The following is a 59,821-nucleotide window of genomic DNA, read 5'->3' on the forward strand; positions in this document are numbered from 1 at the left end:
CCATCCTGAAGCTTAATTTTGCTGGATACACAATTCTTGGTTGGAACCCATTTTCTTTCAGTGTTTGAAATATGTTATTCCAGGATCTTCTAGCTTTCAGAGTCTGTGTTGAAAGATCAGCTGTTATCCTGATTGGCTTGCCCCTAAATGTAATCTGCTTCCTTTCTCTTGTAGCTTTTAAAATTCTCTCCTTATTCTGTATGTTGGGCATCTTCATTATAATGTGTCTAGGTGTGGATCTCTTATAATTTTGCACATTCGGAGTCTTGTAGGCTTCTAGAATTTGGGATTCTGTCTCATTCTTCAAGTCTGGGAAGTTTTCTCGTATTATTTCATTGAATAAATTGCTCATTCCTTTGGTATGGAGTTCTATACCTTCCTGTATCCCAATGACTCTTAAGTTTGGTCTCTTAATGTTATCCCATATTTCTTGGATGTTCTGCTCATGGTTTCTTAACAGTCTTGCTGAGCTGTCTATGTTCTTTTCCAGTTGAAATACTTTGTCTTCATTGTCTGATGTTCTATCTTCTAAGTGTTCTACTCTGCTGGTAGTATTCTCCATTGAGTTTTTAAGTTGGTTTATTGCTTCCTGCATTTCTAGGATTTCTGTTTGTTTGTTTTTTATAACCTCTATCTCCCTGTATAGTTGATCCTTTGCTTCCTGGATTTGTTTGTGTAATTCCTTGTCGAAGTGATGTTTCATTGTCTGATTTTGCTGTCTAATGTCTTCCTTGATACTCCAGATCATCTGAAGCATATATATCCTGAATTCTTTATCTGACATTCCATCTGCTGCAGCTGTTACCTCTTCTAAAGTTGAGTTGACCTGCATTGCTTGTAGTCCTTTCTTTCCTTGTCTTTTCATACTGCTTGCGTTTCTTTCTTCTTGGTGAAACTGTTGTGTTTTTGAAATTTCCCCCCCCCTATATATTTATATTGCTCTTGTATGGTTGAAAAGTCTCCCTTGCAGGTGCGGGCGGGGGCTCTGCTCTGCCCCTCCTCCGATTGGTGTGAGGTGTCTACCATGCCCACGGACCCCTGGGCCTGATCCGCCGTTCTGTCGCAGGTCTGCCTACCTTGCAGGTGGGGGCGAAGGCTCTGCCCTGCCCCTCCTACCACGCCCGGGGACCGCTAGGCCTGATCTGCAGGTTGGTCGCCGATCTGCAGGTTGGTCGCCGGTCTGCCCACCTTGCGGGCATGGGTGTCAGTTCCGCTCCGCCCCCACTCCAATTGGGGTCACTTGACCACCACACAGGCAGGCCGCTGGGCCTGATCTGGGCGCGGGCGAAGGCTCTGCTCTGCCCCTACTCCAGTTGGGGTGAAGTGTGTACCACGCTGGCAGGCCTCTGGGCCTGACCTGCAGGTTGGTCGCAGGTCTGCCTACCTTGCGGGCGCGGGCGGTGGCCCCGCTCCTCCCCTCTGGCTCGACGACAAAGCGAGAGAGACTCGGGTATCTGTGACTCACCCTCCCTACCAGGGGACCAACTGTTTCCGTCGCCGCTGGCACCGATGAAGTTCTCTCCTCGGCCGCTCTCCGATGACATCAGATCTCTGCCATGCTGGCATCCCCTGTTCTATGGCTGAATCCCATTTTCTTCTCTTCCAATAGGCGGAGCTGTGCCCTCTGAGCCGAGCTTCTGCCCTCTATGTGCTGACAGAAATCCCTGTACGGTGGCTCCTGGGAGTCTCTCAATCCTGTTAGTCTGCATAGCCTATTTTAGTATGCGGTTGCTAGGGCTGCCAATCAGCAGTGTGCAGGGCAGGCCTCTAGGCTGCCATTCTTGGTAAGGAGTTGGTGCCGTAGTCTTGAGGCAGAAATCCTTCTTCAGGAACCTCAGTTTTGCTCTGAAGGGCTTTCAAGTGATTAGATGAGGCCACCTGCATCATCAGGGGTAATCGTTACATGAAGTCAACTGATGGTGGATGCTAACCACATCTACAAAACACTTTCATAGCAAAACCTAGATAAGGACCTGATTAAATAACTGGGTACAATGGCCTGCCACCTGGCATGTGAAACTCTAACTACTGCATCAGGAAATCATCCTGTGCAGCAGTGTCTGGAGAAGAGTAAGATGGGCAAGGAAACCAGATACATTTGGGAAGCTTGGCAGAGGTCTTGGAAGCTAAGGTAGAGTTTAGCTTTAATTCAAAGTGTACTGGGCAACCCTAGAAGTATATCAGCAGGAGCGGAGGGCACAGTCACCTTATGGCCAAAAATCTATTTTTCAAGCTGAGCATGAGCACGGGCCTGTAAGTCCCAGCAGGTGAGAGGCTTGCTTTAGCCTGGAAATTGAAGACCAGCCTGGGCAATGTAGTGAGTCCCTGTTTAAAACAAACAGAAACTGTATTTTAATTTTCTCAGAAGACACTCAGTGGATCAAAAAAAAAAAAAAAAATAGCATAGGGAGTGCGTCAGTCACAGTCTGGTCAAAAGGCAGAAACAACACCAGCAATTTGAACAGGGAACATTGAAATATGAGTTGTTGTTAACCAGTATAAGGAGCTGACCTGTAAGGGACTGCAGAGGACCCTGAGGTATGCAAAGGTAGCAACTGCAGGGAGCCTTTCTAGGGCTGAGGGACAAATAGAGAAGGAACTGAGGAACTTGGAGGAAGTCCTGTAAGGTCTGAGACCCAGATTCTAACAAGAATGTGGCTCCTGCAGGAACAAGCTGCCCAACACTGGGAAGGAGAAAGAACTCCCTGGGATCTGCTTGCTGGAACCCCAAGAACCCCAACCTCTTTGGGGAAAAGGAAGCCGTTGCACCTGGACTCTTTATCCCCCCTTAAAAAAATTAAAACAGTGAGAAGAAAATTCTCCTTTCTCTCTTCCAGCCTGGCAAACTCTGACTTTCACCCTCCATAGGAAAAGCCTGGCACCATGTTGGCTGACAAAGGAAAACATGGTTTACAGAGTCAGCTCTAGTATCACAAAGTAGGGCCAAGAAAAGTGGGCGAGGACGGAGAGCAAATAAGCTGATAACTGGCAGAGTCAAAGGTAGACTTGGGATCGGGGGACAGGTAAGAAAGTATTTGTGACAGAGCACGGTAGCACACACCCATAATCCCAGCAGCTCAGGAGGCTAAGGTAGGAGGATCTTGAGTTCAAAGCTAGCCTCAGCAAAAGCGAGGTGCTGAGCAACTCAGTGAGACCCTTTCTCTAAATAAAATACAAAATAGGGCTCAATGGTAGAGTGCCCCCGAGTTCAATCCTCAGTACTCAAAAAAAAAAAAAAAAAGCTATTGTGTGTTAATCTTGGAGATTGCTAATAATGCAAACAGTATTAGAGAAAAAAATAATAGTATGCAATATGTAACCTTACATTTGTTACTTACATTGTGATCGATGATATCATTGCTACTCCCATGGGAAAATCTAATTAAATGATCATCTCATACTCAACACAAAAAGAAGCTAATGTGGTTGTCAAGGGAGGAGTTGATTGGGTCAGGATGAGAGTTAATCAGGGCAATTGAAGACGTAAGCTCATTGAAATTATTTATTGGACATAAGTACTCAGAAATTTGTTATTTTGCCTCCTTCATCATTCATTAAAAGATAAGTTGAAAATAAGAAAATTCTATGGTAGGACTCAGGCTCTTAACATTCCACAAATAATTTCAAACATGATATCTTTTTTTTTTTTTTAAAGAGAGAGAGAGAGAATTTTAATATTTATTTATTTTTTAGTTTTTTTTTTTGGCGGACACAACATCTTTGTTTGTATGTGGTGCTGAGGATCGAACCCGGGCTGCACGCATGCCAGGCGAGCGCGCTACCGCTTGAGCCACATCCCCAGCCCAAACAAACATGATATCTTAGTGGAAGTATAATTAACTTATTTATTCATTTATTTCATTCACTATGAAATCAAGAAAATTAATTAAACGGAGTGATAGCCCTTGTTAATGGATAAGAAGTTTCAATATTGTTAAAGTTTCAATGCTTTCTGTAGATTCAATTCAATCCCAATCACAATTTCAGCAAGTTATATTATGAATATTGACAAACTGGTTCTTAAATTTATATAAAAAGGGGAAATGCAGGGCTGGGGTTGTGGCTCAGTGGCAGAGCGCTTGCCTTGCACGGGTGAGGCACTGGGTTCAATCCTCAGTACCACATAAAAATAAATAAACAAAAATAAAGATATTATGTCCATGTATAAATAAAAGATATTTTTAAAAAACAAACAACAACAACAAAAAAGGGGGGGAATGCCTAGCCAATGCAACAATGAAGAACAAAATTGTAGAACTGACATTACCCAACCTCAAGTCCTACAATGAAGCTATGAGAGCCCATACAGTGTAATACTGGGTGGGTAGGTAGCAGACAATAGATCAATGGAACGGCATAAAGATCTTAGAAATAAACTTAGAAACTGCTCTTTAACAAAGGAACAAAGGCAATTTTAATACAAAAAGGTTATTTCTTTTTTCAACAAACAGTTTGGGAACAACCGGATACCCACATGCCCATGTGCAAACCTAAAATCTATGCGCTTTTAGTCATGCAGCAGATATTTATTGATTTCCACCAAGGTGGTGGTGGTGCTTATAATGAAAAAAAAAAGTGCAGATAAAATTAAGGCTCCGTTATCAAAAGGTCTTAGTCTAATGGACTATTGATCCTTGGCACCGTAGTTGTGATTGGAGCAGTCGTAGAACACTAGGCTTGATGTGTTCAGACAAGACTTAGACTTTAAAAAGCTAATAGAAGCTAATTGCATCTTCTCCTTCATTTGTAGTTCCCATCCACCATGAAAATTTCAGTACAGATGGTGAGCAGTCTCCAAATAGCCTCGCATCATCATCATATTCAATAACTTGAATTAAATAAGTTAAGTGCTTTCAGTGTGACACTGGCTGGTTTATGGGAAGGGGTGACAGGGAAATGATAAAGAGAGTACATTACAGATGGGCATTAAAAGACCTAGAAATCAAGGACTCTGACCTGACTTAAAATAGCAGAGATGGAACAGGGGCGGCTACTTTGGAAGCATACTATAAGTACCACAGCCTTGCCTGATATGCATGGTCTGACTAACATTTTGTCCTCTCTTCATTTAATTTGGAGGTTCTCACTGACCTGAGAATTTAGCTCCAGACATGAAATGAGGCAAAGGGAACAAAAACCAAGCAAAGGAGATTTATAGGAACAGAATCTAGGATTCAAGTCACTGCTGTCTGATTGAAGGAAAACAAAATTGGAGAATTTTTCAGATTGATGATTGTGCCCCCAAACCTATTCTCCTTTATTTCATAGTGATAGAGTTTTAGACAGGCAGCAGGTGACTTTAGAAACTGCATTTCTTAGACCCTTCATAGTTAAGAGTGGCCATGAGGTCAAGTTCTTGCCAATGAGTGTGAATAGAAGTGGTGAGTGCAGCTCCTGTATCCCTTGCTTAAGGAAATTGCTTGCCTTTTATTTCTGCTCTTCTCTTCTTACCATGGCCTGTGTTATGGTTGTGGTGGCAGCCAGCTCTAACTATTTACATAAGAATAGCGCCCTAAGAAGGGACAAGATGGAAAGAACTTCACCCTGGAGCAGGTATCTCTTATTAGCCTGGACTACTTACCCATGAACATGAAAAATAAACAATGTTCTATCTTATTTGTTGATCTTTGTTGTGATAGTTTGCATCTTAAATGTCTCCCAAATACCAAATATCTCAAGTATTTGTCCATGAATTAAAGGCTGGGCTCCCAGCACCTGGCTCTATTGGGAGGTGGTGGAACTCTTAAGGGTTAAGGTCTAGTGGGAGGTTTAGATGGATGGAGATGTGACCTTGAAGGGAATTGTGGAAACTAGTCTCTTTCTTTCTCTTTTGCTTCCTAACCATGAAGGGGGTGGTTTTTGCTCCAACATGTTCTTCCACCATGATGTATCACGAGAGGCCCAAAGCAACGGGGACAATTGATCATGGACTGAACCCTTTAAAACTCTTAGCCAAAATGAACCGTGTTCCCTTTACAAGTTGATTATCCCAAGTATTTATTATGATAATGGAAATCTAGCACAAATGCCTTGATTATAGCAGCAGCTTAAATTATATGCTAGGCATCTCGGTGATGCAGCCGCTTCAGGAACGACTCCTCTGGTCATTGTTTCATCAAATCCCTTTGTTTTTCTCTAACTCATCCCTCATTCCCTGCCTGGGAAGGTTCAGTCCAATGCTGAGAGACCATGTTTAAAAACTAAGTTCAGAGTCAGAAAAAAGCACGGGTGTGCTTGTAGCTAGAAATGTGCTAAAGGGAACAACTTGAAAATAGTTCATGGGCACCTGGGGCCGTTGTCTGGGAGCAGGTGGAGTTTGGTATCTGAAGTTAACTCTATCAGTAATTATGTCTTGTGTGTCATGTTCTGCTGGTTGGGAGGGCTGGAGGGGACACTCAAAGGCCATGCAAAGGTCAGCTAGAGTCAACAATTGCCTGGTCTTTCCTCCATGGAAGGAGGGTTGTTTTTTTAATTTTTTTTTTTTTTTAGCTGTAGATGGACACAATATCTTTATTTTATTTATTTATTTTTATGTGGTGCTCAGGATCGAACTAAGTGCCTCACACATGTGAGGCAAGCGCTCAACCACTGAGCCACAACCCCAGGTCCCAACTGAAGGAATTTTTACCCTGCATACCCTGCATTGGTGAGGGGAAGGCCAGGATGGTTGAAGAATAAAAAGTGAGAAGAGAGAAAAAACTGCTACACTGAGCAAAGGAAAGAGAGAGTTGGGTCAAAATGCTTGTTTTAAAAATTGGTCTGGCCTGGGCGTGGTGGCACATGCCTGTAATCCCAGTGGCTCAAGAGGCTGAGGCGTTGAGGATTACAAGTTTGAGGCCAGACTCAGCAATTTAGCAAGGTTCTTAGTAACTTAATAAGACTCCATCTCAAGATAAAAATTTTTAAAACAAGGGTTGGGGATGTGGCTCAGTGATTAAGCACCCTTGAATTCAATCCCTGGTACAGGGGGAAAAAATTGGTCTGAAAATGTTACACTTCAATAGGTCAGTCTGAATCCTTAAAAGCTATGGTGTTGGCCCATCCTGCTTCTCTGAGGCTGCACTTCCTCTTTTCAACTCCTATTTGTCCTACAAAGAGGGAACAGATATTCTCTGCAGTGGAGTCATATGATGTAAATGGGAAATGAAGTTTATAAAAGCACTTGCAAGAGGGGAAGTAGCAAGTGCACATGGCTTCTGAGCTCTCCGGGTCACAGTGAGAGGGGGCTTGGGCTGGACATGGCCAGCTGAAGCCAAAAGCAGAAAGGGCTTTAAAACCATCCCTTCCCCTCAAGCCTGGGAGCTTCCTGGTGGAGGAAGCAGCCTTGTTGCAAAGGCTTTATTAGCCTGTCCTCCCATTGGTCTAACTCAGACCTGCTGAGCCAGCTCTGCTAAGCTAAGAGAGGGCAGGAAATGCATGTTTGAGGCTTTCTGAATTTGCTCCCTTTAGTCATGCCCAGGTTTCTGGCCCCTGGAGCTACACCCTCTAAACAAGAAAGAAAGGCATTTTCCAATCTGGTATCAAAGGTTCATTCATATTCCCTACCCCCCCAACTTAAGGCCTTATTGTCCTGGACATTTCAATGTGCTTAGCCCCAGAATATCTCCTCTTTGCCACTTGGTTCTCCAGATCAGCAAACCACGACAAAGAAGTATCTAATCATGCTGAGCTACACAGAGTCTGGAGACAACACATGCTCTGCCTTTATTTCCATGTGTTGGATTATTTTCAACATCTATTTTTCGGCAGTGCTGTTAAAGGATGATTTATACACCAGGATATAAACAAGACTCTCATAGACCTACAAAAGGCACTGATATGGTTTGAATCTGGAATGCCCCCTGAAAGCTCATGTGTTGAAGGCTTGGCCCAATGCAGAAAGGTTCAGAGGTAGGACTTTAGGAAATGATTAGATCACTCACGAGGGTTCTAACCTTATTTGTGGATTAATCATTAATGGCTTCATAATTTGAAAGGACTGCTGGGAGGTGGTGGAAACTATGGGAGGTGGGACCTAGTTGAAGGGAGTATGTCCGTGGCTGTGTGCCCTCTGGATTATAACTTGTGCCTGGCCTCTTACCACCTCCCTCTGCCCCTGTTTCCAGGCTGCTATAAGATAGCACTCTGCTCCACCATGCTCTCATTTCCATGATTCTCTGCCTCACTGCCTTAGCAATGAAATCAGTCAACCAAAACCTCTGAAACCATAAGCCAAAATAAACCTTTCTTCCTTTTAAGTTGTTCATCTCAGGTATTTTGTAACAATGATGAAAAGACGATTAACATATGAATAGACATCATCAAAGATTTATTTAACTCAGTTAGTGAGGGGACCAATAAGATGCTACAAGTAGTTCAAATGAGAATTTGATTTACAGAGATTTATATTTTCTGCGAGACAAAAACAATAATTTGTATAGCTCTAGGCAGGAAAGATATCCATCGGTATCAGTTTTCTACATGTTATCAGTTTTCTACCTTTACAGAATTATAAAATAGCCTAGTCAAAGACAATCAGAGACACACATCCTATAAAATCAGATAATCCCCTGGGGATTCACTGGACAGGGCTCAGCATTCTATTGAAAGGACACTCAATAATCTCATTTGCCCACTTCAAAGTATGACAGTTTTTCCTGACCAGTTTCATTTTCATTGTGATTGATTATATATAATTTCAAAGAAAGGTTATTCTTGATTTAAAAAAAAAGGCTGGTCTCTTTATGTTTGGCTGATTACTTTCATAAATTCTTCAGAGTATTATTTACCATGGAGGCCTCTTTCAGTTTGTTTTGTAAAATTTAGAACCATATGTACTCAAACAATTCCAAATTAGCTTCTGTCTAGAAGTTACCATAAGGAATCCTAGATGAGACTTTTAAAAGCACTTATCACTTGCTATTTACTGAGACTAAGAAACCAAGCCCAAAAAACTCCACCTGTACCTGTACATTGGGTGAATTATTTTCTTCTTGAGGCTTAAAAAGTTACCCCAAGGTGACTGGGATGTAGCTCAGTGGTAAAGCACATACCCTGCATGTGTGAGGCCCTGAATTTAATCTCAGTACCAGGTTAAAAATCATTACCCCAAGAACTTACCTGGAAGTGATAAGCCTGGACCCTATAAATTGGCCCCAGGATCAATTTTCTAGAGAGGACTTTGTAGACATTGATTTCATAAGTACATCTAAATTTTGTTCCTTAAAATGGCTTGTCACATTAGTTAAGTGAACATCAGTCTCAAATAAGACATTCCAGGCAAGGCCTTGATTGCATAATTGATTCTTCCACTTATATCCTGGCACAAAAGAAGACAGATTTTTACTGAACCTAAGCAAACAATTATACTGCCATGAAATGTAAATGGGTAGAATGTTTCTGAACTTGAAGGAGGGGAATTATATCAGTGGGAATCAGATATCATTTTAAAATGCTTCATCGTGGTTTACAAAAGCAGAATTTTAAAAATTATTGTTAATTACAGATAGCATAAGAAGGAAAAAAAAATTCTTACATATCTAGGAAATAGGAATTTAAAACAAATCGATGATAATCCAAACAACCTAGATAAAATTCCCTCATCAATTCATTCAAGCCTATGTAGTTATTCGTCTATTTTTTGTTGCTGTAACAAAATGTCTGAGTAATGTAAAAAGAAAAGAGGTTTATTTAGCTCATAGTTTTTGAAGCTGAGCATCCATGATCAGCTGTCTTCACTGTTTCAGCCTCTGGTGTAGGTCTGATCACATCGAAGTCAGGCAGATGGTATCTTGGGAGTATATCAAGAGAGAGAGAGCAGTCTCACAAAGAGACAGGAATCAAAAGAGTCAGGCCCTGCATGCTGGAGCATGCCTGTAATCCCAGCAGCTCGGGAGTGTGAGACAGGAGGATCGTGGGTTCAAAGCCAGCCTCAGGAAAAGCGAGGCGTTAAGCCACTCAGTGAGACCCTGTTTGTTTCTAAATAAAATACAAAATAGAGCTGAGGAGATAATTCAGTGGTTGAGTACCCCTGAGTTCAATCCCTAGTACCAAAAAAAAAAGAGAGAGAGAATATCAGGGGCCAGGCCTGCTCTTTTCATAACAACTCCCTCACTAATAGGGTCCCTTTAATTCCTTCTGAAGGCAGAACCTCCATATGAACGAATTACCTTGCACTAGGCCCCACCTCTTAAGAGTCCCACCACTTCAGCACCACCATGCTGGGAACTGAACTTCTAGGACACGAACCACTGGGGAACATGTTCAAACCGTATCCAAAGCACAACAATTAATTCTTGTTCTGCTGGATCTTGGGTCAGTAGTTTTGTGAAACTGTCTGCTTTTCAACTACAGAGTTCTGGGAATCGTGACTCAAGTCTGCCAATACAGACTCAAAGTTCAGCTTTGAAGAGACAGTGGTCTGGAGTACAGAGTACAGTCCTCTCCCGCAAGGCTCTGAGACTGTCCTTTGATGGAGACACAAACTCAGGCCTACAGATTAGAGCAGAGCCTTTGAGCAAGCATCAAAGGAAAAGAAAAACTATCTGTAGCTAACACAGACTTGATGGCTACAGTTCATTTATTACTAGCATTTTTCAAATGTGAAAAGTACAATGAGGTTTGCAGTAAGAATAATGCAACTGACAAGGAAATTTAGTTCTTTCTGTGCAGAACAAGGATTTTAAAAACTCTACTCACCCTCCCAATATCTACAGAGATGACCTGCCCAGGTGCTGATCAATGTCTGAGGTCCTAGGGATTCAGCCACAAGGAGTGGGGGCTGAGAGCTGTCCAAATCCAGCCCTCAGCAAAGCAAATAGTAATGGCTGGAAGCTTAAAATAGATCTGGGGAGGAGCTATTAACATGGCATATGAAGCAGTTCAGCACCTCTGGACTTTTTCATTTTGGAAATTGCTGTGGTCCATTTTTACTTCCTTCTATGCAATGGACAAGAAAATACAGACGTTGACTAACATATTTGCCCCATTTGATGATGAACTAATTTAGACCAGCCAAAATAATTGTTCCACAGGGACACAGGAATTCAACCTCAGTTCAGAAAATCCCTGACATCTGACGTAGGAGGATTTATAGGTTTAGTGGAAATTGCTTTCTCCTGCTTGCCAGATTACATACTGCCGGTTGATTTTTTTTTTTTTTTTTGCATGAGTAAACATCCTTCTAATAATGAACAGACCAATAATGTCTTAAGAGAGAAAAGAACATCCGTTTCCTTTTTGTGGTTTCTTGAGAGACGTGTTTGGATTTTGAAACCCATGTTGGCTATCCAGAATATGAAATTTGGTATCTTCCTTTTGTGGTGGGGATGGGTTTTGGCCACTGAAAGCAGAGTGCACTGGCCAGGAAGAGAAGTGCACGAGATGTCTAAGAAAGGCAGGTGAGTGAACACTGAGCGACAGAGGATTTTAGGGAACGAGGCTGTGCAGAGCAAGCTTGGGCATTGTTCTGGGAACCGAGCATCATTTTCAGTTTCTGTGTGTTCTGTGTGGATGCCCTTTCCCTTTGTTCTCCCATTTCTCCCCTTTTCTTTTATAATGATACTAGATTAGATGATATTATCATCATATATTCTTAAACTCTTAACTAATAATTGTTCTGAGTGACAGAGATTCTGGAAAAAAGAATATATGCACATTTTCTAAAATATTAAGGGCAATTCTTTGATATCCGTATCCTAGGTTTAGAACAAATCTGTGAGTTCTCAAATCACCTATTGGACCTTTAATCTCGGAGAATTATTTTATTATTTCTATTAGATATGTGGGTCCCTTCTTAATCTTAAAAAAAAAAAGGTAGATTGTGTGACTTGAAGGACCATTTGATCGTTGCCTACCTGTAAACTGGGAGGGGGCAGGGATGGAGCTGCCAACACAGTACGTGCGGCCCCAGCCGTACCAGCCTGTGCAGATGGAGCTTAGACAGGGAGCAACTCCCCACTGGCCCTTCTGTGCTTGGCCTCACCTGGGTGCTCTGATGGCAAGGTTGCGTGTATGTGCACTGCCCACCTGCTTGGATGCCATTAGTCAATAAAGCAGGACTGTGGGGACAACCTAGTCCAGCACTCTTTGTTGACTGATGAGGAAATGGAGTCAGTAAGGGCATCTTTGATTTTTGATCCTTAGCGTTAGCTCCAAGTTTGATTTTGGTTTTCTAGAAGAGCTGGAAATACCAATTAATATGAAAGGATATTGAGCTTTTGGAAGTTTAGGGCGGGGGCAGGTTGTGTCTTGCTTCTCAGTGCCCTGCCTCTTGGGATTTGAGAGACACTTATACGAATGGGCTCCTACACAGCCAGTATAGCTCATAGCACTTATTTCAAGCTGCTCTGCAACATCATAAAACTAGGAGCTTAAATATCTAGAGGCTACCATGAGCCCTGGTGTACTGAGAAAGCCCACTGTGCCCACCAGAATCAGCTTGGCAAACAGTGTAATTTGTGGAGTGATACAACCATAGAGATTGCTTGAACCAAATATGCTCATAGGAATTAAAAGTAACAATAGCAATGAACCATATTGGTTGTCATCAAAAACTTCTCATCCTCTCTCCCAAGTTAGAGTAAAAACCTATTAGCAAATGCGGGTGATTAAGAAGTCACAGTGAATTAGATTTTTGTTTTAAAAATTTTTAAAAAGTAAAGATTTTAATTTTATTTATTAAATTTTTTATTTTATTATAAACTCATAAATTATAACTATACATTTATGGGGTATAAAGTGATGCTATTTTTATGTATTACATATATTTATATGTGTATAAATACATACACAATGCAAAATGGTTAAATCAAGCTAATTAACATATTCATCACCTCAAATACATTTCAGGTTTTTGTGTGTGTGTGTGTGTGAGAACATTTGAAATGTATTCTCTTAGCAATTTTGAAATGTAATGTTAATAACTATGGTTACCATGCTGTGCAATATATTGCAAAAAAAAAAAACCACTGATACCTCTGTCTATTTGAAATTTTCTACCCCTTGACCAATATCTCCTCCCAGTCCCCCTCCCCACGTGCCTCTGGAAACCGCATTCTCCTTTCTGGTTCAAAAAGTTCAGTTGTTTTGGATTCCACATATAAGTGACATCATGTGGTATTTAGACAGGTCTATTTTTGGACATTAAATTTAAGAAAGTGGTCAGATAGTCTGTGGAGATCTCTTTTAGGCATTTAGAAACAATTAGTCTATTGGAGTTTGTTAGAGTTGGAGCTTAGAAAGGAGATAGAGTCATTGGCTTTAGGTATTTGTCTCTGTGCCTGACTTGTTAAACCTAGAATAATGTCTTCCAGGTTCATTTATTCTGTCCACAAACGACAGACTCCCCTTCTTTTTTGAGGCTAAATAGTATTCCATCGAGAATACATGCCATTCATCCAACAATGGACCTCTGGGTTGCTTCCATATCTCAGCTATTGCAAATAGTGCTTGAATGGACCTGGAAGTGCAGGTGTCTCTTCAACATCCTGAACTCGGATCCTTTGGGTATATACTATGAAGTAGAATTGCTGGATCTTATGGAAATCTTTTTTTTTAAGAACCTCCATACAGTTTTCAATGATAGCTGTACTAATTTATATTCTCACCAATAATGTACAAAGATTTCCTTTTCTTAATATCCTCTCTAATGCTTAGCATTTATCTTTTTTATAAGAGCAATTCTGACAGGTGTGATGTAATATCTCATTGTGGTTTTAATTTGCATTTCCCTGGTGATTAATGTTATTGAGCTTTTTTCTTTTCTAATTTATCTGTTGGTCAATTTTATGTCTCCTTTTGAAAAAACAAATTGGCCCCTTGCCCTTTTTTAATAGTTGGGGAGGGGGGGTCTTACTGTATTGTCCAAGTTGGTCTCAAATTCCTGGGCTTAAGCAATTCTTTTGCTTCATCCTCCTGAGTGCTGGGACTATAAGCATATATTGCTGTTCCTGGTTTGCCCTTTGTAAAATCAGGTTATTCACCAGGCATGGTAGTACATGCCTGTAACACCAACAACTTGGAAAGCTGAAGCAGGAGGATTACAAGTTTGAAGGCAGTCTCAGCAACATAACAAGACTCCATTTTGAAACAAAACAAAATAAAAAACTTAAAGGGCTGTGGATGTAGCTCAGTGGTAAAGCACCTCTGGTTTTCATCCCCTGTGCCACCAAAAAATACATAAAAATTAAATCTAGTTATTTGCTTTTTTACTATTGGGTTGTTTGAGTTCCTTATATATTTAGGGTAGTAATTCATTCTCAGATGTACACCTTGCAAATATTTTGTCCTGGTCTATAAGTTAGCTCTTTACTCTGCAAATTGTTTCCTCTGCTGTGCTTTTTAGTTGGATGTAATCCCATTTATCTTGCTTTGGTTACCTCAGCTTTTGGAGTCAGATTTTAAAAAATCATTACCTAAACCAATGTCTTATAATTTTACTGCATGCTTCCTTCTAATATCTTTTATAGTTTCGGGTCTTACATTTAGGTCTTTAATCCTTTAAGAGTTGATTCCCATAGGATATGAGATGAGAGTCCAAGTTCATTCCTCTGTATGTGATCCAGTTTTCCCACCACCCTGTATTAAAGAGACTGTCATTTTTCCATCATTATGTTCTTGGGACTTTTGTTGAAAATCAACTGACTATAAATGCACAACTAGAAATGCTGTATATTCTGAGCCATTGGTTGATGTGTCTATTTTTATGCCAAGATCATGCTGTTTTAAGTACAATAGCTTTGTAATACAGTTGGAAATCAAATAGTATGATGCCTCCAGCTTTGTTCTTTTAGCTTAAGATTTTGTTTTGGTTATTTGGGGTCTTTTGTGTTTCCATGAACAATTTTGGATTGTTCTTTCTATATCTGTGAGAAATACCATTGGAATTTTCATAGGAATTGCATTGAATCTATATATTGCTTTGAGTAGTTATGGATATTTTAATAATATTAATTAGATGGGCACAGAGGTACACGCCTATAATCCCAGCAGCTCGAGACACTGAGGCAGGAGGATTGCAAGTTCAAATCCAGCCTCAGCAAAAGTGAGGCGCTAAGCAACTCAGTGAGACCCTGTCTCTAAATAAAATACAAAATAGGGCTGGGATGTGGCTCATTGGTCAAGTGCCCCTGAGTTCAATCCCTAGCAAACCCCCCCAAAAAATAATATTAATTATACCAATTCATGAATGTGGAATATCTTTCTACTTACTTGTGTCTTCTTCAATTTCTTTCATCAGTTTTTATAGTTTTTAGTGTAACTGATACCTCCCTGGTTAAATTTATTCTTAAATATTTTATTCATGTTTCAATTTAGCTATGAGGCTGTTTTCTTTATTTAATTATTAGAATATATAAATGGGGATGTTTTCTTTACCAATGATTTTTGTGTGTTGGTTTGTATCCTGCAAACTTAATACATTCAAATATTAGTTGTAACAGTTTGGGGACGAAATCTAAGTTTTCATTTGTAAGATCACATTATTGGAGCTGGGATTGTAGCTCAGTGATGGAGCCCTTGCCTGGCATGCGTGAGGCACTGGATTCAATCCTCAGCACCACATAAAAATAAGTAAATAAAATGGGTGTATTTTGTTCATCAACAACTAAAAAAAATTAAGAAAAAAGATCACATTGTCAGCAAACAGCAACAATTTCATACTTTGCTTCCTTTCTTTGGATACCTTTCATTTCTTTCTCTTGTGTAATTGCTCTGGCAAGGATTTTTAGTTCTATAGTTAAATAGAAATACTGAGAGTAGACATTCTTATCTTATTTCTGATCCCAGAGAGTGAAATAGACTTCCTTTTTAAAGATTACTTTTCAAATTTTCTTTTTTTATTATGTGGACACATATAACCAAAAATCTTCCACATTTTTATCGGTGCCTTAGGCATAATGGTGAGAATCATTGTTACATATTTGTACTTGCACACAATTAACAATATAATTTTTTCAGTATCTTTTCTAGTAATTCTGCTTTCCCTCCCCTCTTTCCTCTCCTGGTTCCTTTTCCTCTACTCTACTGATATTCCTTTAATTTTTATGAGATTCCCTCTCTCCACACACACATACCTTTCTTTTCATTTTTCCTATCTCGTTTCAACATATGAGAAAAAACATACGCCCCTTGACTCTGAGTTTGAGTTGTTTCACTTAACATAAGGTTCTCAAGATCCATCCATTTTCCTGCAGATGACATAATTTTCTCCTCCTCCTCCTCCTTTTCTTCTTCCTCTTTCTCCTCCTCCTCCTCCTCCTTTTTTTTTTTTTTTTTTTGTACTGGGGAGAGAATGCAGGGTACTTAACTACTGAGCAATATCCCCAGCCCTTTTTAAAATTTTTAGTTTGAGGCAGGGTCTCTCTAAGTTGCTTAGAGTCTCACTAAATTGCTGAGACTGGTCTCAAACTTGTGATCCTCCTGCCTCAAATAGCTTCCCAAGCTACTGGGATTACAGGTGTATGCCATTTTTTCTTTAAGGCTGAATAGAACTCCATTGTGTGTATATGCTACAGTTTCTTTATCCATTCATCCACTAATGAACACCTAGGCTGATTCCGTAATTTGGCTATTGTGAATCGTGCTACTATAAACATGGGTATGCATATATGGCTATAGTATGAAGACTTTAATTCTTTAGGATAGACAGTAAGGAATGGTATAGATGGATTGTATGATGGTTCCATTCCTAGTCTTTTGAGGAAACTCCATACTAATTTCTATCGTTGTTGTACTAATTTACAATCCCACTGAGAGTGAAATGTATTCCTTTCCCCCAACATCCTCTCCAGCATTTATTATTATTTGTATTCTTGACGGCTTCCATTCTAACTGGAATGATGAAGTAGCTTTGATTTTCATTTCCCTCATTGCTAAAGAAGTTGAATGTTTTTTCATACATTTATTGGCCATTTGTATTTCTTCTTTTGAAAAGTGTCTGTTCAATTTATTTGCCCATTTATTAATTGAGTTATTTGGTTTTCTTGGTTTTGTTTTGGGTGTTAAGTCTTTTGAGTTCTTTTTATATTCTGGATATTAATCTTCTGTCAGAAGAGTAACTAGCAAAGATTTTTCTCTCATTCTATAGTTACTCTTCTCATTCTTGTTTCCTTCGCTGTGCAGAAACTCTTAAAATTTATGCCACCCCTTTTATTAATTCTCAATAATATTTTCAGAGCATTAGCAGTCCCATTGAGTAAGTCATTGACTGCACCTATATATTGGAGTGCTGACCCTGTTTTCTTTGAGGAGTTGCAAAGTCTCTGATCTAATTCATAGGTCTTTTATACATTTTGAGTTGACTTTCATATAGGGTGAAAGTCTCATTCTTCTATATATGGATAACCAGTTTTCCAAGCCCTATTTATTGAAAAAAAGAGTGTGTTTTAACACCTTTGTTGAGGATCAGATATGACTGTATCTGTGTGGGTTTGTCTCTGTGTCCTCTATTCTGTACCATTGATTTATGTATTTGTTTTTATGCCAGTACCATCAGTTTTTATTAAAAGAACTTTGTAGTATAGTTTGAAGTCAGGAATTATGATGCCTCCAGCATTTCATTTTTGGCTTAAAATTGCTTTGACTCTTCTGGGTCTCTTATTCTTCCAAATGAATTTTAGGATTATTTGTTCTAGTTCCGAGAAGAATGTTATTGGTATTTTGAGGGGAATACTTTGAATCTATATATTGCTGTTGGTAGTATTATCATTTTAACAATATTGATTGATTTTTCCAATCTATAAACGTGGGAGGTCTTTCCATATTCTAATGTCTTCTTTAATTTCTTTCTTCAATTTTCTGTAGTTCTCATTGTAGAGGTCTTTCACTTCCTTGGTTAGATTTATTACTAGGGTTTTTTTCTTTTTTTTTTAATGGCTACTGTGAATGGAATTATTTTCCTGATTTCTTTTTCAGCAGACTCACTATTGATGTATAGGAAAACTTGATTTTTGTATGCTGATTTTGTAACCTATTACTTGGATTAATTAATTTATTAGCTCTATCAATCTTCTAGTGGAGCTTTTTGGATCTTCTAAGTATAGGATCATATCATATGCCAACAGTGATAATTTATGGGAAAACAACTTTAAAACACAAAAATTACCCATAATCCTCAATCCTGGAAGGAACTTTGTTAGCATCTTAGTGTATTTTCTCCTGGTCTTTTTTCTAATCATATATTGAATATTGACTGGTTTGGGTTTATTCTAGGTCTATAGTTTTGTAACCTTTTATATCTAATATATTACCTGCATGTTTGCTTATTTTAAAAGTCTATAGAATTCTCAATTGATTGGCTGCACAATAAAGTAAAATATGTATAATAATACACAATGTGCCACTACTTAAACATTTTCCTTTATGTATATTTAGTTGCTTCTTCTTTGATACTATAGATTTTCTGTGTGTACATCTTTGCACATAAAAGTAGTTGTCTGTATACATGAATATTTAATTAGGAGAGACTCCTGGGTGTGTTCTGGACTGAAATGTATTCCTTTCCCCCAACATCTTCTCCAGCATTTATTATTATTTGTATTCTTGATGGCTTCCATTCCATGAGAACGTTTAAAGTTCTAGGTATATTTGGCCAAATTTCTTTCCAAAATGTCAAGTGGACCCAATTTGTAACCCATCAGACAGGTTAAATTTTATTTTATGTAGCCTAAACTTTTAAATGGCCCACTTAGTTTCTCCCAGACTCTAAACCCACAAGCTGCTGATAATAATTCATGCTTGTCTTCTTTTCATGGTTCATGCTAATAAAGTAGGAAACAAGGTAAACACAGACATACCTGGGGTGAGGAAGCTGAGGTTCCTAGGGTGCAAAATGTAGGGAGGTGCTTGCGTAGCCTTGACAATGACTGTCTCTTTAGATTTTGCCCTAACTTTTGACTGTCTCTCTAGATTTTGCACCTCACTTTTCTAACTCTAGTCTCTACTCTGGCAAATAATTCATATGTTTTCACAAAATCTCCATGGAAGGCATATCCAGGTGGGCTCACTTTCACAAATCAGATGGTAAAGATCAGAATGCCACAGCATTGGAAAGTGTTTCTAGAATGATTCAACATTACTGTCTCTCCTCCTCCCTGAAGGAGAGGAAACATAACCTGTTCACACCACAGGCCCCTGGACAAATGCCAGCTCAGGCTCTAGAAGAGCAAACTGACCATACCAGAAGCCAGAAGAACAATTATTATACATTCTTTGTAATGCTAAAGAATTCACATTTATAGTGAAGGTAAAGAGGATCTGACCAGTAGATTTCCATTTGGAGAGAGAATGATTTAGGATAATAATAATGGAATAAACAGGGATGGGGGAGATGGAGATGAGAAATTTTATGGAGCAAGAATTGCCAGAATTTGATTGGCTTCAGGGTGAGAGAGAAGTTTAAATATTTGGATTATATGACTGGGTAGATGGTGGTGCGGGAACTAGCAAACAGGAGGAGGAGTTTCAGGAGTAAAGATGATAAATTCAGTAGAACATATGGATCTGGATGTACCTGCAAGATACCAACAGACACCTGTCCAGTAGCAGGAAGGGATATAGGTATGCAACTGAGGAGGGATATTGGGCTGGAGATATGGATTCCAATGTAGTCTCTATAGGCATGGTGGACGAAGTACCCAGAGAGAGCATGTAGCAAGAAATAAGAGCAGGATCAAGGTTAGAATCTAGGGAAGAACAATATTTAAGGAGAAATTAGAGGAAGAGGACTCAGTGGAGGAAATTAGTAAAAAGAGAACAGAGAAATAGGTACAGAGCTGGATTAGAAAGGCACTAAGAAGGCCATTTATTTGACAGTTATGAAATATTTTTAATGGCAGTTAACATCCTGGGCAACGGGTTCTTCACCAATGAATAAATCAGATACAGCCTCAAGACGCTTATAGAATGGGAGGCATTCCAGTGAGGGGTCCAGGGTTTCCAGGAGGGAGTGATCAGTAGGGTCAGATCACACCAAGGTCAAAATCCATTGGGCCGAGGAATGAGACGTGAGCCTTAAGATATAGGATAAAGTGGACTGGGGTTGTGGCTCAGTGGTAGAGCACTTGCCTAGCACATGTGAGCCATTGGGTTCAGTCCTCAACATCACATAAAAATAAATACATAAAATAAAGGTATTGTGTTCATCTACAATTAAAAAAATTTAAAAAGATATAGGACAAAATAATTAAACACCGTTAATACTTTGAAAAGAAGAGACAGAGGTGTCAATAGAGTGTAGCAAAGACAGGAGAAAATGGAATGACTATAGACAACACTTACAAGAAACTTGACCATGAACTGAAAGATTAAGCTTGAGTGAAGACAAGACAGGGAACCAGGCAAGAATTTTAAGCTAGGAGAGACTTGTACAGGGTCAGATGATGAAGGGTAGAAGCCATAAGAGCGCAACAATAAGATTTTGACCTTGCTGCATCAGATGTTGCTATCAAATCTCTGTCACACATGACAAAGTGGGAGTCATTGCATTATGAGATAGGTCTCTCTGATCATCCTAAATACCCTGAACGTTGATTTTTCTCTTCAGCTAGTAGTGCTCTGTCTTCATCTTGTTCCTTTGTTCTCCGGAAATTTTGCCTGGACTGTTAAGTCCCCACCTTGCGTTTCCTGGGTCTTGTCTCTCTGCCTAAGATCTGCCCTTCTCTAAGGTTTCCTGAGGTCTCTGCACATGCTGCTCCCATGCTCATGACACCCTTCTCTTTCTTCTGATTTTGGCCCATTGAAATATTTAAGAGATATCACCTCCTCTCAACCTGCACCATTTATCTTTAATTCTTCATGTTGAAGTACAACATCTGATTTATGGTGAATGCTTAAAAAATGCTGGACATAAATAAATGAGTGGCTCCTCTTACCCTTTACTAATCCTGTACTTCATTAGTTCCTTCATTCATCCATCCAACAAATATGTACGTAGGGCCCTCTGCTCCAGGCACCATGCCCATGGCTTGGGAGACAATGATGAGCAACATGGACCTGCTCCTTCCCGCAAGGTGCTCACAGTTTGGGGGCAGGGTGGATGTTAATCAAATAAATCTTGCAGAATCTCAGACTTCAAGGACCTTAGAAACCATCTCATATTAAAGATGAGAAGGGTAAGGTCCCCAAAGGTACGAATCTTATGTTACAGTCCCACAACCTACCTTGAGTCCCATAGCCCACATTTTTCCACTTCCTGTATTCTCCTCTCATCATCATAAAATGAAAACCCAAAGTTATGTTGACAGATATAAACCTCAAGTCGAATCACGAGGAAATGCTTTTGTAAGTCAAAAATGGTTCAATGTCAGCTGTTTCATGTTTCAGATCTACAAGTTAGAATAATAAATAGGAAAAGTACAATCTGAGAATCTATCAAAGAGAATAGGTAGGAAGAAATTCAGAGCTTTAAATTCCTAAAAGGAACCAGTGCCTTCAAGGAGAAAGGCACAGGGAACTTATGTCCAAACATACTTACAAGAAAAAAAAGGGGCTAGGCTGAGATTTTGCCTGAGAAGCAAGTTGACAAAAGTGCCCTTTTCACTCCCTGGAAGACGAATGCAGGCCAAGTCTGTGAGTCAAGGACCCACCAGGTTGGCAGGATCAAAAGTCAGTGATGGGTGGCAGAAAGATAGCTTGATTTGATGACCCCAAGATAGAATAGAGTTGGCAGGTTAGTTCTGCCCACACCCACAACCCCTGCTATTCTTTGGCTCCAGGCTCAGACCTCAGAAGCCAAGGAGTGTTCACACTGTATATTGAGGGATCTCAAGCTAGTAGTGCTCTGTCCCTCCTCAGTTGCATACCTATATCCCTTCCCTTCCAGAGAAACAGGCCAGTAGCATGCATATGTACATGTTCATATGTATGTATATATGCATGTGTGTATCCATCCATCCATCAATGAGAGAGGGAGAAGGGAAGAGAGACTTAAGAAATCAGCTTTGAGACATTTGTAGAGGGGCCTGAGGTTGTGGCTCAGTGGTGGAGCACTTGCCTAGCATGCATGAGGTACTGGGTTGGATCCTCAGCATCACATAATAATAAATAAATTAAATAAAGGTATTGTGTCTGTCTACAACTAAAAAAAATTTAATAAAAAAAGACCATTTGTAGGGGCTGCCAAGTCTGAAATCTGTAGGACAGGCTAGTTAGCAGCCTGGAAATTCTGGCAGGAGTTGATGCTACAGTCTTAAGTACAAAGGCAAGTTGGCAAGCAACATGGACCTGCTTGCAGAATTCCTCCTCTTTGAAATCCTCAGTCTTTTTTTTCTCTTCAACTGATTAGAGGAGGCCTACTCACATTATGAATAGCACCCAGCAATGCTCCCTGGTCTGCTAATCTGAAGGCCCCACCTAGGGACATGAGATCAGAATAGGATGTTTTGCTCTGATTGAACTCACACTGATCTAATGTTATTGGTACATGATCCAATGCAGTAATGCTCCCAAGTCCTTTTGTAACCAAAGTTCTAGAACATGGCCAGGAATCAACCTGGAACATAACCTTAGCAGTTTCCACAGGACCCTGTTCCACCTTTTGAATATCAAGAAAGCATTTCCCCATCTTTAGTTGTCTGGCCACTCTCCCATCTTCCAGTTTTTCTCTGCTGCAGTATCCTTAAATTTCCTGAGATGTCATTCCTCTGGGTCTGTAGACTTGAACTCCATATTTTGAAATTCTGAATGTTGTCAGAATATCAGAGCCACCTGAGGTTTGATGACTTGATGACTGGGTCCCATGCTCAGAGATTCTGATTTAATTGCTCTGGGGTATGGTGTGGGGTTTTTTGATTGTTTGTTTGTTTGTTTTTAACTCCTTAAGTGATTCCTCGGATGCACAAGCAGGGCTGAATCATTGAGTTGGTTGATCTCATGCTGTCATGTTCACTCTCCTGGGCAGCAATGAATTCTCTTCACTTTTTCCAATTTGAAGGCTGTTCTCTTTGTGGGAGAATATCAAAGTAAAGCAGGATTCTGTTAGCAGAACCTTAGCCTCACTGTAATCCTTTGCTAACATGGCCCCTTCTTCTTCAAGCAGCTTCTTTCCTTCTACAGACTCTTCCAGCTAGAACTCAACTTTATAAAATTTTGCTTTACTTTATCATGTCTTTGAGTCCTACTGATGACATCATTTCTGAGAAGATAGAGACATCAATTTTGACAAGGAAGTAAGAACTAGCTAGCAAAAACAATCCTGATTTCTTGGCTTTTGTAATAACCAAGGGGAAAAAAATGCTTGTTTGTGGTCCAAATGCTCGGATATTAAACTTGAATCCTCTTGTCTCTAACCCTCACCCATGGGAACAATTGGGCATGTCCAGTCCTGGCTCCACTGCTTGGAGGTGTGTCTGCTCCTGTGCACCAAGGAGACCTCATAGGTTCATAAAACTCTCTAGAATACACCCTTGGGTTTGTGCTTCTCCTTCCGCATTCTGTTAAGTCTTCATAGAATAAGCTGTGCACAGGGCCTACGAGTTGTATAAGGAAGAGGCTTTCCTTTACTGAGCTCACAGTGGAATGAGGTGGTCAGAAAGCTCATTGCCACACAGGATGGTACACATCCTAACAGAAACCTGTAGAGAATTCAGTGGGAAGGAGAAAGGCCCAGAAATGCCTCCAGAGGCAATAGTACTCTACCTGGGAGCACATGGAGTTGTTTGGGCAGGGAAGGGGTGAAGAATGGTGGGAAGGACATTGCAGACACCTGGGACATCAGGAGCAGAGTGTAGAGATGTAATTGCAAACTGTAAGTAATTGGACCAGAGTGGGAGCCAAGGCAGAGGGTAGAGACTTATTATGGGCTGTGCGTGCCCAATGTCTATGGATTTGACTTTGAGGGTGAAGGTTTTTAAGAGAGGGAGAGGTGTGATTATGATTCTCATTACGTGGTGTTGATATGATGGTTGGATTAGAGAAGGGCAAGGCAAAAGGAAGAAAGCCTGCTGCCTCCTTTGTGAGAAAAAAATGATGCATAGGGCAGTGGGAGCAGGGCAGGGAGAGAAATCTGGAAGAGGTTCAGGATTGGTGGGCTGGGTGGTGTGGGTAGGGACCCAGCTGGTCTATTCAAAGACTTTTTGCAAATCAGAAAAGGGTATCTCTACAGGCAGACCTACCTCCAAACAGTGCAGCTAGAGCTGGACATGCCTGTTGAGAGCCACAGCCGAAGGGGCCCCAGCAAACTTTCAGACTGCCTGCTGATGGTTGGCTCACAGTGGCCCCAGCAACATCTAGCTGATTGGCTCCTCTGCGGTGATGCTCATTGGAGATGCTCATTGAGCTGTTTCACCGCCCTTTCAGACTGCCAGCTGATGATTGGCTTACAGCGGCCCCAGCAACATCTAGCTAATTGGCTCCTCTGCGGTGATGCTCATTGGGCTGTTTCCCCGCCCTTTCAGTCTATGGAGCTGCTCATTGGGGGACTTTTTTGGCTCTGCCCATGCGACCCAGCCAATCGGCCTCAAGAGCAGGAGGAGTGGGGGAGGTTGAGAGGCTTGTGGGAAGCCGTGGTGGCAGTTGGGCTCTGAGGGTTTTTCCTGAGGAGCTGTTTTGTTTGGTGTGTGTGGTTCTAAAAATAAAGTTAGTTTCTTTTGACAAGTGGCTCCTGAATTGTGCCCAGCCAGACTGCGGCACATGCCCAGTTGTTCCCACAGTGAGGAAGTAGAGAGAGAGAGAGAAGTTAGGACCATATCCCAGTATTTGGACCACAAACAAGCATCTCTTTCCTTGGTTTTGATGAATGCCAAGAAAGCAGGACTGATTTTGCTAGTTCATTTTTGCTTCCTTGTGAAAACTAATTTCCCTATCTTCTCAGAGATGATGTCATCAATTTATCAGGTGCACTCCTGTGCGCTGGTTGAGCCTTCCATAGTCCTCCATCATCAAAGGTCCCCCACCCCCACCCCTGCCTGCCGCCACCACCACCACCACCACCACCCATTCAACCTGGGAGAAGTTTTAGAGACCTATTTTAAGAAAAAATACACACTAGCTGACTAGAAACTATAGCACGCAGACACCAAGTTTCATAGGTGGGAATTTCATTCTATCCAAAATGAAAATAAGGGCTCATTCAATGAATACTTATTGGGCATCAATTTTTTGTAAGGTCCATGCTAACTTCTGCATGAGAGAAAGACCTTCGCCTTTGACCCAAATTCCTGGCAGTGGGGAAGCAGATCTTTCAAAAAGACACTGTGACCAATTTTGCTTCCAACCTTTGGAGTCAGACCCCCTGTATCTGACTCCTAGTGCCATCATTTTAAGTTATGTAAGCCCTCTGTGTCTTAGTTTTATCATATTTAAATTGGGGGTAATGATAAGGCCTGCCTCACAGAGTGTTGAGAGGAATATGTGAGCTGAATACATGTCATTGAATCACAATAGTACCTAGCAGGTCCTAAGTGCTCAGCAGTGTTCATTGTTCCTACTATGTTGTGTTCCTACTATTTTCAACATTAATAATCATATCCCACAACCAGTAAAAGATGTCAATGACATGAGAAAGTATTTCATGATGTCATAATTTGAGTTTAAAAGCAAGTTACAGTGCAATCTGTCTCTGAGGACTGTAAAGATATTTATAGAATGACAGATTATTTCTGAATTGCTTTCGTCTTCTTTATGCTTAACCTACTTTCCAGTTTTTCTTAGACGGGTATTCAAAAATATTAATCAACAATAAAAAGACTTTAAGGGTCCTGTTTATCAGTCTTCTCTACGCTAGACCCTGAGCTTCATGGAGGCAACATTGGTGGCATCTCAGAGTGTGACAAACCTCCTTTTGGGCAGTGTCCAGTTCCGCAGGCTGGCCTAAAGTTGGAGTCAGTACTGGACCAAGCTTGTTTTCTGTTGTGACCCCTGTGTTCAGTCCTGCGTAGCTCTTTTTCCGGGTGCCCATGTAAAGGGGATGGTGCCTTCCTTTATTCAACTAACCTGTGCTGTGAGTCCACTGGGGCCCAGCTCTGCCCAAGGTGCTTGATGTGCTGAGGATTCTGCCCTTCCTGGCCTATTGCCCTCCAATCTTAGCTTTTCGCCCTTCTGCAGAGCTCACACCTGCCTCTGCTCCACTTTACTACAGATAACATAATCCCTGCACGTCCATCCTAATGTGCCCTATTGCATCAGTGAAGTCCTAGCAGAAAACAGCATTGCACTCAAAAGGGCTTAAACAATAATAATGGAATTAAAGAACTATTCACAGAGACATGGGTGGGGTTCAGGGAATATCAGGCATCCTCCTGTTCCCAAGGACTAGGAAGAGCAGGAAGCTTTGACTACCCCCAGGCAGAACAACGCAGGCATTGCTAGTCCCTGGCATCAAAAAAAGGAGATAACATATACTCTGATCTCTCTCTCCTTCTTCTTCATCACTTCCCATAGTCATTTGACAGAAACCATAGCTAGAGGGTAAGGACCAAGGGAAAACAGCTTACCAGACAATGTATTACTCTCCAAAGTTTTATTTATGGTGGATCCAATTTAAAATGTGCAATCTAAATAAGGAAAGAGGATCACAAGTTCAAAACCAGACTCAGCAACTTAGTAAGACCCTGTCTCAAAATAAAAAGGGCTGGGGATGTGGCTCAGTGATTAAATGTCTATAGGTTCAATTCCTGGTATCAGAAAAAAAAAAAAAGAAGAAGAAGAAGAAAAACCCTTTGAAAGAATGGCATCAATTTCAGCCTTGGGTAGACTAGAGGGGGAGAGATTTTAAGTCAGTTTTTTTTTTTTTATCACTTCTTTAAAATAATTAATCTTTCAGTCCCTGTAGGTACTTGGAAGAAGCTTATTGAAAGCCTAAATTAGTGCTTTGAATCTCAGTTTTTTCCCCCATATTTGATTCTGGTTAGATTTGAAGCAATCTGAAGTGTGTGGGGGGCTTGGTTGATTTGAGTACCCAGACTGTCTCTAGAATGTCTTTATTTTTTATTTTCATAGTCGGCCTCAAAGACAGAGACGGGAAGCACATGAAGATGTCCACAAGCAAGGCAGGTATGGTCATAAAAGCACACTCACCCTTCTAAAGAGGTTTCTTCCCACACCTCAACCACCCCACCCCACCCGCCACCCAAGGACCTGGAAGCAGAGGGTGGGACCAGAAGAAGGGGAGCCCAAAAGGAAATAGCAGTGGTTCCTGGATGTAGGGCGCCAGGAGGTGGGGGGTGAGGGTGGACTCACCACAGAGGGGACTGGCTTTCCTCCCTTTGTGCTCCCAGCTTCCTCCCTCGCAGTCCTGATTCCCTGCTCAGATTCTTTCCTGGGCCAATTCTGCTACAAACTCGGTCCTTTCCTCATTTTAAGGGACACTCCCTCCTCAGCTTACAATGGGAACAAAGGCTCCTTGCCTCTGTGTGTCGCTTTATAGTTTAATAAAGCTTTCACACACTTTATCCCATTCAACCCTCTCACCTGTCCCTTTTATCAATCAGGAACCAAATTTTATCAATCAGGCAAACAGACTCCCCAGAGGCACCCAGTAGGCGGTTAGGAAATGGAGGACAGAGTCCTGTTTTTTCTAATTCCCAGCCTTAATTTTTTTTTTTCTCCTCAATGTTAGCAGGTTTCTTAAGGGAAGCCGGATAACGGGACTGAAAGGTGGACCCAGCCAGTCACAGGGAGGAGCCCACGTGGGTTGAGAATAACAGGCACCAGGGCAGAGCTCTCCAGCTGCTCTCTCCTGACCAGCAGCTCCAGCAGCAGCCCTGACCTTGTTAGAGATACAATTCCTGGGCCTCAGCCCAGACCTACTGCATCAGAAACTGCAGGGGATGGGGAAGGTTCCAGAATCTAGGTTTTAGGGAGCCCTCCAGGAGACGCTGACTCATGCCCGAGTCTATACTGGGGAAAGGAAGTGTGTGTGATGGTCCCCTAGACAGAGCTGGGAAGACGGTTAATTGTGTGTGTGTGTGTGTGTGTGTGTGTGTGTGTGTTTCCCCAGAGCATACATAAAGTTTTTTATTGGCTGCAAAGCAGCAGCATGACAATTTCTTTTTTAAAAAATTGGTTTTATTTTTTAAATACATGACAGCGGAATGCATCACAATTCATATTACACATATAGAATAATTTTTCATATCTCTATTTGTATATAAAGTATGTTCATACCAATTCATGTCTTCATACATGTACTTTGGATAATGATGTCCATCACATTCCTCCACCCTTGCTAACCCCCTGCCCACTCCCTTCCCCTCCCATCCCTCTTCCCTATCTAGAGTTCGTCAATTCCTCCCATGCTCCTCCTCCCTACCCCACTATGAGTCAGACTCCTTATATCAGAGAAAACATTTACCATTTGTTTTTTGGGGGATTGGCTAACTTCACTTAACATTATATTCTCCAGCTGCATCCATTTACCTGCAAATGCCATGGAAAGGAACTGTGTGTGATGGTCCCCTAGAGAGGACACAGCATAAGACAGAGCTGGGAAGATGGTTAATTGTTTCTGAGGATTCTAAAGATGGTGTTGACGGGTAAATGAAGAATAGTGAAGGCCACTGTTGCATTGCTTGTAATGGCAAGAAACTGGGGTAACTCAGTGTCTGCCAGTGGAGGACTGGTCACATGGATTATGGTGCATCTGTTTATGGAATGTTATGCTCTGTAAAAAGAACAAGAAGCTTGGGGCACTCTGGCATGGAAAAAATCCAAGGCATATTAAATAAGGGAAAAGCGAGGTGTAGAAGAGATTATATAATGTAAACTGCCGCGTCCGGCTAACAGAGCCGAGTCCGGCGAGGGACGTCGGGGTTAAAAAATACACAGGACACCAAGGTTCTTCATCCAGGAGGGAGCGTGTGCACGCGCGCTTTATTGCCAGATTTGTTCCCCTTATATATCTTTTTAACAGCTGAGGGAAATTACTCAAAAGTGAGGAGGGGAGAGTAATAACTGTGTCCTTGGGTTACCGTCACGTCACCGTCCCCTATCAGGAGGCTCGAACAGGTCAAGATGTTCCCGAGACACATATGTGCGAGGCAGATAAACAGGGAACCGCAAGCCTGCGTCATGGCCTTGTGAGCTGGCCACATTGACATGCATAACAAAGAACTGGGGGTTGAGTCCCCAGGGGCCAGGGCGGGCCTACTATCAGCAAGTCCCCCTTTTTTGTTTTTTGCATGTCAATGGGAATCAAGTAGCCCCTGTCTTAGGTCGTCCACCGCCCCTGCACTGCTTACCCGTCTCTGGGGAGGCCCCATTCCCCTGGCTTAGGTTGCAGTGCAAGTGTGGAAGTTGCCCATCACTGGGTACTACAAGATCAGCTCTTGTCCTACGTAAACGGACACTTTTCAGTTAGGATGTCATGGCCAGCAGGACACAACTGCGGATCCCAGTCATCATCTTTGCCAGTGGGATAGCTATGACCAGGGAGCTTTCTGAACGTAAGGGTCTGGGATGACGGCACCAAGTCGGCAGGGTAATTAGGGACCTGGGCAAAAGCAGGCATACATAGGAGGGCTCGGGTATTGGCTCCTGTCCAGTTACATCTCATCTCCGGATGGGTCGTAAGTACACCCCGTGGGCGGAGTCGTCCATCTCCAGGCGTTGGTAGTGAACCTGTATTGGCTTGGAGGTTAAAATGTTAATCTGGTCCTTAATGAATTGAGTTATCCTATTTGCAACACAAGGTCCCTAATAGTGCCAGATAGGGTCTGCACATCTATAAGCTGCTGAGATAGACGGCGATAAGAATGTATAGCCGTACCCAGTCCAGTTGTAGAACACAAATGATATAAATAAATCTCCAACATGTTTTTTCTTTTGAGCCTAAAATTACCATACAACTTTAGAACACCAGCTTGATACAATGTTCTTTTGAAGCTTCTACCTTACAGACTTGTATACCTGGAAGATATGAACACATTAACAGCACCATAATTACATTGATGATTTTTATTAACCACAGCTGTTGTTTAACCATAGTTGTATAATTTTTAATTCCTTCAAGATTACTTGCTCAAAAAACTTACATATATAACCAACATACACAGACCTTCTTTATCACTTGCTTAAACCCTCTTATTTACTTAATCACATAGACTCTCTTATCCAGAAACACATTTTCCCTCTATTAAATCCATACCTAGAACCTTCTAATTTCTCTTTCCCATCTGTTAATTCCTTCTTTATTCACACTTTGAACCAATCCGTGTAAATTTCTGAATTTAGGCAAATTATTCCATTTCAATAAGAGATATTTTGTTATTTGCACAATTAATCACATCTGTTTACTATTTCATGAAAACATGAACAATGTTTAAGTGTATAGAATTATACTGTTGTAGGGACGGACAAGGCAAGGCACCTAAGATAGCACCAAAGATAGGGAAACAGTCTTATTTGGTTGCAGCCAGATTCAGAGAGCACACCTTCTGCTGTAATCAATTAATCCCTTGAACCCCAAGTTTAGGTGGTTTCAGAATTTTGCACTCAACATGTAAGGGGAGGGGCTCAGAAGTTCACAGTCTGCAGAAGTTCACAAAAAGCAGGTTTTTTTCTTTTTTTTTTCTCTGTTCTGGGCAAGTTAACCCTTCAAGGACACCTGGGAAGGGGTGAGCTTTTTCTTCCCTGTCTTTCCTCCCCCTGCCAGCTGTTACCATGGAGCCCAGTTGGTAACTTCCTTATCTTAGAAATGTAGTCAGCACTATGAAGCCCAGCTCAAGGCCAGAGGCCTTGTTTACATATTTTTGTGAAAAACTAGTAAGGAGGTGTCTAGCTTTTGGAGAGCTGATTTTTTCCAGACAGTAGCCAAGTAAAACAGGGCAACACGAAAATAGGAAGTTTATCTACATTAAACTTTTTTGTAGGGATTTTTTTTTTTTTTTTCTGATAGTCCTAACACCAGCCATGGTGAATATTTCTGGAGAAGGCCAGTTAAGACTTTTCTGTGGGCCTGGGTAGGGAGGGGGAAGACGGGAATGAATATCCTAAAAAGCCTATAAGGGACTTTAATCCTTAGTAACCTGTTTTCAGTGATGACAAAGCAACTATAAAGGCTTTTTTTTTTTTTTAAGAGAGAGAGAGAGAGAATTTTTAATATTTATTTTTTAGTTTTTGGCGGACACAACAGCCCTGCGAAGCTGTTGCCAAATTAAATCCCAATCATTGTTATTGAGAAAGCCTCCTGTCAGAAACCAAGGACAAGCCTGGGCTATAACTTCAAAGAATTCGGTTGCAGTCTTAGTTTTTATTACCCATGGTACGTACCCTGTCTCTTTAAATTACCTTTAAACCAATCCTCCCCCTTCTACCTTTAGAAGGTGAGCCCCGTCCGCTTACCCCTACTTTCCGGATCTCGGTGGGAACCTCCAGATGCCGAGTCCGGCTAACGGAGCCGAGTCCGGCGAGGGACGTCGGGGTTAAAAATACACAGGACACCAAGGTTCTTCATCCAGGAGGGAGCGTGTGCGCGCGCGCTTTATTGCCAGATTTGTTCCCCTTATATATCTTTTTAACAGCTGCGGGAAATTACTCAAAAGTGAGGAGGGGAGAGTAATAACTGCGTCCTTGGGTTACCGTCACGTCACCGTCCCCTATCAGGAGGCTCGAACAGGTCAAGATGTTCCCGAGACACATATGTGCGAGGCAGATAAACAGGGAACCGCAAGCCTGCGTCATGGCCCTGTGAGCTGGCCACATTGACATGCATAACAAAGAACTGGGGGTTGAGTCCCCAGGGGCCAGGGCGGGCCTACTATCAGCAGTAAACCATATAAAGAAGGGGAAAGCTGATAGGCGCTGTGGTGCACACCTGTGATTCCAGTGGCTAAGGAAGCTGAGATAGGAGGATGGCAAGTTCAAGGCCAGTCTCAGCAATTTAGCAAGGACCTAAGCAACTTAGTGAAAACCTTGTCCCCCCTCCCCCGCAAAAAGAGGGAGAGAACCAAGAATATATATCTGTATTTATTTACTTATATCTAGAAGAATACAAGAAACCAATAAGAGAAGTACCTGTGGATGTAGGAAGGGATGGGTAGAGGCAAAGGTAGGGACCAACTTTTCGTTGCATTTTTTTAAATTGCAAAACTCTGCAATTATCTTACTTTTTTTAAAAAAAAAAGTGACAATAAATAAAAATTTAGATGTAATTCAGAAGCTGCCTGCCATGGATAAAGGGTGGTTAATTTTCAAGAGAGTCCACCCTCCCAGCACTGTCCAACAAAAGGTCAAGGACATGAAGCTCAGTCATACCCACTGGCTTTAATCTGGGGTATTTGGGGAGGAGTTTAGGCTTCTTAATAAGACCAGGACAGCAGCTCTCAGTCGTGGTTACACATAAAAATCATCTGGGAAGAATGTGTGTGTGTGTATATGTGTGTGTGTGTGTGTGTGAGAGAGAGAGAGAGAGAGAGAGCTCTTGCAGGTGGTGCCTGGGGTTGAACGCAGCTCTACTACAGAACAATACTTCCAGCCTTGAGAAGGTTTAATTCCCAGATCATCCAAATCAGCATCTTTGAGGCAGGGCCCAAGCTTTACCATGACTCCTTGGAGAACCACTGACCTAGACCTTCAGGGTCAGTTTATTTATCCCAAAAAGCTGGAGAATGGAAGAGGGGACATCCAGGACTAGAAGAAGAAATAACACATCCCATCAAACCTGTCAATATGGTCAGAATATGAATAGTTTTTACCTGCCTTGGTTAGGATATGTGATCCACCTATTTCTTCCCCTCAGCAGCCCAATTCTGAAACGCAGCCCTGACATCACCAAATCGCCTCTGACAAAGTCAGAGCAGCTGCTGAGGATAGATGACCACGATTTCAGCATGAGGCCTGGCTTTGGAGGTATGAAATGAGCCTTCTTGTGGGGTATCTTATTTCCTAGGGTCCTTCTATCCGGGAAACCAAGTCTAAGGGCTTTGCTCAGGTCCTGATTGAGTTGGCCTCAGCTGTGTTGGCATAAAGCACCACGCTCACAGCATCTTCTGAGCATTCACTCTCCCTACCCTGGGCTCTCCTGAACACCTTCTCAGGAACGCCTGCTAGTGGGTAGCCAGGCTAGACCAGCCAGCTGTCCTTGGTCCACTGCTCCTGAAAAGGATGGCTCAGGATCAGTGGGGCCAACAGCTGGCTGTTTAAGGTGGGGGCAGCTGCAGCCCAAAGCTGCCTTCTGAAAATGCTCTGAGATTTATTCCAACAACCTTGACTAAATTTGTCCTCATCTGGGAGCTGGCAGATGAACTCTGAGTACATATCTGAGGGAAGAGTGTGGTCTACTTGGTTTAATTACATGAAAATAGCTTAAAAATTAATGATCTAGTGCAGAAGAATGCCAAAGCCCTTTGAAGCTTAGCCTGCAGCTGCCGGTTTCAGCCCTTTTAGTGACAAATAGAGTTTTCCTCTTTGACAAATAGGCTTTTCTCCCGAAAAAAAGCTTTTTTTTTAAAGAAATTATTTTTATTCCTTTTATTTCTTCTGCAGGTTCTAGAAAGATATCTCTATTCACTCCACAATCTACCTTTTCCATAATCTCTATAACCTTCCTGGACTCAAGTCTACCTTTTTACTCTGTGATGATTTTAGTGGGCTCTCTGCTTGACCCACATCCTGCAGAGAGGAAAGAGGTAGAAATCTATCCCCCTTTTTTTAAAAAAAAAATTGTTGTTGTTGACGAACTTTTTTTTTAAATATTTACTGTCATGATATTATTTATTTATTTATTTATTTTAAAATAATTTTTTATTTGTTTTAATTAGTTACACATGACAGTACAATGATATTGACATATCATACATTTGAATCAGATGGGATACAATTTCTCATTTTTCTGAGCGTACGGGTTGCAGAATCACATGGGTCATGCAGTCACGTATATACACACAGCAATAATAATGTCTATTTTATTCTGCTGTCCTTCCTTTCCCCCTCCCTCTCCCCTCCCCTCCCATCACTTCTCTCTACCCAATCTAATGTGACACACTTCTTTGTTGACGGACTTTTTATTTATTTGTATTTGGTGCTAAAGATTCAAACTCAGTGCTTCATGATGCTAGGCAAGCGCTGAGCCACAATCCCAGCCCACCTATCCCCTTTATTATGCTTTCTTGATCAATACTAAGTTTTCATGGCTCAGAAATGATAACAAGTCTAATGTTTCAAAGGCCATCCTGGTATATCATGTTCCCCTAAAAGCTACTCCACGTAGCCAAGATGCAGATCTGTGGATCTGACAAATAAATGATCTGAAAATCAGTTCTGGGAATTATTTCCAAGCTATGCCTTTCTTGTGGTCAGACAAGAACTGCCGGCTTCTATGATGATGCAAAATTAGGAAGTGCATATAGAAAATAAAGTGGGTGGCCTCATGCTAAGGAGTAAATCACTTACTTCTCAGGTTTGACCCAGCCTTTCACCTGGGTCTTCATCATAGCTTTGGATGAGCATGTACCAAAGAAAAATTCTATAGGTTAACCTCATCATTTCAGAATCACCTGAATGATTCAGACCCAACCCTCCATCTTTTTTTTGCCTTCTGGAATAAGGAAGGAAACCTTATGGGGAACCAGCCCACGATTTCTTCCTTTTATCTCAGGTTGGACTTCAGGTTGGCATAACCAGACCTTCAAATCTGACTTGACTCTGAAGATCCAGAGAAAATATTTCTTTTGCTTAACTGTTGCATAGTAAAAGTTTAAGTTAAAAGAATAAATGCTCTTGTTATGCCCTGTCCCCAGGCCCAGCCATTCCTGTTGGCGTGGATGTGCAGGTGGAGAGCTTGGACAGTATCTCAGAGGTCGACATGGTAAGTGCTTCTCTGATTAGGAATGTGAGCAAGAACATTCACAGGGGACCTGAATTCACAGCTTCCTTGGGAGGTGGGCATTCCTGGGAAGTGGACATTCCCAAGCTGACTTTACTGACGGATCAGGAAGATTGTGACATTTGCCCAAGGCTACCCCATTGGTATGACAAACTTGACCTTTCTCCCTTTATTACATAGTCTCTTGAGGCCAGAATGCATTCTCTGGGCAAAGGCTGTCAAATATAAACTGCAGGGTCTAAGGTTGCAGCTGCCAAGTAGCCCAACACATCTTATTCCTGCAGATTCTAAGCCTGGCTACAGAAATGCAGAAGCAGCAAAAGAGTGCCCTTCCATTTCATTTAATTTGAATTAATTAACTTATTTATTGGTGGGTTCTGATAAAATATTAGAACATTCTACGACACTTACAGAACTTTTAAAGTTATCTTAGTTTGGGTCCCTCAAGAAGCACATCTGAGCTGGGCGTGATGGTGCACACCTGTAATTCCAGTAGCTCAGAAGTCTGAGGCAGGAGGATCGTGAGTTCAAAGCCAGCCTCAGCAACTTAGTGAGGCCCTAAGCAACTCAATGAGACCTTGTCTCCAAATTAAAAAAAAAAAAAAAATGGGATGAGGAGTTAAGTGCCCCTGGGTTCAATCCCTGGTATCAAAAAAAAAAAAAAAAAAAAATCGGAATCAAGCATTCTAGCATAAATTTATTGGGGAGGTGATCCTGGGAAACACCGGAACACAGTGGGGAAGTGAGACAGGGAAGGAGAAGGGTGCAAAAAGGACTGTGCTCTCAAACCAGTCATTCCTGGAGGACTCAGTCCCACTCTAGTTCTTCAGGAATCAGAAAAGGCCCAGGGTTGTCCCATCCAAAGGGTGAGAGAGCTGGACCATTTACCCACCACCCTCCTCTCTGGTTGAGGGAAGCCCAAAGGCACCAACTCTCAGGCCACGTTTCTGTTTAACTCATAAGTTGGTGAAGCAGCCTCCCCAGCACAGATGTAAATGCTGGAGACAGGGTGGAACTCAGGGACACTGTCTGCCACAGGTCTCTTGCTGGGCTCCCTCTCCCTGAAAGTGTCCTCCTGCTGTAGCAAAAGCAAGACCTCACCTGGCTCAGTTTCATTCCCCAGCAAGGTGACTGCTCCCCAGGGGTACAGAATCTCCTGCTGACATTCCAGCGGGTAGATGTGTGTCTGGATTTTCTCTCTTCTCTTTGCCCGAAGGACTTTACAATGACCCTCTACCTGAGGCACTACTGGAAGGATGAGAGGCTGTCTTTTCCCAGCACCAATAACCTCAGCATGACATTTGACGGCCGGCTGGTGAAGAAGATCTGGGTCCCGGATATGTTTTTCGTGCACTCCAAGCGCTCCTTCATCCACGATACCACCACAGACAACGTCATGCTGCGGGTCCAGCCGGATGGCAAGGTGCTCTACAGCCTCAGGTAGGAAGCCAGGTGGCTCACTAAACACGCATGAGTTGTACATCAGTAATTTTGCTTTTGGGCTCTGAATAACTTCTAACTTTTCCATAGCTGCCAAACTTATCAACATAAAGGAAAACTAACTTGACACATGAGTAAAAATTTTATGGAATTTTGAACATACATTTGGGGAAATTTCTCAAGCTGGTCAGTTGTGGCTTATGCTGCATCCTGAATGTTATATTTTAAGTTTCAAAAGTTTACTTGAGGTGGCTGGGACTATAGCTCAGTTGGTAGAGTGCTTGCCTCGCATACATGGCCTTGTTCAATCCCCAGCACTGCAAAAAAAGAAAAAACAAAAAAGTTTACTTTAATGAAATGCTTACTCCTCAAGTGGGAGTCAGAGAAATAGATAATGTGTTCTCCAAGGCTTGCCTCCTCTGATCTGTTTGATTCCCATTGGGGGGTAAATTTTAGAACCTCGTTTTAAAAAAAATGAAATTCTTTTGTTCCACCTGCAGGCCACAAGCATATTTTCTGTTTTGAGAAACTATGGGTTTCTGGGCTACTTTGTGACATTCAATGACATTTTGAATATATCACTTTTACAACTTTTACAAATTAATGAATAAAATTTTTTCTTCTCATGAGCTCAAATGCCTTAGAAGTTTTTATTTTATTTTATTTTTTTCCTTAGAAGTTTTTAATTGCTCATGGAGCACTAACCTGTGGAAGGTTTTCCTAAACACAGCACACAGCCTCCGCTTCTGTCCTGGTGCTCACCTCCCCGGGAGGTGGACATGGAGAGGGACATGGTTACTGGCTGTGGTTGACTTCTCGGTAATTTACTCTGCAGATGGTACAGTTCAAGTTTGCGAACTTGGCTTTGGTTCACATGTTGATTAATGGTAAAGATGAATCCACATTCTATTATCTAAGAAACACACACACACACACAAGTTTACAGGTTGGTAGAGGGGCATTCTACCATGAGCTATATCCCCAGCCCTTTATTTATTTATTTAAATTTTGAGACAGTTTCTCACTAAATTACTGAGGCTGGCCTCAAACTTGCCATCCCCCTGCCTCAGCCTCCTGAGTAGTGGGGATTACAGGCATGCCCAGCACACTCTGCAAAGTGGAGCACTTTTCTCCCCAGCTCCCCATTAAGTGACAACAGGTTAGAGCCAGAAATGTCAACGCTAAATTTCTGCCCCATGTTCAAAAGCAATATTTGTAATACTCATCTTGATTTGGAATCTAAGCAATTAGGTTCCAAACTGAGAGTGGGGTTATGGAATTTTCATCTCCAAAGCTTAAAATGCCATCTCTTGGGGGCTGGGGATGTAGCTCAAGCAGTAGTGTGCTCACCTGGCATGCGTGCGGCCCGGGTTCGATCCTCAGCACCACATACAAAGATGTTGTGTCCCCAAAAAAACTGAAAAATAAATATTAAAAATTCTCTCTCTCTCTCCCTCTCTCTCTCTCACTCTCTCTTTAAAAAAAAAATGCCATCTCTTATAGGAAGTACTTGAGGGATCAAGGACAGACAACTCTTTCCCAAGCCACGCTGCTCAGGTTCTCCTTGCAATATTCATTTTTGAAGGGTTGTGAAGGTATCTTAAGGTTCAAAATCCACCAAAAATACAATTTCACAATACCACCAGGGCTGCAGAAAACTAGACCAAATCACATACAACCTATCATTGGTGTGCAAATGACTACTTGTCTGGAGACATAGTATGCAGACATGCATTATGTACGTTTATTATGAACATTATTGTTAGAAAGTATGTATAGCACATGATTTATAAAATTAAATAAAACTTTATACTATTTTTGTAAGTTTCGTGTACATATAACTTGAGCATTATTTCTTATTTTTTTTTCTTGTTAAAACTTTCATCAGTTTTTTATAATTCAACCACCAATAATCATTCTACAGAATCAGATAATGAATAAGTGTTTGTAAATACCTGCTCCCTTATATGACTGTCAAATTAGTGTAGATTTGATGAATGTTGGTGATATTTTTGCTACATTAGTGAGACAAAGTGAAACTATGAGAACTAAGCAGGAACTTTACTCACTCATCAATAAATAAGCAACCTCCTAGCTAAACTAGATAATAGTTTTCAAATGTTGGAAGAATATTTCCTCAATATGTTGTACTATTCAAAAATGAACAGCATTGGACACAAAACACTTTTAGTTTAATCTACTTTTTCAGTCTAAATAAACAACAAAACAATAAATGAAGCCTCAATTTCTGCAAATACTCCCATCATGGCTGATTTCAAGCTTCAAACCTGTTATTGCTGAATGGGGAGCTGGGGACACAAGCAGGCAGCATACCACTCAGCAGTATTTTCACCACACAGACACATACACAGGCATAAAGAACTTTAGGAGCACAGATAATAGTAAAATATAATAACATAAGTAGGAGTGAGTTTCGAATATTTTTTATTTTTGTTTTTAGTGTAACTGACTTAGTTTATTTGTGCCACCATGACAAAATACCTCAGTTTAGGTAATTTATAAAGTACAGACATTTATTTTCTCATAGTTCTGAAGTTGGGAATCTAAGTTCAAGGGTCAGGAGATTGGGTGCCTAGTAAGGGCCTGTTCCTCATACAGTGACTTCTTGCTGTCTACTCACATGGTGGGAGAGTACATGGGCAAGAAAAGGCTAGCTCCTTTCAATTCCTTTCTTTAAGGGCACTAATCATATCTATGCAGACAAAGCCTTTTGACCCACTGCCAACAGCCTCACCTCTTAAAACTATCATGTTGGTATTTAAATTCCAATATAAGAATTTCAGAGGTACACATATATTCAAACTATAACAGTAACTTACTTAATTTTAATTTTTATTAATAGCTGTGTTTAACAAATGGCTCACAAACTTTCTGAAAATCTAACAATCAGCTCTCAAGAGCTTATAGACGGCTAGTCCAGCACACCGCTGGTTGTGACCACAGGAAGCAGAACAAAGGAAACAGAATGGAAAACCTCCTGTGTGTTCAGGAAACCTCAATCGGCCTTACCAGCAGAAACATATTCTTTCCATCTCTGTGCCTAAAAGCAGAGTATTTGGTTTCTCATTACGAATAAAATCATGGGTTTTTCTTGATTTAAATGGAAAAAAACAAGATTTAGGCTTAAATTACTGAGAATGGTAGAAAGCCACTGTCCTTAGTGTGATTGAAGGCTAGTGGCCACAGGACAGACATGGAACCAAATGATCACAGAGTACAAACTGTGTAGCTGCCATGCAGTGGGCAGAGGGACAGGCAATAGGTATCAGGGTGGTAAAACTAAAATTTCCTAGGCACCAAGATAGAATAAAAAGGGAAATTCATAAAGGAGTTGCTCTATCACACTAGGTAGATTTTACAAAGGAAATATTGAAAAGCAATTCCATGGGTTTTGAACTCAAGATATAAAAAAGTCAATGATTGTGTGAGGAAAAGAGACTGGTGAGGGGCTGGGGTTGTGGCTCAGTGGTAGAGCACTCGCCTAGCATGTGTGGGGCACTGGGTTTGATCCTCAGGGCTACATAAAAATAAATAAAATAAAGGTATTGTGTCCAGCTACTATATATATATATAAAGACTGGTAAGCTTTTCCTGGGAGTTGTAGACTGCCAAGAGTGGCCCTTCACTGGGACTACCTGAAGGGCTCCATGTGTATGTGCCTACAGTTGGGGGACAGTGTGCAGTTTGAAGGGGGTGGGGAGAAGGGAGCTTTCTAGCCACCCTGTGGTTGGAGCCAGAAGTTGTCATGGCAGTAGGGTCAGTCTGCACCCTAGGACTGTTGAGATGGTTAAGTGTGATGGAATGTGAACCACATGCTGGGGTGGGGAGCTACTGCTGGAGCATGGACACCTACTGCATGGAGGTGGGGATGAGGGTCTCAGAAAAGAAAGGATCAGCTTTCACCAGATAGCAGGTCCTTAGAGCCATGAAGCCACCCAGCCTGAGACCCGTCCTGCCCTCTTGCTCTTCTCTCACTAGACATGGGTAGAAACCAACCACTCAAATGCCAGCCTTGTATCTTCATTGAGGAGCAGAAATATTAATTTGAATGAAGTTTGAAACATTGATTAATAAGATCTCAGACTAAAATGCTTTATTTCTGAATTGAGACATAATTTGTGACCCAAAAGAGTTTTGACTATTAGGTGAGACTGAGCAGAGAACAAACAAACAAACAAAATAGAACCTGCTAAGTTTCTACCCATTCCATCCAGGGCAAAGGAAGATCCTTTTCCATAAACTAATTAAAAAGACTTGGAGAAACAAAGATAAACATGGGTTTTGATTACACCACAAATGCTTGTGTGATGTAAGGTTTTGAATGGAAAAGCATCAAGGCAGGAGGGGCCAGTCTGATGATGTTTGTGATTCTAAAAAGATCTGCTTCTGTACTGGCTAGTAAAAAGACAGGAGATATTCAGTCCTCTTGTTCATAACCAAAAAAAAAAAAAAATCCTGCATCTGATATTTTAAGTTCTTAAAGTTAGCTCCAAGTATCCCCAAACTTCCTATTTCCTCCTCACTAGTGATACCATTAGGCATAGTTATGCTGATGATGTAACCACAGAAATGGAAGCCCACCCATTAGGTGTCCCAGGCAACTGCTGCCTGAATCCTCACTCAAGTCAATATTCTAATATACCCTGTTTATTAGAATTTCCAGGGGTCATGAGACTACCTAGCTGCACATGATCCCAAATACCCTGTAGAACACAGCCATTCCATATATAAAGGAGTGGGGTGGAAATAAGGCAAATATCTGGATAATTTCATTTCTTGAATACTCTTCCTTGAAATTTCTATTTAAATTTCAAATGTATATGTACTTCTTTTTTTTAGCTATATATTATCCAAATCGTATCCACAATTTATGCATAGCATATTTTGTATGGTTGGAGGAAAAATGATACATCCAGCATGAGCCAACAATCAGTATTGTATCCTGCCATGAAATTTCCCACTGACTAGGAGATTTTCATCTATGACTAATGACCTATATTTGTTTGTTCTTTGATGCAGAAGCCGATTTTGCTGTGTAAACTCTGGAACAGAACCATTCAATGCTAGCTAATGTGTTCATATTAGTATAACAAATCTCTCAGTGTTTTTCTGTCACTATGAATGCCATAGAATTATAAACACTATTATCAATATAAAAATATCAGTATATTTTTTAAAATGCCAAATTTGGCAACTGGAGTTAAGTATTCATAACATTGTAAACAATATTGAACATCAATACAATCAATAAAAGAACAGAAGAACTTGAATTTATCTAAAACATGAGAAATAATATTTGCTCCTAAAGCTTGTTTTAAGAGATCATATTGAATGAGTTTTTATTTCACATGGCTATGTTGATTGAGACCATTGCTTCTTTAAAATGCTTGAATGTTCTAGCAGTTAGAGACATTCTGTGTGCCTCACACTGCTCCTAAGGTTAGACATAAATACCTAAGAGTTTTCCAAAGAGGTGTCATTCATAAGCTTCTTATCTAAATCCCAACACTTTGCTTATGAATTATAAGAAAGAGGCAGTTATCATATTGCAAGGAAGCAGAGACCTTTTCTGTTTGCTTTGTCATTTTGCACTTGTCTTTTGCAAGCTCTGAAAACTGGATGTTTGTCTTTTTGTTTCTAGGGTTACAGTGACTGCAATGTGCAACATGGACTTCAGCCGATTTCCCCTGGACACACAAACGTGCTCGCTTGAAATTGAAAGCTGTGAGTAGACTTGTTCCCAGGCATCGGCACACAGCTCCTAAAGTAATTCTAAAGAGTAGCAGGAACAGTATGTGCTCCTCATTCATGGCTATGGTTTTAAAGTGATTTTTTAGATTGAAGCTGAGTCCAGAGTAATTTTACAAAGGAGCACATGAAGAAGCTGGGGTCATGGCTCAGCAGTAGAGCACTTGCCTAGCATGTTCAAGGCCCTGGGTTCGATCCTCAGCACCACATAGATAGATAGATAGATAGATAGATAGATAGATAGATAGATAGATAGATAAAATAAAGGTATCATGTCCAACTACAACTAAAAAAGAAATTTTTAAAAGAAGAAGTACATGAAAAGATGCTCAATATGGCTAATGATTAGAGAATGGAAATCAGTACAGTGAGTGACCCACTTGCAGTCATTAGGATGGTCACTATCAAAAAAACAACAACAAAAAGTGTTGGTGAAGATGTGAAGCAATTGGAACCCTTGTGCACTGGGGATAGGAATGTAAAATGGTGCAGCTTACTGTGGAGAACAATTCAGCAATTCCTTAAAATATCAAAAACCATAGGTTCCAGCAATTCTACTTCTCAGCATATACCAAAGAAATGCAAGCAAAGCCTTGAAAAGGTATTATTTACAATAGCTAAAGTGTAGAAGCAACCCATGTGTCCAGTGATAGGTGAATGGACAAGGAAACTGTGCTGTATACATACAATGAAATATTACTCAGCATTACAAAGCAAGGAAATTCTGACACATGCTACAACATGGACGGAACTTGAGGATATCGTACTAAATAAGACAAGTCCATCACAAAGAGACAAATACTGTACAATTCTACTTTTATGAGTACTTAGAGTAGTCAAAATAATAAAGACAGAAGGTAGAATAGTGACTGTGAGGATCTTGGGGAGAGAGAAAACGAAGAGCTATTATTTAATGGGTGCAGTGTTTCAGTTTAAGATGAGAAACTGTTTTAGTGGTGATGATTTCACAATGTTATAAATATATTTAATGTCACTAACCTGTACACTTAAAAATGGTTAAGAGGATTTTATGTTATTCTTGTTTTACCACAATAAAACAACCACCCAAATCAGGCACCAGGAAGAGCCAGGTTTAGGAAGGATAGCCAAGCTAGCCACCCCACGCCTCGCTGTCCACTCTCCTGCTCTGTTCTCTCTGCCAAAGCACTCCTTCTGATGGGCATAGTCTGGATTCCTCCATCACTCCAGTTTGCACACTCCTCCTGAACACTGGCAATTCCTGCAGCATCCAAGTTCTAGTGTGGCCTCTCTTTGATCTTGGGCCCCTTTGTAAGCCAAATCTGGGCTTACGGTGGTGGATCAAGTGGCTCCTGACTGTAATTAACTGAAACCTGGGAGTGTGGGGATGTTGACACCACACATAGCTGGGACAAATGGACCCTCTGTTAGGCACTGAATGTGGGAAAAGGGCGAGGCCTTAGTAGCCTTTAGTGGCTACTAAGTGCACAGTGTCTTTATCTCTGTGCTGTCATTCAACCCTCACAAAATCCCTACAAGAATGTTATCTCCATCATTCACGGTACAAGGCCTGTGCCTTGGACACAGAGATGAATGGCAAAGCTGGGCTGAAATACCAAGTTTGCTGGCTCCAGAGCTTCCCCTACCCTCACTATACTAGGCAGCTTCTGCCTCCATCTGTAAATGTAGCTTCTTCAAGGTTGTAGCAGTCAGGGTCCTGCCAGAGAAACAGAACCAATCCATTACATATGGTAAGAGATGCATTGTGAGGAATTGGCTCGCAGGATTATAGGGGCTGCTCTGTTCTCTCAGGTCTGCAGGGAAAGTTGGGAACTCTTAGGAGGAGCAGATGCCACAGTTCAGGTCAAAGTTCTTCTTCCAGAAAACCTCAGTTATACTCTTAATGCCTTTCACATAACTAGATCAGACCCACCCAGATTATCCAGGATAATCTTCTTTCCTTAAAATCCACTGGTTGTAGATACTAGCCACATCCATAAAATACCTTCACAGATTAGTGTCTGATTGAATGACTGTTTACTAGAGTCAAGCTAAGCGAACACAAGAAATCTATGATCACAGATCAAGGGTTAGAAAGTGGGACTAAAATGGTGTTGGGAGACCCAGTGAGAATGGTTTACACATAGGGCTGGGCGCAGTGGCAGACACCTGGAGGCTAAAGCAGGAGGATCTCAAGTTCAAGGCCAGCCTTAGCAATTTAGTGTGCCCTGCCTCAAAACAAAAAATAAAAAAGATTGAGAATGAAATAAAGCATCAACAATAAAGCATCCTTGGATTCAGTACCCAGTACCCGCCACCCCCCAAAAAATAAGGATAAGAAGGAAAGGATCAGCACTCCTGGTTTATAAGGCTGAACCATGTGAAAATATGCCAGTATTTAGCCATTTCTGACCACAATATAGCAATTTGATTTGGTTTAATCTTATAAGGGTAGGCTGGATTGTTGGTGTGAGCCCTTCTGCAGGAATCAGGAGGCTTTAAGTTTGAGTATTTTTCTCTGAAGACTTTTGGAAGACTGGAGAGAATTATATTTGTCTTTTTGCTTTTTTGTGTGTGTTGTTTATACTGCAATTTGTTTATTCAAACCATCTTAGCACAATCCTAGAGATTTGTATGGGATATCAGGACATAGTTTCCATGTAGCCTGGTAGGCAGATCTGCCTTGCCATACCTCCTGCCTGATGCTGGCTCCCATCTTTTCAGATGCCTATACAGAAGATGACCTCATGCTCTACTGGAAAAAGGGCAATGACTCTTTAAAGACAGATGAGCGGATCTCACTCTCCCAGTTCCTCATTCAAGAATTCCACACCACCACTAAACTAGCCTTCTACAGCAGCACAGGTGAGCATGGGGTGGGGGCTGAGTGTGGGGAGGCTTTGGTTTGCCTGTGGTGGTTCATTTTTTATTTCAGAAAAGGTGTGACTTGCTTGTCAAGTAAGCAAAGCCTGTTTCACTTGCATTTGAAACTAAAGATGACAGTCCTAAGTGAAGTTTAGTGGGTTTCAGGCATTGGATGGAGGTGATTTTTTTTTTAATACCACCAATGCACCAAAAGTGATAACCTAGAAAATACTATTAAGGACTCAAACATGTAAGTAGTTTTATTTGAGACTTGCACATTGCCAGATTAGTAGATGGCATATCACCCCCAATATACTCACCAGAATTCTTCTGTACAGCAAGAAAGAAGTTCACTTTGTCCTGATTTCCATTCACATTCTCCCTGCTCCAGTCAGTCCCATGTGATGCTCCACTCTTGGTCAATCACCTCTTGCTACATGGCTTACATGGTTCTTCTGGATGATCTTCTTCTGAACTGCAGTGCAGGAACCTCTGGTCATTCCCCTTTGGGCCTAGTCATTGTTTTTGGAATCCAACGTCTGAACAGGTGTGCCCCCTCCTTGTAAAGAACACAAAAGCAAAGTAAAGCATAGCTGGACCAAGGATTGTGCACTCTGTGCCTAAATACAATATTGTGTTTAGCTTTATCTTATCTTAAAACACATTTCCTCATAAAGAAATGCAAAGGGGGTTATTTAAATCAGTGTTTCTCAAATATTCGTAATGCATGTGAATCGTGCAGGGAATGTGGTTAAGTAGAGATTCTGCTTTAGTAGATCTGGGCTGTGGTTTAAGAGTCTGAATTTCTAACAAGCTCCCAGTTGATGGTGAGGCTGCTGCTGCTGGGCCCTATACCATATTTTGAGTAAGAAAAGCTTATATGTGAGCTTCTTTTTTTAAAAAAAAAATATATATATATCTTTACTTGTAGATAGACACAATGTCTTTATTTTTTTTTTTTATGTGGTGCTGAGAATCAAGCCCAGTGCATCACATGTGCTAGGAAAGCACTGTACTACTGAGCCACAACCCCAGCCTTTATATGACCTTCTTAAGAAGTCCTCTTTGCATTTAGGATGAAGTCCAAAGATTCCTTGAGATGGATTCAGATGATATGAATCACTACATAATCCTCTGTTCCTTGATTTTGTGTACTTCCACCTTGTAAAGGGATGATAGGGTTCCAGAGGAATACCAAAGTCATTTATGATTCCCTGAATAAAATTTATTTTATGAATACTGAGAATTAATAAATAGGATGGCATCAAATTAAAAAGCTTCTGCACAGCAAAGGAAACAATTCAGAATGTGAAGAGAGAACCTCAAAGTGGGAGAAAATCTTTGCTAGCTAATCTTTGGACAGAGGATTAATATCCAGAGTATATAAAAAAAACTCAAAAAAAAAAAAAATTACCACCAAAAGCCCAAATAACCCAATTAATAAATGAGCAAATAACTAGATAGACACTTCTCTAAAGAAAAAGTGCAAATGGCCAACAAATCCATGAAAAATTCTTCAACATCATTAGCAACGATGGAAATGCAAATCAAAACTACATCTCCAGTTAGAATGGCAGCCATCAAGAATACAAACAATAATAAATGTTGGAAAGTATGTGGAAAAAAAGGAATACTTTTACACTGTTGGTAGGATTATAAATTAGTGCGACCACTACATATATCAGTATGGAGGTTTATCAACATACTAGGAATGGAACCACCATATGACCCAGCTATAGCACTCCTTGGTATTTATTCTAAAGAATTAAAGTTATCATACTATAGTAACATGCATACCCATGTTTATAGCAGCACGATTCACAATAGCCAAACTATAGAACCAGCCTAGATGTCCATCAGTGAATGAATGGATAAAGAAAACATGGTATATATACACAATGAAGTTTTATTCAATCATAAGGAAAAGTGAAATTATGTCATTTGCAGGAAAATGGATGGAACTAGAGACCATTATGTTAAGCAAAATAAGTCAAACTCAGAAAGTTAGGGGTTGTATGTTTTCTCTCATATGTGAAAGCTAGAGAAGAAAAAAGAAAAGAAAGGTGGGAGGGCTAGGATCAATAGAATTAAGGGAGAAGGAAGGAGAAAAGGAGGGAATGGGGAAATACTAGAGAAAGACTTTGGCCAAATCATGTTGTTAAATTATGTGCATCTATGAATATGTAACAACAAATCCCACCATTATGAACAACTATAATGCACTAATAAAAATGTGGGGAAAATTTTTATCAAAGGATATTAGCAGCTATCTCTCCAGAGAAAATGTACAAATTGACAATAAGGATGTGAAAAGATGATCAACATCATTAATCACCAGGGAAATGCAAATCAAAGTCTCCAAGATATACTGCTTAACTCCTAGGAGGATAATTATAGTCAAAACAACAGATAAGAAATGATGGTGAGGATGTGGGAACCTTGAGCCCTCACACTGCTGGTTAGTATATAAAATTGTGCAGCCTCTTTGAAAAACAATTTGGCAGTTTCTCTGACCTGAAATGTTTAATGGGATTAGAGATTGGGGAGTAATAGCTATATGAAATATATCTTGTTTTATGTGATTAAAATATTCTAAAACAAAAGATAAAGTCAGCATGTTATAGCAATACATACATAACCCAATCAGTAAATGGGCAAATTAATTAAGTAGACACTTCCCAAAAGAAGAAATACAAATGGTCAAATATATGAAAACAAATGTTCAACATCTTTAGCAGCATAAGGCCAAATTACAGAACTAGCCTAGGTATCTGTCAGTGAATGAATGGATGAAGAAAACCCAGTATGTATATACAATGGAGCTTTATTCAATCATAAAGAAGAATGAAATTATATCATTTGCAGGAAAAATGGATGGAACTTGAGACCATTATGTTAAGCAAAATAAGCAAAACTCGGAAAATCAAGTATGTTTTTCTGACATGTAGAAGCTAGTAAGAAAAAAAGGAAGGGGTATATGTATAGGTGTGGGGAATCTCATGAAAGAAGGGAGACCAGTAGAAGAAATGGCGGGCAGAAGGGAAGGGGGAGGTACTGGGGAATGAAATAGTCCAAATTATATTGTTACATGTATGCATGTACAAATACATAAAAATGAATCTCACTATTATATATAATTATAATGCACCAATTTTAGAAAAGGAATAAAAAGGAACACAGCTACCAAAAAAAAAAAATTCTTTTTTGATGTTGCCGAGTAGCTATGACATGTGCTCTTTTCTTCCTTATGTCTCTCAGGCTGGTACAATCGTCTATACATTAATTTCACTTTGCGTCGTCACATCTTCTTTTTCTTGCTCCAAACCTATTTCCCTGCCACCCTGATGGTCATGCTGTCCTGGGTGTCCTTCTGGATTGACCGTAGAGCGGTGCCTGCCAGAGTCCCCTTAGGTAAGGAACATCTCAAATGCATATTTCAAGTATCTGAAAATTCAAGTTATTCCAAATAAAATCATTCTTTTCAAATTGGTCCTATACTCCTTTGGGAGCTTGAAAATACTTCAAGGTATTAATTCACAGGCAAAGTTTGATAATTAAGACTCTACATAGCAAGAAGTTTTTTTTTTCAGAAGATGGCCTAAGGGATCTTTGTGACAGAATCTCTGAGGGAAGTGGTTTAAAATGAACTTTTGAATGCTATCTTATTGAAAGACTCTGACTCTCTGAACAAGGATAAGGAACCTGCATTTTTAAGGAGCTATCCCAGCTTGTATTTTCTCCAGCCTAGAAACCCCCCTCCATAAGCATTCCATGGATGACAAGTAAATACTGGACCCATTTAACCACACACACACCACCACTGTGCAGACAGTGCAGGGGCTGCAAGGGACAGTGTGACCCACCAGGTTTTAGTGAAAATGGATTGGAGCTGGCCTCTAGGATGACCCCAATCCCCTGTGATTTGATGTTTGCCAAGCAAATGTTCTGAGCTTAATTTGAAATCCTGGGCAAATTTCCACAGACAGATGCCCTGTCCTCTAATGGTTGTTAGGTAGCTAAAACTGTTATTGTGTTAAACAAATATACATTCCAGCTTTTAAATGTGTCTCCTATAAATGAAGTTAACAACATCATACTTCATAATATTGACTTCTAGATTCTCAAGTGGGCAGCCAGGTCCAGTGTAAAAGGGGCTGCCAGAGATGACTAATAGCTGATAAGGCAGGTTCAGGACCATAGGTTTCTACCATAGCAGCAAGGACAAAAATATTAAAATGAATCCCATGCACTTTCATTGCCTAGATTGAGCAGTACTTACAAGAAGCATATGTACATACCTGCTTAAGTAGGCGATTTCTTTTTAATAATTGAATTGAAACAAATGTCTCAATGCCAAAATGTCTGGGATTCTTTGCAAAAGGATAAAGTGATCCCAGGCTATGTTGAACCTGTAAGGTACACAGAGGAGGGAAAAGGTGGGGATGAGTGAAAGGAAAACTTTCATAAAAGCTAAATCTTGAAAGATGAGAAGGTGTTTGCTAGACAGAGGGTCTGGATGGAGACCTTGTAGGCTGAGGGAGCAGTAGGGACAAAGAAGCAGAGGCACAGAGCCATCTAGTATTTGGTGGAAGATGAGCCGGGTGCTTCATTGTCAATGTCTGCTACAGGCATCACGACGGTGCTGACCATGTCCACCATCATCACGGGTGTGAACGCCTCCATGCCCCGCGTGTCCTACATCAAGGCGGTGGACATCTACCTCTGGGTCAGCTTTGTGTTCGTGTTTCTCTCGGTGCTGGAGTACGCAGCGGTCAACTACCTGACCACGGTGCAGGAGAGGAAGGAACGGAAATTGAAGCTACGAGAGAAGGTGACTTTCCCGTGTACATAATGGGGCTGGGTCAGGGTGGAGCCTGGTCTGGCTGTGGGACTGTGGGTAAGTCAGACTTTCTTTGTAAAATGGGGTTGTGATACCCCTTCCCCCATCCTCCTTCACAAGGTCGTAGTAAAGAACAAATTGATGTGTATCATAACAGTGTAACATTTACTCGACTACATCTTTCATTCACTGAAACTTTTCTTTAGCAGCTACCATATACCAGGAGCCACTAAGCCAACTTAACTAAGGCATGGTTTCTTTAATCTTGCTGCTGCTCAGAGTTTAATGAGAGAATTCCAGGAGAAAAATAAATGGCAATTTAACACCGTGGAACAAATTATGAACGCAGAGGAGGAATAAAAGAACACACCAGGGATGAAGCTCCTCCATTCTGGGAAATTTTCCTTTACATATGACCTCATACATGTCCCATACCCCTTCCCAGGTTATCTTTCTTCCCAGTCTGGCTTTCCTTTCTTCAACCAGTCTGCAAATTGATAGTTATCTCCTCCAGAAAAATCTTACCACACAGTACTAACCTATTTCCACAACCTGTTTGCCACATCTTTCCAATTCCTACCTCCACCACTCACGTGCATGCACACGCACATAATAATGTGATTTTGTAAACATTTTTAACCATAGGCTCAGTATGTTTATACTCTCACAGAGAACAGGGTGATTTTTCTAATCGTGAACCTTCTTGATAGTCTGTTGCATGACACAGCACTGTTTTCTAAGCGTCAATTTGTAGACTTTGATTCAACAAAAATGAATACTTGCTCTTTTAGGCTGTTGATAGTAAAAACACTGTCGTTTTCCCACCTTTCCCCCAAACTGGGAATAAAAGAAACTGGAGAAATGCAACATCATCATGCAGTTGCATTGGTAGGGCTTCCTTCTGAGCGATGACACTGAGCTCAAAAGCCAGTGAACGTTTGCTGTATTTGCAGCTCCCCTGCGCCTGTGGGTTACCGCAGTCGCGGGCTGTGATGCTGGATAGCAGCTACAGTGATGGCGAAGTGAACGACCTGGGCAACTACATGCCAGAGAATGGAGAGAAGCCCGACAGGATGATGGTGCAGCTGACCCTGGCCTCAGAGAGGAGCTCTCCCCAGAGGAAAAGTCCAAGAAGCAGCTACGTGAGCATGAAGATCAACACCCATGCTATTGATAAATATTCCAGGATCATTTTTCCAGCAGCATATATTTTATTCAATTTAATATACTGGTCTATTTTCTCATAGATGCCTGTAATTCTATAAATTTCAAAATTTTTTTTCATGGTATGTACTACAGAAATACCTGTATGATGAAAAAGATTTAAGATTTTGGTTTTTTTAAAAAATTCCCAGTACCATCTTCACTATCCCTTCTCCAGCTTTCCAAAATTTCATTGGCAAGACAGTTTTTGCATTTATTAAGCATCTATTGTATACAAAGCATCATATTAGGTGCTATAGCAACTGATGTTATCTGTTACCCTGGTCTCCCTGAAAAGCACAGTACCAGTGTGGTGGACACTGTAGTTCAACCTCGTTTAGATCCCAGATGCTTGTTCACATGAATGCTTTCCTTGGAATGAATGTCATTATATTCTTTGGGCTAGTTGGAATTGGAAAACACTTACAGTTCACTTGCATGGAACCCACATGCACCTAAATCCCTACTTCAACAGAAACTCATGCTTCAGTTTATAGTCTATTACCTATTTCTTATGCATCTCCTTGTATTTAATAAAAGGCAATAATATTCAATGTTCAGTTTATTTACAAGTTGCAGTTCATAAGACTTTGCCTCTTCACAAGCTCTTTAGATTGGAGCAATAGCTTAATAGCTTCTGGTGGAAACATCTCTGATAGGAAAATTTTGAAGATGAGGATATATGCATGCCTTTTGTCTATTTTGTCATAGAGATAACTAGGCTAGAAAACTTGTATTTAAATGTTCCCTTGTATTTAATTGTTCCCTTTACATAATCATTGTTTCAAGCCTTGGGGCAGGTTTTCAGTCAAAACGAAGTCCTTTCTCAGTAACATGGTATCTTCACTGAGGAACTTGGGAAGAGACTAAATAAACAGCATTTAAAGAAAATGCAAAATTCAGGACTACATATAACTCATGAGAATGAGAAGTACTCACCTGGTTTCTTAAAGAGAAAAGAACACCAAAAATCAAAAGAAGTGGGAAGACATCCCTGGATGTCTGCACTTACACTCAGTGAATACCAGCATTTTCTTTTTTTGTTTTTCGTCCTAGGGATTGAACCCAGGGGTGTTCTACCACTGAGCTATATCCCAGCCTTTAAAATTTTTATTTTGGTACAGAGTCTCACTGATTTGCCCAGGATGGACTCAAACTTGTGATCCTCCTGCCTCAGCCTCCTGAGTAGTTGGGATTATGGTGTGTACCACCATACCCAGCTAGGATACCAGCATTTTCTAAGAACCACAAAACAATTGTCACTTAGATTTTAGGTTAGGCAGCCTCTGTACCCAGCAGAAGGACACCCAGTAGCAACTCATGTCAGGACATAGGATAAAGGAGAGGGTTCATTTTATGTTTTATTCAAAAGGCATTCTTTATGCTATGTATCTATAAACTGTATAGATCAACTCCAACCAAAACCACCCAAACAACACTTGTCGTATTTGAAACTCACTTCAATAAAGTGATTCTTTCCTTTGTCATTTTCATTTCCAAATTAATTTGACCGATTGACACTAAATAGCATCATGGTTATTTTTTTTTCCCCGTAGGCCTATACTTCATTCTAACTTGAAAAAAAAATCTATTTGCACATATCCTAATTATAAGAAAATCTCTATTCCCCTCAATAAAAGTTCATCAGAAGATTTTTGGCAAACTCAAATGGTAAACTTAAATCTAGATGAAATTGTTAAATGTTAACTTTGGGGGCTAGAAGTGTAGCTCAGTGGTAGTATGCCTGCTTACAATAAGCAAGGCCCTAGGTTCTGGGTTCCCATCCCCAGCACCAGGAAAAAAAAGTTAACATTTGATATTTAACAATATTATTTTTAAAACACTGCTTTTTCTACTCTTATTTTATGAAATAATTTCAGTCAAATTCTTCACAAACATCTTTGCACTGTCTTCTTCCTCATCAGGAGGGCCACCAAATCATCTAGAAGTTTTCCAGGGCAGACCATCTGACTTTCCATGTACCTTGTTCGGGATACTCCACATTTAAACCAACCTATAGAATGATTTCTTAGTCTGCTAAAACTGCCATAACAAAATTCTACAAACTGGGTGACTTAGAGAAATTTTTTTTTCACAGTTCTAGAGGCTGAAGTCCAAGATCAAGGCGTCAACAGATCTGTTTTCTTCAAAGGCCTTTCTTCCTGGCTTGCAAATGGCTACCTCCTTGTTATGTCTGCTCGTGGTCTTTCCTCTGTACCTGTATGTGTCCTGATTTCCTTTTCTCTAGTCACATTAGATTACGGCCCACCTTTAAAGTCCCTGTTTCCAGACACAGTCACATTAGAGGTTAGGGCTTCAACATATAACTTTTGGGAGTGGGAGGACAAAATAACATGCTCATGGAAATTATCTATTTGCTCAGTAGTACATCTGACGCTTTTATTTTGTTTCATTTGGTATCAAGAATTGACTCAGGAGTGCTTTACCACTGAGCCACATCCCCAGCCCTTTTGTTATTTTTTTATTTTGAGACAGGGTCTCCTTAAGTTGCCAAGGGCATCACTATGTTAAGGCTGGCTTTGAATTCATGATCCTCCTGCCTCAGCCTCCTGAGCCACTGGGCATATGCCCAGGCATATGCCACCACACCAAGTCATCTGATGCTTTTGTGTGTGGGTGAGGGTGTGTGGTAACGAGAACCGAACCCAGGGCCTCACTCCCTCACTCATGTACTAGGCAAGTGTTCTACCACTGAACTACACTCCTAGCCCTCTAATACATCTTATAGATATTTATCCTGACTTTTACAACACAAGTACATACAGTATTATTTTTTAAAAGTTTGTTTACACTGATAGCCATGCTAGCCATTGTAAGGAATAAATGATTAAATTTATATTAAATTTATTTATTTATTTGTTTATATTTTGTTTCTTTTCTTAAAATTTTTTTTATTTGTTCTTTTTTATTTATACATGACAGTAGAATGTGTTTGACATATCAAACAGATGGAGTATAACTTCTCATTTTTGTGCTTGTATGTGATGTGGAGTTACACTGGTCATATATTCATATATGAACATATGAAAGTTATGTCCAATTCATTCTACTGTCTTTATTATTTCCATTCCCCTCCTTTCCCTTCATTCTTCTTTGTCTAATCCAGTGAACTTCTATCAACCCGCCCCTTATTGTGAGTCAGTATTCGCATATCAGAGAGAAAATTCTTTCTTTTGGGGGGATTGGCTTATTTCACTTAGCATGATAGTCTTCAGTTCACCCTTTTTCCGGCAAATGCCATAAACTCATTCTTCTTAAAGGCTCAGTAATAGTCCATTATGTATATGTACCACATTTTCTTTATCCATTTATCTGTTGAAGGGCACCTAGGTTGGTTCTATAGTTTAACTATTGTGAATCGAGCTGCCAAAAACATTGATGTGCTATGTTACTGTAGTATGCTGACTTTAAGTCCTTTAGGTATAAACCAAGGAGTGGGATAGCTGGGTCAAATGGTGGTTCCATTCCAAATTTTCTAAGGAATCTTCATGCTGCTTTCCAGAGTGGAAAGTGCTTTCCAATTTGCAGTCTCACCAGCAACGTATGAGTGTACCTTTTCCCCCACATCCTTGCCAAAATTTATTTTTGATAATTACCATTCTGACTGGAGTGAGATGAAATCTCAGTGTAATTTTAATTTGTATTTCTCTAATTTCTAGAGATGTTGAATGTTTCTTCATATATTTGTTGACCATTCATGTTTCTTCTTCCATAGAGTGTCTATTCAGTCCTTTTGGCCATTTATTGATTGGGTTATTTGGTTTTCGGTGTTAAGTTTTTTGAGTTCTTTATATGTCCTGGAGATTAATGCTCTATCTCAGATGCAGGTGGCAAAGATTTTCTTCCATTCTGTAGGTTCTTTCTTCATATTCTTGATTGTTTCCTTTGCTCTAAAAAAAAGGCTTTTTTGTTTCATACCATCCCATTTACTGATTCGTGATTTTATTTCTTGAAGTCTTGTTGAGGCAGTTGGTTCCTAAGTCAACATGATGAGGGGTTGGGCCTACTTTTTCTTCTAATAGGTACAGGATCTCTGATCTAATACCTAGTTCCTTTATCCACCAGAGTTTTGTGTAGGGTGAGAGATAAGGGTTCAATTTCATTCTGCTACAGAAGATGCTATCTTTTCTCCAATGTATGTTAATGACGCCTTTGTCTAGTATGACTGTATTTATGTGTGTTTATATCTGTGTCTTCTATTCTGTACCATTGGTCTTCATGTCTGTTTTGGTGCCAATACCATGCCATTTTTGTTACTATAGCTCTGTAATATAATTTAAGGTCATATTGTGATGCCTCCAGCTTCACTTTTCTCACTGAGGATTGCTTTGGCTATTCTGGGCCTCTTATTTTTCCAAATAAATTTCATGACTGCTCTTTCTATTTCTATGAAGAAGGTCATTGGAATTTTAATAGATTTAACAAGATTAACTAAATCTCTATAGACTTTAGGTAGTATGCACATTTTTTTAAATTGTAGTTGAACACAATATCTTTAATTAATTAATTAATTTATTTTTATGTGGTGCTGAGGATTGAGCCCAGGGCCTCGCATGTGTGAGGCAAGCACTCTACCACTGAGCCACAACCCCAGCGCCATGGTAGTATGGGCATTTTGACAATATTAATTCTGCCTATCCAAGAACATGGGAGGTCTTTCTGTCTTCTAAGGTCTTCTTCAATTTCTTTGTTTAATGTTCTGTAGTTTTCATTGAAGAATTCTTTCACTTCTTTTGTTAGATTGATTCCCAAATATTTTTTTTCAGGCTATTGTGAATGGGATAGTGTTCCTAATTTCTCACTCAGTTGATTCATCGCTGATAATATTCTGCTACTTTGGTGAATTTATTTATTAGTTCTAGAAGTTTTCCAGTGGAATTTTTGGGGTCTTCTAAATATAGAATTATGTCTTCAGCAAATAGGGATAGTTGAGTTCTTCTTTTCCTATTCTTATCACTTTCATTTTTTTCTTCTGTATAATTACTCTGGCTAGAGTTTTCAGGACTATGTTAAGTAGAAGTGATGAAAGTGGGTATCCCTGTCTTGTTCCAGTTTTTAGAGATAATGTTCTCATTTTTTCTCCATTTAGAATGATGTCGGCTTTGGGGTTAGCATAGATAGCTTGTACAATGTTGAGGTTTGTTCCTACTAGCCCTAGCTTTTCTAGTGTTTTGAACATGAATAGATGCTGTATTTTGTCAAATGCCTTTTCTACATCTTTTGAGATAATCATGTGATTCTTGTCTTTAAGTCTGTTGATGTGATTTCCATATGTTGAACCAACCTTGTGTCCCTGTCATATTAAATTTCTTTACTACCTTTTCTTTTTTTTAATACTTTTTAATTTTTGATGGACCTTGTATTTTTATCTATTTGTTTATTTCATCTATTTGTATGTGGTGCTGAGTATCGAACCCAGTGCCTCACACATGCTAGGCAAGTGCTCTTCCACTGAGCTATAATCCCAGCCCCTCTTTAGTACCTTTTCTAGCAATTCTCTTGTGACCTTTAAAGCATCTAAGACTAGCATTGATTGAGATAATTACCATGCTACTGGTTTTTTTTCTCCTCCAGGCAGTGCTTTGCTGTCAAAGATAGGTAATTGTAAGAGAACTCTGAAATGATGTGGTAAGAAATATAAAGCATCTCCCTCTTTTCTAGTGGATAATTTTGGAGAAAACATCATATATGTGGGCATCTATAGTACTTATTAAACTTTTATTGGTATAAGTAGAAAGATTTGGTTAATATTATTGTCTGATATTATGTGACCATATTCATTTTTATAATCTTTAATAAATTTTTTAGTTGTAGGTGGACACAATACCTTTTTTTTATTTTTATGTGGCACTGAGGATTGAACCCAATGCCTCACACATGCCAGGTGAGCGCTCTATCTCTAAGGCCCAGCCCCAGCCCCACTTTTAATAATTTTTAAAAAGTTAAAATACTGCAAAATACACTTGACTAAAACTATATTAAAAGTAATGTAGTCTGTACCTGATAGTTCAGAAGATACTTCAGGATTTTGTTGTAATACAATGTGAAAATAACAATAATGTGGAGAAGTGTTAGCCAGTAGAGAACTGGGATTTAAGTCAAACCAACTTTTACTTAATGACTATATTCTCTTTCTGTGTTATATATTCCTAATCAGTATTCTTTAGTTTTTCATAATTCATATTTTATGAGAAGAATAAAAAATGTTAGGAACAATAAAAGCTAACATTTGTAAATTCAGTTTTACAAAAAGCACATTCACTGTTTCATCCAAAATGAAGTTGAGAAAGACCGGCTGACCAGGAGGCAGATCACAAGGTTAGTAAGTAAAAGACTCCTAACCCAATGCTTATTCATCTTATCATATAATAGACGACCACTGGACAAGCAAATAATCATACACATTACATTGCACTGATACAAGGAAATATTTTTTACCAAGCAGTGGCACCATCTTGTTCATTCATCAAGTAATGTATAGTACCTATTATGTAGTAAGTAACATTCTAGTAACATTCTAGACCAGTGCTTCTCAAACTATATGCACTAAAGGGCCAGTTTTTTTTCAACCCATCAGCTTTTGCATCATGAGTGTTTTGAAGTGCACTCCCTAACATGATCCAGTTCTGCACCTGCATTCTACCTCTAGGAACATGAATTTATGAGTTTCAACCATGGAGCTTGCTACTGTGTGTGCATTTATCACAATAAATATTTCATTTTGAAGTTAAGAACAACTATATTACAACTGAATTTTATTTTGATATGATAAATTTATAAATATGATAAACTTCAGTACCTGCAGTAATAAGCACATTATCCTATACTCAATCAAGAACTTTAAAGTACATCGGTTATTTCACTTCAGTATTGTCAGAAACTTTAAAAAAAAAAAAGTGGATGCTCCAACTTTTTAATTCCTTATTTTAAATTTACTTTTTAAAAAAATCTATTTTTGTTGTAGATGGACACAATACCTTTATTTATTTATTTCTTCGTGTGGTGCTGAGGATTGAACCTAGTGCCTCACACGTTCTAGGCAACATTCTAGGCCACAATCTCAGCCCCCTAAATTTACATTTAATCTATTTTTGTTCAATTCTTGCTGGTACCTTTGGGTGGAAGGGGACATATTTACCCTTCTTGAGACCAAAGTATTTTATAAGTGCCCTCTGGTTTACCTAAAAAACAATTTACATATTGGTGAATTTAGCGTGTTTCTGGAAACTTGGATGCTATTGTACATAACTTGCATTTGTAGGGTGCCTGGATGGTACACAGGTCTTGACCATGAGAACTGAATGAAGGTAACTGGGTCTCCTTGGGAATCAAATCCATGCCAAAGTGAGGATAATTTATGTGAGGTGTCCAACCATCCAGTGATACTTTTTATGTATAACAGGAGGTAGAAAAGGGAGAAGTTTTTAGCTTTTTCACTTTCCATGACTTCCATGTTTCTATACTCCAACCCTTAAGTACAGAAACCTTTCATTTAATAATAATGGACTGGAGAATGCATATTAAGAAATTGACTGAGATGTTAAGGAAGAAGTTAAATAAAAACTCTTGATGAAAATCTTAAAGCTGGTTACTGGAGGGGGAGGTGGGGGGCGGGGGGAACACTTTCCATTTTGGGGCCAAATGTGAGTTAAACACAACCCCCCAATGACTGCAAGATAAAGTGCAAACAATTTCTTCAGTCTATATAATGCCCAACAGTTTGACTGGTATGCTGAATTGAATGGTTGCTGAGGCATTTCTAAGATTGTACACTTGTGGGGCTGGGGTTGTAGCTCAGTGGTAGAGTGCTTGCCTTGCACGCGTGGGGCCCTGGGTTCGATCCTCAGCACCACATAAAAATAAATAAATAAAGATAAAGATATTAAAAAAAAAAAAAGATTGTACACTTGTGACTTTATCTATACCTGGTGATTCTCCAATAAATAAAAGCCCTTTAAAACTGATAAGTCTAATTTATCCTGAAAAGCAAAAATAAGACAGAGGACTACAATGCTATTTTAAAAATGCAAAAAATAAGTCTTTCCAATTCCCTCCATTTTCTTTGGTTTAAAATTTTTGCCATTTCTAAAAGTATTCATTCACACTGGGAAAAATGTACTAAAGCAAGAAAAAAAGACTCTGGCAACAAATATAAAAATATAATCTTTAGTTTCAATTGCAATGTAAAACCTAAATGAATGTAATTCCAAAACATTGTCCCTGAAAAAAATGGATTCCAAAGGGAAAGAAATTTTTGCAGGCTAAGAGCTCAATGGAATTATTTGGTTAAAGGATTAAAGAAGCAAAAGTTGATTTAGGGGATGCTGGGGTTGTGGCTCAGTGGGAGAGCGCTCACCTAGCATGTATGAGGCACTGGGTTCAATCCTTAGCACCACATAAAAATAAATAAACAAAATAAAGGTGTTGTGTCCATCCACAACTAAAAAAGGAATTCTTTTTTTTTTTTTAAGTTGATTTAGGAAATGTTATTGATACAATGCCAAAATTTTCCTTGGCAAAGGCCAAGTTTCAAATCTTATTCAGGTATGTCTTAATAGGATTTCACTTGTAATTTTCCAGCGGTTTCTTTTTCTTAGGCCTTCTATTGGAAAGCAATCAACTTATATTCCCCAATTTAATGGTATGCCCAAAGAAACAGTTCAAACACGATGACAGAAGAAAAACCCTCTCAAAAGAATGTCTCAATCTTCATCCAAAACTGCACCATTTTTTCATGTTATGCTTCTGCACATAGCTATCCTTATTTTAAAATCCATTTTAATGTTCTGGCTTCTTGCCAAAAATCTGTGAAAAGTGGTCTTCAATTGTGAAATATAGCATGATTACATATATCTAGCAGTTTCACCTCAAAACTAGAGATTGAAGTATAGCAATCAGAACTATTTTGCCATTTCATAATACTGTTCCATAACAGGATTTAATTACCATGGCATTCCCCAAGTTGAATT

The 59,821-nt window shown here is 40.1% G+C and overlaps 1 protein-coding gene and 1 long non-coding RNA gene across 3 annotated transcripts; one reads left to right on the forward strand and one right to left on the reverse strand.

Annotated features, from left to right (window-relative positions):
• The first annotated feature begins 11,256 nt into the window (after positions 1–11,256).
• LOC114086923 (gamma-aminobutyric acid type A receptor subunit rho1) lies at positions 11,257–50,875 on the forward strand. Of its 2 annotated transcripts, XM_027928354.2 has the most exons (10): positions 11,257–11,378; positions 26,914–26,967; positions 32,654–32,760; positions 34,650–34,717; positions 35,952–36,175; positions 41,838–41,920; positions 44,648–44,788; positions 48,047–48,199; positions 49,417–49,619; positions 50,582–50,875. In XM_027928354.2, the coding sequence occupies exons 1-10, from the start codon at positions 11,257–11,259 to the stop codon at positions 50,873–50,875; spliced, it is 1,449 nt and encodes a 482-aa protein (XP_027784155.2). The 2 variants fall into 2 exon arrangements, with proteins under 2 accessions (XP_027784155.2, XP_027784156.2); XM_027928355.2 differs by lacking the exon at positions 26,914–26,967.
• LOC139706023 (uncharacterized) lies at positions 36,142–49,421 on the reverse strand. Its single transcript, XR_011707716.1, has 3 exons — positions 49,087–49,421; positions 45,109–45,347; positions 36,142–36,492 (listed from the first exon to the last, which is right to left on the reverse strand). It is a non-coding gene; the product is annotated as an uncharacterized lncRNA (long non-coding RNA).
• Positions 50,876–59,821: the final 8,946 nt, after the last annotated feature.

This window comes from Marmota flaviventris, chromosome 6, assembly GCF_047511675.1.
Source record: "Marmota flaviventris isolate mMarFla1 chromosome 6, mMarFla1.hap1, whole genome shotgun sequence".
NCBI classification, from domain to species: domain Eukaryota; kingdom Metazoa; phylum Chordata; class Mammalia; order Rodentia; family Sciuridae; genus Marmota; species Marmota flaviventris.

Bases quoted from the DNA above. Each gene is read 5' to 3' on its own strand.
- LOC114086923 (XM_027928354.2), top strand. From the start codon at position 11,257: ATGTTGGCTATCCAGAATATGAAATTTGGTATCTTCCTTTTGTGGTGG. The intron at 11,379-26,913 runs GTGAGTGAACAC...TTATTTTCATAG, and splicing joins GAGATGTCTAAGAAAGGCAG to TCGGCCTCAAAGACAGAGAC. The intron at 44,789-48,046 runs GTGAGCATGGGG...TATGTCTCTCAG, and splicing joins AGCCTTCTACAGCAGCACAG to GCTGGTACAATCGTCTATAC.